The following is a 72,089-nucleotide window of genomic DNA, read 5'->3' on the forward strand; positions in this document are numbered from 1 at the left end:
AATCAAGAGGGTACCGACAGCTATGTTCTCTTTGGTTCGAATACGACCCATGTTTGAACAGGAAGCCCCCAAGTGATTCTTAAAATTGTTTAACGACGCTGATTCGAATACGATCCACGTCAGTTCTCAGAGGGGTTAAACTGTGATTCAAATATGATCAAAGTTAACTTCCCAACGAGCTCGGCACTTTGCCAATCAAATGGGTATCGACAGCTATGTTCTCTTTGGTTCGAATATGACCCATGTTTGAACAGGAAGCCCCCAAGTGACCTTACTGCTTACGGCTAGACTCAAATACGATCATAAGCCGGATCCTCCTTTAAATCAGCATGTAAAAATAACACACGCATAATTGGGGGAGAAAAAAGGACAGAGGCCCTGCTTTATTGCTTATCATAATATATACATGTCTGAGATAAATATGTACACCACGAGAGCCGGCAGCTCAGGTGTAGTAAGGCCGAAGCTGAGCTATATTCCACGGCCGACGGGTCTCCTCCTCAGATTTACGCGAATCTTTATGTTCCCGAATATCAATGAGGTAATATGACCCGTTGTGCAAGTTCTTACTGACCACAAAGGGCCCTTCCCAAGGTGGGGATAACTTGTGTGCATCTGTTTGATCCTGGATGAGCCGGAGCACAAGGTCGCCTTCCTGGAAGACCCGGGATTTGACCCGGCGGCTATGATAACGGCGCAGGTCTTGTTGGTAAATCGCTGAACGGGCTGCTGCCACTTCACGCTGTTCGTCCAACAAGTCCAGAGCATCTTGGCGTGCCTGTTCATTATCCGTCTCAACATAAGCCGCCACACGAGGTGAATCATGACGGATGTCGCTGGGGAGGACTGCTTCTGCTCCATAAACCATGAAGAAAGGCGTGAAACCTGTAGACCTGTTAGGAGTAGTGTTGATGCTCCATAAGACGGAGGGCAACTCCTCCACCCAACAACCCGGCGTCCGTTGCAAAGGGACCAAAAGTCGGGGCTTGATGCCCTTCAGAATCTCCTGGTTAGCTCTCTCAGCTTGACCATTGGATTGGGGATGAGCCACTGAGGAAACATCAAGTCGGATATGTTCTCGTTGACAAAATTCTTCCATAGCGCCCTTGGATAAATTGGTGCCATTGTCAGTTATGATGCTGTGCGGAAAGCCAAAGCGGAAAATCACCTTTTTCATAAATTGAACCGCCGTGGCTGCATCGCACTTGCTAACTGGCTCAGCCTCCACCCACTTCGTGAATTTGTCAACAGCCACCAAGAGGTGGGTCTTCTTATCCTTGGATCGTTTAAAAGACCCCACCATATCAAGCCCCCAGACCGCAAAGGGCCAAGTGATTGGGATCATCCTCAACTCTTGAGCCGGCACATGAGCCCGTCGTGAGAACCTTTGGCAACCATCACATTTACTGACCAAGTCCTCTGCATCAGCGTGAGCCGTCAGCCAATAAAAACCATGACGGAAAGCCTTGGCCACAAGAGATTTTGAACCGGCATGATGGCCACAATCCCCTTCATGGATCTCGCGCAAGATCTCTTGACCTTCCTCAGGGGAGATACAACGCTGAAATGTCCCTGAAACACTGCGATGATGCAACTCGCCATCGATGACGATCATTGACTTAGCCCGCCGGGTGATTTGTCTGGCCAAAGTTTCATCCTCAGGCAACTCTCCCCGGGTTATATAAGTCAGATATGGCATTGTCCAGTCTGGTATGACATGAAGAGCCGCCACCAGTCCTCCGGGTCAGGGATAGCCAAGTCCTCTTCTGTAGGCAACTTAACCGAGGGGTTGTACAGGACATCCAGAAAAGTGTTAGGCGGCACCGGCTTTCGCTGAGAGCCTAGCCGGCTTAAAGCATCAGCCGCCTCGTTCTTCCTGCGATCAATGTGCTCCACTTGGTATCCCTGAAAGTGCCCAGCAATGGCATCAACCTCGCGGCGATAAGCCGCCATGAGAGGATCCTTAGAGTCCCAGGTGCCTGATACTTGCTGAGCCACCAAGTCTGAGTCACCAAAGCACCTTACCCGGCTTAAGCTCATCTCCTTAGCCACCCGAAGACCGTGGAGCAAAGCCTCGTATTCAGCCGCATTATTAGTGCAAGGAAACATCAACCGTAGCACGTAATGGAATTTGTCACCTTTAGGGGAAGCCAATACAACACCAGCCCCCGAGCCCTCCAACTGTCTGGACCCATCAAAGTGGACAGTCCAATAAGTGTTATCCGGCTTTTGCTCAGGCACTTGTGACTCTGTCCAATCGTTGATGAAATCCACCAAAGCCTGAGATTTAACAGCAGTGCGTGGCACATATTTGAGACCATGAGGTCCAAGTTCTATAGCCCACTTAGCAATTCTCCCTGTGGCCTCTCTGTTCTGGATAATATCACCAAGAGGGGCAGAACTGACCACAGTGATAGGATGACCCTGAAAATAATGCTTAAGCTTCCGGCTCGCCATGAACACACCATACACAAGCTTCTGCCAATGCGGGTACCGCTGCTTGGACTCAATGAGCACTTCACTGACATAATAAACCGGCCGCTGAACCGGATGCTCCTTACCCGCCTCCTTGCTCTCCGCCACAATAGCCACGCTGACGGCCCGTGCGTTTGCCGCCACATACAGTAGCAAGGGCTCCTTATCAACCGGAGCAGCAAGAACGGGGGGTTCTGCCAGCTGCTTTTTCAAATCCTCAAAAGCGGTATTAGCTGCATCATTCCATACAAAGGTATCAGTTTTCTTCATCAACTGATATAAAGGCATAGCCTTCTCACCCAAACGGCTTATAAACCGGCTTAAAGCAGCGATGCGACCCGCCAAACGCTGAACGTCATTTATACACGCCGGCTTAGCCAGGGAAGTGATGGCTTTGATCTTCTCCGGGTTAGCCTCAATGCCTCTGTCAGAAACCAAGAAGCCCAATAGTTTGCCTGCAGGAACACCAAAAACACACTTGGCCGGGTTAAGCATCATCTTGTAGACCCGGAGATTATCGAAGGTTTCCCTTAAGTCATCTATTAGGGTTTCCTCCTTGATGGATTTAACCACAATATCGTCCACGTAAGCGTGAACATTGCGCCTGATCTGTTTATGAAGACAATTCTGTACACAACGCTGGTAAGTCGCCTGTGCACACTTGAGTCCAAAGGGCATAGACACATAGCAGAAGGCTCCAAAGGGAGTGATGAACGCCGTCTTCTCCTGGTCCTTAATTGCCATCTTAATCTGATGATACCCAGAGTAAGCATCCAAGAAACTTAAGCGCGCGCAACCTGCCGTAGCATCAATGATTTGATCAATACGGGGGAGAGCAAAAGGATCAGTCGGACACGCCTTGTTCAAATCCGTGTAGTCCACACACATCCGCCAAGTGCCGTTCTTCTTAAGTACGAGCACCGGGTTAGCCAACCACTCTGGGTGAAAGACTTCAACGATAAACACGGCCGCCAAGAGCCGGGCTACTTCTTCCCCAATAGCTTTTCGCCTCTCTTCATTAAACCGCTGAAGGAACTGTCTGACCGGCTTAAATTTCGGATCAACATTGAGAGTGTGCTCAGCGAGTTCTCTAGGTACACCTGGCATGTCAGAAGGTTTCCATGCGAAGATGTCCCTATTCTCACGGATGAACTCGATGAGCGCGCTTTCCTATTTCGGGTCCAGATTTGCACTGATGCTAAACTGCTGAGACGAGTCACCTGGAACAAATTCAACAAGTTTAGTCTCGTCAGCTGACTTAAATTTCATTGCTGGTTCATTCTCCGTGGTTGGCTTTTTCAGAGAGGTCATATCTGTTGGGTCAACATTGTGTTTATAAAACTTCAACTCCTCTGTGGCGCAAACAGACTCTGCATAAGCTGCATCACCTTCCTCACACTCCAGAGCCACTTTCCGGCTGCCGTGAACCGTAATGGTCCCATTATGACCCGGCATCTTGAGCTGTAAGTACACATAACACGGCCGTGCCATGAACTTGGCGTAAGCCGGCCGTCCAAATATAGCATGGTACGGACTTCTTATCTTGACCACCTCAAAGGTCAACTTCTCCACCCTGTAGTTGTTCTCATCACCAAAAGCCACTTCCAGTTCGATCTTGCCGACTGGATAAGCCGACTTACCGGGTACCACACCATGGAAGATAGTGTTTGACTGGCTGAGGTTCTTATCGACTAGCCCCATATGACGAAAAGTCTCATAATAGAGGATATTGATGCTGCTGCCTCCATCCATGAGTACCTTTGTGAACTTATAGCCTCCCACCTGAGGAGCCACCACTTAGGCCAAGTGGCCCGGGTTATCCACCCGGGGAGGGTGATCCTCCCTACTCCACACTATAGGCTGCTCAGACCACCGCAAGTAGCGTGGAACCGCCGGCTCAACAGCATTAACAGCCCTCTTGTGAAGCTTCTGATCCCGTTTGCACAAACTGGTGGTGAACACATGATACTGTCCACCGCTAAGATGCTTTGGGTTGGTCTGATAACCCCCCTGCTGCTGTTGATGACCCTGGCCAGACTGTTGATTAAAGCCCCCTTGACCGTTCTGAGGACCGGAATTTGATCCGCCGCCCGGGCCATGAAAGCCGCCGGCGCCTGAGCCGCCGCCCGGGCCATTGTAGCTCTTAAAGGCCTTCATGATCGCGCAATCCTTCCACAGGTGAGTTGCTGGCTTCTCTCTAGAGCCGTGCCTTGGACACGGTTCATTCAACAGCTGCTCCAGCGTTGGACTTGACCCGCCGCCTCGGGGAGGGGGCCTCCCCTTGCGTCGCTGGTTATTACCTTGGGAGTTGGCGTTGGCTACAAACTCTAGGCTGCCCTCGGCCTTACGCTTGCCTCCTCCTTGGTTCCCCGGGTTAAACTGAGGACCCTTGCCGTTGCCATTCTTCTTTCCCTTCCCTGCCCTTTCATCGTCTGAAGGGGGATCCTTGGTACCATCGGAATCGGCGTACTTGACAAGAGCCGCCATTAGGGTACCCATATCAGTGCAGTCACGCTTGAGCCGCCCGAGCTTCATCTTAAGGGGCACAAAGCGACAGTTCTGTTCCAACATTAAGACTGCAGAGCCGGCATCCATCTTATCTGATGAATGTATGATCTCCTTGACCCGGCGAACCCAACGGGTCGTGGACTCACCCTCCTGCTGCTTACAGTTAGTCAAGTCCACAATTGACATAGATTGCCTGCAGGTATCTTTGAAGTTTTGAATGAACCGGGCTTTCAGCTCAGCCCAAGACCCAATGGAGTTCGGCGGTAATCCTTTCAACCACGTGCGGGCAGTTCCATCTAACATCATGGTGAAATACTTGGCCATGGCCGCCTCACTGACCTCCAGCAATTCCATAGCCATCTCATAACTCTCAATCCAGGGTGCAGGCTGTAAGTCCGCTGTGTAGTTAGGCACCTTCCTAGGGCCCTTGAAGTCCTTAGGTAGACGTTCATTACGGATGGCTGGTACCAAACAAGGGACACCCCCGGTCCTGGTAGAAATTCCCACATCAACGGACGTCGTCGGATAAGCCGGGGGGGTCTGATAAGCCGTCAATTGAGGCGCCTGCTCCGCCTCTTGCCGCGCTTGGCCTGTTGCGTAGAAGGCTCCATTAAGAGCCGGTCCATGGCCAGGGGGCGGGTCATGGCGTCGTACATTACTTGAACCGGTTACTGAGACCATGTGCCGGCTGTAGCTCGGGCTCTGGCCTGGACGAGGGGTCGAGTGGATCCTGTCGCGGCTATAGGAGTACGCCTCTTGCTGCGCTAGTGCCGTCTGCAGGAGTTCCCTGACCCGGCGGGTTTCGATGGCCGCCGGAGAATTGCCATCAACGGGGAGAGCCGCCAGCCGTGCTGCCGCAGCTACCATGTTCTCTAGCGGGTTATCATAATGACCCGGGGGTATTGGCACATACTGAGGCGGGGCAGGGGGCACTTGGGGAGGCCCCATCACTCGTGGCTGAATAAGGGGTCCAGACCCGGGCGCAATGACCCCTGGCGGGTTACTAGACCCTGCACCCGGCGTGTTGAAGAGATTGCGTGGATCGTAAACCGGCGGGAGTCGAGACTGGGCCTTCTGATGCCTCCTTCTCATGACCTCGTTGGCCGCGTTCTGGTCCATCGTGAGTTGGAAGGACTGCGCTTGAATCAGCTGAGTCCGGGCGTCGAGAGCCGCCCGCTCCGCAGCCAGCCTGATCCCCTCCGCTGCGAGATCCTCTTTAGCTTTTATCAGATCTAATTTTAGCTGTGCCACCTCCGCATCATGCTGAACTTGATCTGCCGGATCAACCGTGGCGGTTAACAGGGCCGTCATCTTGTCCGTGAGATCCATCAGCACCTGAGCCGGAGAAGGCACCGGGTTTCCCGATCCAGCAGCGGGGTTCTGGACAGGCTGCGCACCAGCCATAAAAACTCCAACCTGACTTGGTGGCTCAAGAAGTTCCGGAATACTGTCACCGTCGGAACAACCCATGAGCCTGCCATCTTGAAGTTGGTACAATGAGTTTGACTCATCAGTGGCCGACTCGCCGTCAGAGCCGGCGGCCACCTCATCACCGGACCCGGATGGATCAGAGGGCCCTCCATGGATGCATCCCACAAAAGCGCGCCTTAAGGCAGGCCGGGCCCGGGCGGGTTGTGCGCGCTGAGCCGTTTCAATGAGGTCGGCGCAAAGATCCGGCTCGGGGCCCGGCTCACCAATCTTGCCAATGAAGACATGAATTGCGCCAAAGGGGACCCGGTACCCGTACTCAATTGAGCCGGTGTCGGGGCCCCAGTCCGCATCGTCGATGTAGAGCTTGCCGCGACGACTCTTGGTCATCCGGCCCACAGCATATTCCTTGAGCCCTTCGAAGCTGCCCTTCAAGAACTCAAATCCACCGTGCGCTGGCCCCACGGTGGGCGCCAACTGTCGTGGAATTATCACGGCAGATGTCCTCGAGCTAGGAATTAGTCGTGGAGCCATCATCACTAGGAAGCTTGAAGGGGTTATGCGGGACAAGGAACACGAGGATTTATACTGGTTCGGCCCCTTACGGTGAAGGTAAAGCCTACGTCCAGTTTGAGGTGTTATTGATTAGGGTTACGATCGCCTGGGAGCTAAACAGCTATGCCCGGCCTTCGATGAGATTGTTGTCCCCCTTAAACCGCTGCCGGGTCCTCCCTTTATCTAGGGAGGCTGACGCCCAGCAGCCCTTAGAGACCCGGCCGGCTCATAAGAGCGTCCGGCTCGGACTCTAAACAATACTTGCCTTACACTACAAGTTTACTATAACAATGATAGTAACTACGGGCTTTAAGCCATATCCGGGTCTCAGCCCATCTCTGGCCCATCATCTTAGAACTTAACTCCGGGCTTCTGGCAATGACCCTTAGAGTAACCCGGCCCTCCTGGCGGGTGACTCCAGGGTCTATATCCTCAACAATATGTTTTATTTGGTGGAAGATTATATGTTCAGATCCAATATGCTATTTAATACCCCTCTGATCTTGAGCATGATTATTATTTGTGAGTAGTTACTTTTGTTCTTGAGGTCATGGGAGAAATCATGTTGCAAGTAATCATGTGAACTTGATATGTGTTCGATATTTTGATAGTATGTATGTTGTGATTCCCTTAGTAGTGTCATGTGAACGTCGACTACATGACACTTCATCATATTTGGGCCTAAGGGAATGCATTATGGAGTAGTAAGTAGATGATGGGTTGCGAGAGTGATAGAAGCTTAAACCCCAGTTTATGCGCTCTTCCGTAAGGGACCGATTAGATCCAAAAGTTTAATGCTATGGTTAGAATTTATTCTTAATACTTTTCTCGTAGTTGCGGATGCTTGCGAGAGGGTTAATCATAAGTAGGAGGCTTGTTCAAGTAAGAACAACACCTAAGCACCGGTCCACCCACATATCAAATTATCAAAGTAGCGAACACAAATAGAATCAACACGGTGAAAGTGACTAGATGAAATTTCCGTGTACCCTCAAGAACGATTTGCTTATTATAAGAGAACATTTTGGTCTGTCCTTTGCCTCAAAAGGATTGGGCTACCTTGCTGCACTTTTGTTACTATTGTTGTTACTTGCTCGTTACAAATTATCTTGCTATCAAACCACTCTGTTACTTACAATTTCAGCACTTGCAGACATTACCTTGCTGAAAACCACTTGTCATTTCCATCTGCTCCTCATTGGGTTCGACACTCTTACTTATCGAAAAGAGCTACAATTGGTCCCATATAATTGTGGGTCATCAAGGCTATTTTCTGGCGCTGTTGCCAGGGAGTGAAGCGACTTTGGTAAGTGGAATTTGGTAAGGAAACATTTATATAGTGTGCTGCAATTTATTGTCACTTGTTACTATGGAAAACAATCCTTTGAGGGTTTGTTCGGGGTATCTTCACCTCGACCGGAACCACAATTAGCTACCCCTCAACCTAGTGCACCTACTGAAAATATTGAATATGAAATTCCTTCGGGTGTGATAGAACAACTGCTAGCTAATTCTTATGAAGGAGACAGAACCGAACATCCTGACATGCACTTGATATATCACTACAAAAAAAAGACACATCCATGACATTTTGGGCCGAACGATTTTTTTCTGTCATGCTTATGACACTTCTATGACGATAATTGTGACAAAAACTGGTATCATCATAGATGTGGTGGGCTCCTACTTCTATGACAAAAAATCATGACAGAAAATAGGCTTTTCGTCTTGGGCGGGACAGAGACGCAGCTGCATGAAATTGTTTGGGCCGTCCATGACGGAAAAAACCGTGGTAGAAGCGAGGGCAAGGAAAATATCGGGGAGTTCCCGGTTACGGTGGGTGGTCGGGGGCCGAGCGATGCAAGTTTCTCTCGTACGTACGCGCGTGTGTGCGAGGCGTTGGGCTCTAACTGAACCTGAGCGAGGCGTTGGGCTCTAACTGAACCCGAGCGATTGCACTGCAGGCTACGCGTTACTGAACCCGAGCGTTCGATCGATCCCTTGTTGTTAACTAAACCCGAGTGATTCCTTCGCTACTGCTGCTAACTGAAGCCGATCAAACAGTGCTGCCTCCTTCCCTTGATGAACAGTGAGCGTTGTTGGGGGGGGGGGGTTGGATGAACAGTTCCTGATGGGGGGTTGGATGAACAGGACCCCGTGGTAGTAGAGGTCGTTGCCGCTGGATGAACAGGACCCCGATCGATCGAGTCGGTGAATGAACAGGACCCCGTGGAGGGCTGGATGAATAGGACGACCCCGTGGAGGGCTGGTTAAACAGTAGCCGGTGGAGGGCTGGATGAACAGTAGCCCGTGGAGGGGTGGTTGAACAGGACCCCGTGGAGAGGGCTGGTTGAACAGTAGCCGGTGGAGGAGCGCGCGGTGGAGGCTGGATGAACAGGAGCCCGTGGATGAATAGTCGCAGGTGGAGGCCGGAGGAGGTCGACGGTGGATGAACAGTAGCCCGTGGAGGCAGTCGGCGGTGGAGATGAACAATATCCCGTGGAGTCCCGTTTTGCGGTACGCCACACCCCTCCCGATGAACAGGGCCCCCGTTTCGACTGTAGCGCTCCAACACAAGTTTGTTCCCTTCGTTTTGCGGTACGCCACACCCCTCCCGATCAATAGGACCTCGTTTTGACCGTTTTACGGTACGCCAGACCCCTCCCGATGAACAAGATCCTGTTTCGACCGTGGTCGGTCGAACACAAGGCCGTTTCCTCCATTCTGCGGTACGTCAGGCCTCGTTTCCATCGGTTGTTCTGTCCAAGCCGATTGGCTCCCGATGAACAACACGCGTTCTGTTGCCTCCCGATGAACACGACGCATTCCGTTGACTCCCCATGAACACGACGATGACGCAGTTTCTCCGTTCTGACCTAGCCATGTACACGAGCCCTGGCCGTACGTATGCGTGAGTAGGCGTTCAAGACCCCGCCCGTATGTACGTACGTGGCCGTATTTACTTTCTTGCACCCTGGCCGTTGTACGTACGTGTACATGCTACGTGCGCGCCTCTACATCGACCAGTATCTACGTACACGTTCGCGACCAGAATGACAACGCTACGCACGCTTCGACCAGGTGGGTCCTAACTGTCAGGCACTTCCTTCTGTGCGAAGATGTAGATGGTGGGTCCCAGCAGTCAGGGGGAAACGTTTTTTCGTGAAATATGGTGGCCCGTCCGGTGGGTCCCTGCTGTCAGGTGGAGGAATAATTATTTTGCGCGTAATAAGGAGGCACTTCCTTACTGCTGCCGTGGACCCAGCTGTCAGCCTCTCCACGTACAGTACTCTTCCGATGGAAGTCGTTCCTTGACCACGTTGACCATGCCGCGCCGAGAGCACCAGGGCGGTGGACGACGGCGAGGCCTATGAGGGGGACGACGCGGAGCCGGGATGACGCGGCAGTGGATGCCCACGTGGAGGGGAGTACGTGGGTTGACTGCTTCTGCTGCGGTGTGAGGCTGCTGTCGCTAGAGAATAACAGGAGGTGTGGGTGAGTATAGAGGGATGGCATGGCCAGCGGTGCAGCACAGCCGGACACGGGAGGCAGTAGCAAGCGGCACGGCCGACGCTTGTTTGGGCGGCTGGAGCAAGAAGACCAGAGGTTGAAGAAGCACTACGGCCGTTAGATGGACATCGTATGGTCACTGGAGCTAGAATCGTTCATATTGACTAAGTTGACAAAGCCCTCCGTCCACGTCAACTTAGTAGGCCCACAAGTCAGCCTCCCACTATGGTGGGTCCCAGCTAGCAGGGGGAGTATTCATTTTTGTGCGTAATAAGGAGGCACTTTCTTGCGTGCGAAGATATAGCTGGTGGGTCCGAGCTGTCAGTGGTAGTATTCATTCTTTTTGGCGTAATAAGGACGCACTTCCTTGCGTGCGAAGATGTAGCTGGTGGGTCCCAGCAGTCAGGGGGAGAAAACATTATTTTCAGGGTAAAAAGGATGCAGTTGCATGCATGCGTCCATGGGCGTGGTGCGTCCCCACTGTTAGCCTCTCACGTACAGTCATCTTTCGATGACTCTCATTTGTTGACCACGTTGACCACACCATGCCGAGTGCACCAAGGTCGATGGACGACGGCGAGGCCCCAGACTGGAAAGACTCAGAGATGGGGAAGACGCGGCAGTGGAGTCGCAGATGGAGAGGAGTGGGAAACTTGACTGGTTCGGGTGCGCGGCAGCACTGCCGCCCACGGGAGACAGGAGCAAGAACAGAGGTTGAAGAAGGAGCACGGCTGTTGGATTAACATCCAACGGTCCAGCTGCTAGAATCATTTGTTGATTAAGTTGACAAAGCCCTGCGTACACATCCGCTTAGTAGGCCCACAAGTCAGCCACCAAATCTGACGGGTCCCGGCTGTCAACGGGAGGAATAGTTTTTTCGCATAACAAGGAGGCACTTCCTTCCGTGCGAAGATACAACCGGTGGATCCCAGCTGTCAAGGGGAGGAAACATTTTTTTCCAGCTTAAGAAGGAGGAACTTTCCTTGCAGGCGACCATATGGACCTCGTGGGTCCCAGCCGTCAGGCTCTCCACGTACATTCCTCTTATGATGACTCTCGTTTGTTGATGACGCCGCGCCGAGTGCAGCGAGGCGGTGGACGATGGCGAGGCCCCGGACGGGAACGACCCGGAGATGGGAAGACGCGGCAGTGGAGTCGCAGATTGAGAGGAGTACAAGGGTTATAACTGGTTCTGGTGCGGCATGGGGCTGTAGTCGGTGGAGAATAACGGGAGGTGTGGAGGGGTGGAGGGATAGCCTGGCCCGCGGTGGGGTAGCGCTTCACAGTGATGCTTGCTAAGCAGAGCCGCTAGCCGCCGGAGGCCGGACCAGGCGGTCCCGGCGACGCTGGAGGAAGAAGACGAGAGACTGAAGGTGCATGCCGGCGGTTGGATATAAATCCAATGGCTGTGGATGTCATAATCATTTGTTGACCAAGTTGACAACGCACTGCGTAGGATTCGACCTATTGTCTCACATGTCAGCCTGCAAAAATGTGGCATATATTTAACCCATGTTTTCTAGAATGTACAGTCCATTTACTGGGCTGGGTGAACAAATAATTTCGCGTCAATGCGGCCCATTTAGTATTTTCTAAGAAATCCCATCCCATTTGCACTTTCTTGAAATACACGAATTAGCTGGGCTTGTTCTATATATAATGTTAGGTTAGAAGGAGCAATTAATATCAAAAAATAAACCGTTGCAACACATATATATATATAATTAACGAATTAGCGAGTTATTGCTCAAAATAAAATGAGCGCGTTATTATTACATTGGTCCTTAGAATCTTCGCAAGCTTTTGTACGCAATCACTAGGATTTTCCTACCTGTGAGTCAAAAACAACCAGGATTTTCCTTGCCAACTTCTATTAAAAATTTACTTTTATAAGTTAATAACACGTGGGATGTTTTTATAATGTATATATAAGTCTCTATAAAATATACAATAATAGTAATAATATAAATATATATAATGTGGTTAGAAGGGAAAACATAAATTGGACACAGCATTGTTATTCTTATATATAGATAAATAGAAGAGAGATATGCGTTTTATTAAGAAAATACATTGGGCTGCCAATCTTTAAGAAAAAGTAAAACCTACGCTGGGAGGCCCATAGGCCGGTATGGACCTCAAAAATAAAGTTGAAACCACTATCTCCATATGTCGTGGGCAACGCATACCTAGGCCTAGCTGATACTTGTTCGCCCTCTGGAAAAAATGATAGTAACAGCTAGATCCTCGAGTGAACTGGATTAAAGAGGGGGCCGGCGGCCCGACTGAAGAAGCACATCAGACACAAATTTTTTTCCTTCAGTGGATGGCTCTCGATGGCACTTTTTTACTTGCCTCTGCACCATACAACTTGTATTTTTAGCCTCCCAGTCCGTGGTGGACCAGCAGCCCATTTGCTGGGCGGGCCAACCTACAGAAACCAGCACTCAATTTTTCATCAAGCCCCAAAAACAACGCAGTACTATGCTTGTTTTTTAGGCCGAAAACATTATGCCAGGGGTTGAGCGGGGGAGGGGGAAGACAGAGCAAAAATATTAAAAAGAGCTGATGCGCCATTGCTACCCTAACAAAGCAGGTGCAATTCTTCTCAGGAAGAAGGTGTGCCGTTGACACCCACACGTCACAAATCCCACAGTAGACATACAAAAAAGTTCACACACAAGTACAACAGAACAGGTAAAAATTCGTATCAAACCCCAGTTCACAGGACACGTTCATATTCATAGCCAACATTCACAATCAACAACTTAAAAGATTCATATATACATAAGTTCAGCATGTCTATGCATCCAAATGATTGATAGATCACACGGCAATATTCATAGATAATTCACAAAAAGATTCAGATATACACATGTTCAGTATGTTTATGCAACCAAATGATTGAGATCACAGCCAGTATCATCCATGGACGAACTTTAATTACCTAGGGTACTGACTGGTAAATGGCGTTTAGTCGGAGGTACTTCTTGCTAAAATTAATGCTTGTACGAGTAAACTTTCGAGTACATAAGAGGCAGCACAGACAATCTGAACTTTGCTTGTAGGTTTATCCTCAAATAGTGGCCTCATGCGGAGCGAGGTTTGAGCAACTTGGCCACTACTTTCATCCAACTAGTTTACTGGCTCATCTTGGTCCTGTAGCTCGCCAAAATTCTACATTGCAGACAAGAAAGGAGGCGGTTGAGAAAATGAACCACCCAAATTTTTGTGCAGTTCAACTGAAATGGAGCATCCCTGGCATGCAGACTGATTAAGTGCCAGATGAATATACGCGTCAACCAACTTGTCTGGAATCTTTAGACTCCATGCCATACAGTTCGCTACCATATGTGCCGATAACCAAAAGGCACAAGTTGGGACCAAAGATTGGACTGCGTTTTTCTGGCTATGCGCCAAGTAATATTTTTGGCGTTCACTCTCCTAATACTTGGAGTTTGACAACTGGTTGATGCCGGTTGATACTCGAATGAATATAGGCACTTCTTCTTGTCAACATCGATGCTTGTCTGAGTGAACTTTGGAGTACATAGCAGCAGCATAAGTACCTGTCCATCTGATCTTTTTGTGCAGTTCTACTGAAATCACCCATGTAATGATTTGCCTATGAGTTCAGGCTCCAAGTTACTCCTTTATGAAATCGGCAAACAGTACCACAATACCAAATTACCAATACATATGACAAGCACAATAATCAGGATAAAGACCAGTACCAACCTGTGTGAGGTAGCATATCAATTACTATTTCCTTTGACTGGAAGCCGAGATAAGCCAAGCGACTGACAGCAAAGGAAGGAAGCAAGCCCAGATTAGCGACTGACAGGAAAGGAAGGAAGCTGTCGAGGCAATGAAGCACCCAAAGTTTTTGGGCAGGTCCACCAAAATCGAGCATCCCTGTTGGCACATATATTGAGAGAGTGAGATTACTGTAATAGTGGGACTAGTTGATGAAACATATACGAACAAAATAGAAGCACCCTCATTATCTTAATGGGTAAAGTTAGCAACATAATACCCCGCAAAAAAAAGTTAGCAACATACACTACTGCAGGATGCTGCTAACGTGACACTACGATCAGAGACCCTTCGAGAAACTGTGTGTGATGCCATAATCGCAAACGGCGTTGTATGAAAACCGCCAGAAATGTGTAAAATGTTTGCGATGACGGATGCATCAAACACGGTTCAGGTTTTAGTTGCGTGTGTGATGAAGGGCATACGGTTCAGTTCAATGAACTGTTTGCAATGAGGAGGAACAAAAGAAACAGGCAGCCAGATGGAGGCGTGTGCGATACACAGCATACGGTTCACTCGGATGAACTGTTTGTGATTAGGCAACGCAAAAGAAACGGTCAGCCAGATCAAAGGTGTGTGCGATGTACAGCATACGGTTCACTCGGATGAACTGTTTGTGATTAGGCAAAAGAACAGAAATGGTTCAATATATGTGTGTGATACGCGGCAAACAGGTCTGTAATCAGAAATGTGTGCGAAGACCGATAATAACGCAGATGATTGCTTCTAATAAGACGTATGTGATATGCTCTGTCTACACAACATCTATTGGCCATTGTGGGAGGGGCGGTCATCCGGATACGCCATAAGGATGCGAAGAGGCATTCCTATCAGCAAGGACTAGCTGTTCCACCAGTAGCTTATGTAAGAAAACTATCAAGTTAAGTGTGCTCAGGCTGGAGCAGCCATCGGATGGGTGACTAGATGGGAAGTTGTGTCAATGTTAAATTAGGTGATGGGATGGGTCATTTCGGTCAAATGATCGAAATGCCCCATTCCCTCAGCTAATTTAACCTCGAGGTCCTTGTTTTTTTAATTTTTTTAATTTTTTAACACATGTTAAAGAAGGTCTACCGCATTACTTTTTGACAATGTGCGGTACATGGCATACTATTGATCCATCCGACCTATTTGTGATGGAATAGGCCATGTGTGTTGTGGGCAAACGCTTGCTAGTATTCAACCGTTTGATGAATTCACCACCGACGGGATCCCTAGTGTGGTCTGTGTTCATCTGATCATCATCTACTTCTTGTGCTAGCTCGATGCTAAGTTTCCATTAATTGATGGCATTTTATGAACACGCCACCGTTTCCCGCCATTTCCTCACCTGTTTCCCGCCACCCTGCTATATTGCGCATAGGGGGCGCGCGACGCACGGAGGCGACAAGCGTAGCCTGTAGCACATCCACCTTTTCCAAGCATGCCAACCCACAAAAGCGCCGCCTCTGCCATCAACCTCGTCGACGAGGAAAACGAGCAGGCGCCACGGCCCGTCGAGGCCGAGGCGCTCCCCGGCAACGCGATGGACGACGCTGTGATGCACGTCATCGCCAGGGTTGAGCAGACCTTTGGCGCATGGCGCTTGAGTGCCGCGGATCAAGATAGGCATGACAACACCGATAGGCTGCAGCTCGCCGCACAACATGATCGATGGCGCACCGCAGAGCAAGCTAGGCGCGTCCGCGCCGATAGGCTGCAGCTCGCCGCACGGCGAGACCGTTGGAGCGCCGCAGAGTGAGAGGCGCGGCGTGGCGCACAGCAAGAGCGGATCCATCGGCGCTTGCCTGCTGTCGACACGGCATCACAGCTGGGTACATGTCCCGTCAGTAGCCCCATTCCTCGCCAGGAGTGGGCAGAGGCCCTCAGCGCCGTACTTGCACCAGATGCCGGCCATGCTGTACTTGCACCGGACGCCCGCCGCGCCCTTCGCATGGGTGCCGCCGTTCGCCTTGTCCGCGGCCCGCTGGATGCCAACAAACTGGTCCGTAGGCTGGACCGCCTACTTGGCCCAGGTGTCCACCTGGGCGCAGTAGAGGAACATGGCCGTCGCATCCTCGAGCTGGTGATCTCCGATGAAATAGCCAACTTGGAGCTCGAGATCGCGCTCCAGATGTACCGCGAGCGTGTCGACCGCTTGGACGAACGCCTGCACGAGTTCAGGCACAGCCAAGAGCTACCCTCGGCAAGGGCTGCTGGTCATGGTCTCATGGATGCGTTTTATTTTGAAAAGTCGTTTCGATGTGGATAGCTTTGTATTCACAACAATCATAGTATTGCTCTGTTTATTGCTCTGTTTCAATGTGTGTACTCTGTTTTCCATTCTTATATGTTCTGTTTCAATGTGTGTATATACGCTTTCCATTCTGTATATGTGGATGATAACAGCTAGATTCAAATTAGTATACAAAAACAGATAGAAAATGGAATTCATAATATATATATATATTAATTGTTCATTAGATCATCACGGAATATATATATATATATATATATATATATATATATATATATATAATATCATCACATATACGTGATGATACTTCACTACTAGGTACAATGCATAAAATTGAAAACGAACAATACTAAAACTAATAATCCCTCCTGGGGCCAGTATTCCAGCAGCCCCTCGACAGCAGCTCCCTGGAGCGCGGCGTCTTCCCAGTGTGGAGACAGTACTCCGACTCCTCCGCCTCGCAGCGCTTGACGTACCGATCTGCCTCTTGCTGGCGGACGCGCGCGACCGATCTTGCCATTTCGTTGGGCGCCCACCGGAGCTCATCTTCGGTGGCACGCTGGAGCTTATCGGCCAACCTCCACGCAGCGACGAGGTGCCCAGCGCCTATGACCTTCCTCGTGAAGTACCCGTCTTCATACACATCCTCGCCACGACGACGCGCCCGCCCCCAGAGCTCCGCCGCCTCCTTTTTCCAGGCGGCATCACGGGCTTTACAGGCCGCCTGGTACCTGGGTTCCTCCTCCGCCATCTCCTTCTTGAACGCCACTTGCCTGGCTTTCTCAGCCGGTGGCAGCGACTTCCACAGACAAAGATTGTACTGGCCGCAAAAGCAATCAAAAGTTGGGGGGGTCCGGCGCAACCTCTTCAGGCGGCGCGTAGGGGTCCTCGTCGCTGCTAATTGAGTGAGCGTCCTCAGGGGGCGGTGACTCCTCATCGGCGTGTGGGTAGATCGGCGGCGCCATGGCAGAGATTTGAGAGAGAGAGAGGGCGAGCGAGGGGGGATGTAGATGAGAATGCAGGCGGGACGACATGAGCAAGGTAGTATTTATTGGCGGCCGGAATCTAGATCGACGGGGACAGTACACACGCCGGTCGCTGGAATTTACGAGTACTGTAGTTTGAATTACACACGATTCCCGCAGCAAATCCGTGTGTGAACATAATAGCTGACGGTTTCCAATACAGAACCGTGTCTGATTAATGACCCCCGCCAATCACCTACCAAACATCGAGCCGCGAGATAGAGTGCCAATCGTGTGGGGGCCGGTTGTCTTGCCAGATCTTTACATTTTCTTTTTTGAACACCAGATATTTACATCGTCTAATGATTTTTTAACTCGCACACAAGTACACAAAAATATGATTTTTCAAACTGTTTTGGTTAGGCGTTGCATGTAGATGTAGTTCAAATTTGAATAACGGTCATTAAATGGTTAGAAAATCACTTAAATGTCTTTTCAAATGACCCCTGAAAATTCCAAAATTTCACATGACAGTTGTATTAGTGCACGTTAAACGTAGGAAAAAATTTGAAGGCCGTAAGAGGAAGCTATCTCCCGTCCGTCAGCAAACATGCATTGTTCCCTCTCGGAACCACGAACCTTTTAGTGAGTTGCTCCGGTTTGTGAGGGGTGTGTGTCCAAACTTTCGTCAAATAGGCCAATTTTTTTACCACATCATCTTGGTGGCATGACATTAAATCAAGCAAGGTTTCATGTTTTTCTGATCATTTTTTAATTTTTTGGAATTAAAATTCCATGGCATGCACTCCATGCATGTGCCCATGCCTTGACACCAATATGTTTGAAAATTCATTCGATTTACTGCACATGGAATTAACTAGCACACAAGTACACAAAAAATATGTTTTTTCAAACCGTTTTGGTTAGGCGTTGCATGTAGATGTAGTTCAAATTTGAATTACGGTCATTAAATGGTTAGAAAATCACTTAAATGTCTTTAGAAGGTCAAAATGACCCCTGAAATTTACCAAATTTTCACATGACAGTTGTATTAGTGCATGTTAAACGTAGGAAAAAAATTTGAAGGCCGTAAGAGGAAGCTATCTCCAAACATGCATTGTTCCCTCTCGGAACCACGAACCTTCTAGCGAGTTGCTCCGGTTTGTGAGGGGCGTGTGTCCAAACGTTCATCAAACATGCCAATTTCTATACCACATCATCTTGGTGGCATGACATTACATCAACCAAGGTTTCATGTGTTTCTGATAATTTTTCTATTTTTTTTGAATTAAAATGCCATGTCACTCCATGCATATGTATGCATGTGTCCATGTCGTGAGACCAATATGTTTGAAAATTCCTTCTAATTTATTGCACATGGAATTAACTCACACACAAGTACACAGATATGATTTTTCAAACCGTTTTGGTTAGGCGTTGCATGTAGATGTAGTTCAAATTTGAATTATGGTCATTAAATGGTTAGAAAATCACTTAAATGTCTTTAAAAGGTCAAATGACCCCTAGAATTTTCCAAAATTTCACATTACAGTTGTAGTAGTGCACGTTAGACGTTGAAATTTTTTGAAGGCCGTAAGAGGAAGCTATCTCCCGTTCGTCATCAAACATGCATTGTTCCCTCTCAGAACCATGAACCTTCTAGCGAGTTGCTCCGGTTTGTCAGGGGTGTGTGTCCAAACTTACGTCAAACATGCCAATTTCTTTACCACATCATCTTGGTGGCATGGCATTAAATCAAGCAAGGTTTCATGTTTTTCTGATCATTTTTTAATTTTTTGGAATTAAAATGCCATGGCATGCACTCCATGCATGTGCCCATGCCTTGACACCAACATGTTTGAAAATTCCTTCGAATTTAATGCACATGGAATTAACCCGCACTCAAGTACACAAAAAATTGATTTTTCAAACCGTTATGGTTAGGCGTTGCATGTAGATGTAGTTCAAATTTGAATTACGGTCATTAAATGGTTAGAAAATCACTTAAATGTCTTTAAAAGGTCAAATGACCCATGAAATTTACCAAATTTTCACATGACAGTTGTATTAGTGCTCGTTAAACGTATAGAAAAAAATTGAAGGCCGTAAGAGGAAGCTATCTCCCGTTCGTCATCAAACATGCATTGTTCCCTCTCGGAACCACGAACCTTCTAGCGAGTTGCTCCGGTTTGTGAGGGGTGCGTGTCCAAACGTTCATCAAACATGCCAATTTCTTTACCACATCATCTTGGTGGCATGAAATTACATCAACCAAGGTTTCATGTGTTTCTCATCATTTTTCTCTTTTTTGAATTAAAATGCCATGTCACTCCATGCATACGTATGCATGTGTCCATGTCGTGAGACCAATATGTTTGAAAATTCCTTCTAATTTACTGCACATGGAATTAACTCACACACAAGTACACATAAATGATTTTTCAAAACGTTTTGGTTAGGCGTTGCATGTAGATGTAGTTCAAATTTGAATTACGGTCATTAGATGGTTAGAAAATCACTTAAATGTCTTTAAAAGGTCAAATGACCCCTAGAATTTTCCAAAATTTCACATTACAGTTGTAGTAGTGCATGTTAGACGTAGAAAAAATTTGAAGGCCGTAAGAGAAAGCTATCTCCCGTTCGTCATCAAACATGCATTGTTCCCTCTCGGAACCTCGAACCTTCTAGCGAGTTGCTCCGGTTTGTGAGGAGTGTGTGTCCAAACTTTCGTGAAACATGCCAATTTCTTTACCACATCATCTTGGTGGCATGACATTACATCAACCAAGGTTTCATGTGTTTCTGAATTTTTTTTGGAATTAAAATGCCATGCCACTCCATTCATACGTATTCATGCATATGTGTCCACGTCGTGATACAAATATGTTTGAAAATTCCTTCTAGTTTACTGCACATGGAATTAACTCGCACACAAGTACATAAATATGATTTTTCAAACCGTTTCGGTTACGCCTTGTATGTAGATGTAGTTCAAATTTGAATTACGGTCATTAAATGGCTAGAAAATCACTTAAATGTCTTTAAAAGGTCAAATGACCCCTAAAATTTTCAAAAATTCCACATTACAGTTGTAGTAGTGCACGTTAGACGTAGAAAAAAAATTAAAGGCCGTAAGAGGAAGCTATCGCCCGTTCGTCATCAAACATGCATTGTTCCCACTCGGAACCACGAGCCTTCTAGTGAGTTGCTCCGGTTTGTGAGGGGTGTGTGTCCAAACTTTGGTCAAACATGCCAATTTTTTTTACCATATCATCTTGGTGGCATGACATTACATCAACCAAGGTTTCATGTGTTTCTGATTTTTTTTAATTTTTTGGAATTAAAATGCCATGTCACTCCATGCTTAATTGTGTCATAGCCGTTAGACCAATATGTTTGAAAATTCCTTCCAATTTACTGCACATGGAATTAAATCGCACACAAATACACGAAATATGAGTTTTCAAACCGTTATGGTTAGCTATTGCATGTACATGTAGTTCAAATTTCAATTACGGTCATTAAATGGCTAGAAAATCACTTAAATTTTTTAGAAGGTCAAATGACCCCTGAAATTTTCCAAAATTTGACATGACAGTTGTATTAGTACTACAAAATTTCTTGTTCATTTAAAACACCATCCGTTGACACTTTATTCCAAATTCGTCTTTCACAGCTAATAAAAAATATCTACAACATCACACACAGTTGTTTTCTAGGAACCGTTTGCGGTGAAAATATCTGGGTCTATTTAAGTCTCCCTCCTTAAGCTTCGCCGGCTCGTCTGCTCCGGTGCCGGCAACCTCCGAATCCACGAATCCCGATCCCCATTCCCGCACCCCTTCTTGCAAGGATGAGGCCGTGGAAACGCTTCGTGAAGGCCCGTACGATGGCCGCGTCCCCCCCGAGCGCCACTGCCTACGCCAAGAGCGCGGCCGCCTACGCCGAGAGTGCCGCCGCATCCGCATTGAGTGCGGCCGCTTCCGCCGAGAGGGTGTCTGCGATAGCCGACAGAGCAGCTGTAGCTACTGCGGCGACGGCGGCTGCAAACGCCGAGAGCGCTCGAGCTGCCGTCCGTGCCGCTGATGTCGCCCTGGCCCGGGTCGAGGCCATCCACGCAAAGATCAAGGATGCACACGCCAAGATATTCCAGACCACCTCGGACTCCAGCATGCAACCCATGTGTGAAAAGGCGGCGGTGGCCATGGAGCGCCTGCTTCCTCATGAGGTCGCCGAGCGGGAGCTGGAGATGCAGGAGGTGGCGGAGATCGAGGAGCGCCGGGAGGAGGAGTTGCGCGTGGCCGAGGTCGAGGTAGAGAAGAGTCTGTCCGTCGAGGAATCGGCGGTGGAGTACCAGCGCGAGCTGTGGCGCAGCCACTACTACGAGTACTACAACCTTGAGGGCGGTACCGAGGACGAGGACGAGGACGAGGACGCGGTCGACTTCAGCAGGGGGGACGCGGAGTCCACCAACAGCGGCATGTCGCCAGGACAAGTCATCGTCGTCTCATCTCACACCAGCGATGCATAGGCCGGCGCGGCGGCGGATTTTTAATTATGCGTACTTAGGCTTTGTTTTTAATGCTGGTCTTTTGTTAGAGCAATGCTTAGGTTAACTGGCTCTGTGTAATTACTAAAATTGCTCGATTCAGCAAGTGTGGTCTGTCTGCTGTACGCTCTTTTGTGTGCCCAAATTAGCAAGCGATGTTAAATTATGCAATGACGTACCCGTGGAAATTTCCACCAAAATTTGAATTATCAAACTCATCCCATGCGCGTAAAGCAGAAGAATCGTTTGCGATGCACACAATCGTTCAAAGTGAATGGTCCGGCGGCAACGTGCACGTTCAAAGTGAATGTGCCCATGCCTTGAGACCAAAATTTGAATTATCAAACTCATCCCATGCGCGTAAAGCAGAAGAATCATTTGCGATGCACACAATCGTTCAAAGTGAATGGTCCGGCGACACCGCGCGCAAAGTTTCCCTCCACATTTCCAAAATTTTGGCCTACCACCAAAATATCTACCCCCGCCCCCTTCCCCCTTTCCCCACCCCCTTTTCTCCCCGACCACAAGTGACATTTCCTATGTTTCCTCCTTCCTTCCTTCCTTGCTAAGCTATAGTCGCTTCCTCGCTCTCGCCGTCTCGCATCCTACCGCCGGGGTCGCCAGGGTCTTCTTCAAAGACATCTCTAGCGGTTCCTCCTCCGGCGACTACTACTTCACCACCCGGGTATGCCTCTCTTCTCTCTCTCGGGCTATGACTTGGAATGAAGGATTTTTACCCGGAGGTCGATTTGAGTCGTTTCTTCCTCTTGTAGCTCCCTAAGACCATCAGTGGCAACGAATGGAGCAGGGTGGCTGAAGATCTATCTGCTCATTATCACCATCAATCTCCATGCATGAAGCTACTTGTGTTTGATTCTGTGGACACTGGGAGGAAGTTTCTGGCATGTGCAGAGAAGGTTAGACCCTCTTCCGTTGTTACAAATCATTTGTTAGATGTGATTCACACACTGTCATGGTCCTAACCCATTCATACCACACCTTCAACCAAACGCATCCTAAGACAGTGTCACAGTTTGTACCTAGTATCTTAAATTGTTGCCATCTCATCAGCGGTGCCATTAGAAAATTATTTGGCACCTCTTAAGCAGTTCGTGCAGCCAACTTTTCCACACATCCGAGCAGACAAGCAGTAAAATACTAAATCTTTATGGCACGAAGGAACTGGGCATCGGAGCAACTACGTGCTCCGGAGTCCGGGTCCGTGATTTTTTTCCTGCTGCATCGGCTCGCCAGTTCAGGGCACCGGTGCGAGATGTAGCAACAGTTGTCTTTACACCAGTTTTGGCATACATAGTGGACGGCCTTAGTGCTATTATTTCTATGTTACTAAATTTGTGCATGTACACACCTGTTAGTATCAATTTGCTGTCATCCAAACACTGTCGCTATGCTGTTGCAGTTATATTTACCTTCCTCATAAAATGTTCAATTTGTTATTTATTGTACATGAGTAAGAACTTGTAGCGTCGTTGTAGTTAATTATAGCTTCTGATGTTCCAGAATTTGGTTTTTGTCTCAGTACCAATTATTTCATTTACACATTGATCTTTTTGAGAAGATACGTCATAATTAACATGTTTCTTTAGTTTTCAAAATAAGCATTGGTGATTTTCTATGTTGCTATAAACCCATTTCCGCTACAATTGTTACTGATCTAGTTTTAAATATTATAGGATGAACGGAAGTGTTCTTACTTGGAGTGGGTTGATCAAGAGTGGCCACACTCTTTGAAGATGTGCCTAACGAAGCTCTAGAGCATGTATGAGGAAGTGAACACAGCTAGGCTTAGAGAAAGTCTTGTCAACGCTGAAGCATATTTCAAGATGCGGGATAAAAAGTTGAAGGTGGAGAATGAGCTCAGATAAAAAAAGACTTTGCTAAGATGGTGTTGGCGAAGGAGGAGGCACTTTCCCAATTGGCCCGTGCAAAACGGGTTCTTACTGAACTGAAAGCAGAGGTGGATAAGACGAGCCTGGATGATCTCGGTTAGGGAAATGAATATATTTTTCTTATGAAGTTGAACTAGCTATGTGTTCTACTATGTTGTTTTCATGTAGCTACCGTACTGTGATGTTATAATATATTTATGTGCCTGATATGAAATTGGCAAATAGCTGTTCAATATGAAATGTGAATTTGCGTAATACTGGAATTATTAATCGTAAACTAATAAACCTGCTAAATGTGTCATGGACCTTTGCAAACGGTTCTAGTAGTAAAAGCTGTTCCGATGGATAGCCCAATGCCACACAGTTTTTTTCATCAAATCGTGTGTGATATAGTTGATAAAAGAAAACAGTTAACCAAGGAAGACCGTGTGTGATAGTTACACCTTTCACACACAAGCCTACACATAAAACTGTGTGGGATGTACGTTCGAACGGAAATGTTTTCCCTGGATTGACTGTGTGGGATGTACATAAGAACGGAAACGTATTCCTTGGATTGACTGTGTGTGATATACATACGAACGGAAATGTTTTTCTGGGATTCACGGTGTGGGATGTACATACCTACGGAAATGATTTTCTCGGATTACCGTGTGGGATGTACATACCTACGGAGATGATTTCTGGGATTCACCGTGTGGGATGTACATACCTACGGAAATGATTTCTGCGATTCACCGTGTGGGATGTACATACCTACGGAAATGATTGGGTTTCGATGCCTCGCCCGATCGCACACGGCCCCAGCCTGGGTCCCAGGAGGGCCTATCCCCGACGATTTCTGGGTCGTGTGGGAAGGACACCCTATCACACACACTCACTTGGCGACGGTTCCAAATGCCGTCGCGGAAAGGGGTAAAAAACCATTTGCTTAGGACCGACGTGCAGCAGTGATAATAGTCTTGCTTAAAGAGAGGTATTAGTTTATTTAATCAATGCCAATTAGTTCAACACTCAAAGCATTGCCATGTATCATAGGTTGCAAAACTTTAACGTGCAAAGATAAAGGAGTTTTTCATGACAGTAGCACGATACAAATAGAGATGACAACAAATTAGTATGGATGAAGGCCTTAGGCCGGTACCAACCTGAGCAAAAGAAGCTTATTCATGTAGTCCCAGAAGAGATGATAAAGCACTCACTAGAATCACTCAATAGTATATATTTTTGTGCACTTCAAATGTATGCTTGAAATCACTCTTGTTTACCAGTGCTGAGATAATATCGAAAGATTATCAAGAACTTGCAGCAGAGTTAAAGCACTGGCTGGGATGCAGTTCATTGTATTGTCTTGTTTAGTTCCACTAAAATGTATGATTGGCACAACATGATCCCTGTTTGCACAAGTAGGAACAAGGTCAAACCTTCATTAGCTTAGTGAGAAAGGATAGAAAGACATTAGCATATTACTTTAACAGTAGCATCAAATTCATCATGGACAATACGCAGAAGTGGAAGGGTTCCCTGGAGGATCGTCTCACATGTAAGGTAGACGTTGCCGGAGCCCTTGAATGGCCTCGATTGAGGCCTCAGCTTCAGCAATATCACCTTGGCACTGTTTATTCTTCTTCTTCCTCTTCATGCTCTGTTTCTCTTTGTCCTCACCAGTTGGTGAAACCAAGTACATGATTGGCCTTCTATTTCAGAATTGGTTTTGTCAGTGAGGGAGTACAAGTGTACTAGTAAACAATAGCATTATTTTCTCATGGCAGTTGCAAAATAGAGATGAACACATGCATTAAATATCATTCTTACCTAAAGGAAGGTTATGGTGCCAATATGGATGATGAGGATTGGAACACAGATCTCCCTTTGTGCAGTTCCACCGAAATGAACCAACTGTTCCATTCTGACATTCCAGTTAAACAGCACAAAAGTCACTTCTTTTAAGAAGTGTTTTGTGCAATGCACCAAAAGGTCACAACAGCAACCAGGTGAAATGGATATCCCTATTTGCACAAATAGCTATAGAGGAAACAGTCAGAGTCTCAAACAATTACAGGCAAAAACATTTGGCTAAACTTGTCATGGCTTATAACAGTGGCATGGCTTCATTTTACCAGTGCATTAGACTAAGAACAACTAAATATTTGGTATAAGGGCATGGGACAGTGGGTGCACCAGCAGTCCAGCACCATGTACCTAAACCGGGGCATAAAGTGGTGATTCAGAGTTTGTTGGCCTGAGAAACAAACATCCAAGAAACATATCTGGGTTGGTCCCATTTTTGTTCACTCTAGCCACCTACTCCTATGTGTTTTTTTGGAAATGGAGGCGTGCCCCCGGCCTCTGCATCATAATGATGCATGCAACCATCTTATGTGTGGATAGAAATCTAGTCCTGGTCATACCACTGTGTACAGCGTTTCCCCTATTTCCCTTTTTAACCAAGAGACCGGTTGGATGACCAGTCTGTACTACTTTCACCCCCTATCCTTCCTGTTTGTACCAAGTCCGATGTACATACTAAATTCCCCCACCCCCACTTTATTTCTTGTTTGAACCAAGTACAAGATTCGACTCCATGAAGTAGCTTTACCTCTAACAATAGAAGAAGAAAAAATGTGTCGTTTGACCATCCGATCGAGAGGGGCTGAGAGGTAGAAAATGATGCACATGCAGCAACGTAGCGAGCTGGGGAAGTAGAGCTAGGGCGGTTTCGAAGGAAATATACCTAAAGGTCGTCGGGATGTGGATAGGTGGGCGGCGGGAGGCCAGATTCGCCCACACTAGGGCAACGACGAATGGTTCGGAGGACCTCCCGCGTCGGCGCTCAGCCAGAGATAACGGTGCGGCCGGCAGTGGGTGTCCTCCCTCGCTGTCGACGACGGCCTAAACGCTGCCCCTCCTCCCCTTCACCGGCGGAGGGGGATACGTCCGGATCTGTAACCAGCGGTGAGGATAGAAAGACAGTGTTTTTTGAAGGGAGAAAGACAGTGTTACCACCGCTATCTTGTTTAGATCTGGAGAGGATGAGAGTGTGTGAATAGAGCAACCCTAGCAAGAAAGCGCGGAGGCTCCAGCCTATATATACGTAGTGGGGTAGTTTTCCTTTTTCACTCCATCAAAACAATCGTTTAAAATTGTGTACGTGACAGGTCGCTGTTTTTTGAGTTGTTGATTGTTTTTCGAGATAGCTACCCGCTTATTCCAAGTGGTGTTACGGTGTGCCAGGTCGCACTTTGTATCGTTCAAGTCTGGTACAAGACCCTCCATTAAATGAACAACCACCCCCTCGTAAAATTTGTGAACAAGCCCACGGCTAAAATTATCGAAAACGTGGGCTGCCCCAACATGCATTATTATTTATATTTTCTATGTGGGAGTATCGTCAAAACAAAATGTGAGAGTACAATATTTATTGGGCCCCTTTGTAATTGGTGCTAAATTTTGACCAAAGATTTAACTGACAAAATGTTAGTGCATGTTAACAAAAATTATATCGTTTGATTCGTATTTGAACATAGTTTTCAATTATGTAATTTTTTGTGACATGCATGAACATTTGGTTAGTTAAATTTATAGGCAAAATTTGGCAAGGTGCATTAAATCAACACATGCAAGTATCAAAAGGAGAGTCACGGCATGCATGCATGCGTTGTAATTAATGCATCGATAAACGCAAATTATTGAAATATATCGAGTGCAGTGCTTTGATGTGTCACGTCAACTCGTACAAGACCGAGAAGTTTGATTACTACAACGCCTCTCCCTCGCGCACCTGCCTTTGGCTGCATGATAGGTGGGCCACCCACCTGTTGGGCCTACCTGTCATACACGCAAAGGCAGGAGCAGTAAGTCAATGAAGCCGCGTCCCTCCCTCTCCCATGAGCGTGGTGGCTGGCAGGACTAGGAGAAGATTTCGTTCGCTACACGCTCTCCCTCCCACACACGGTGGACATGCAGCAGTTCAATCGGTGTCAGATGGCCAGAAGCATACTGTAGTACTCCTCCACTGCAGTAGTACTCCATAATTGTTCAATTTCCAGAAGAGGCGAAGAGCCAAGCGCAGCCCGGACGCTCGTGTGGCAGTTTCATGTGTAGAGTAGTCTAGGATAGCATGTACCGTGCCTGTAAGCTTAAAATCGTTGGGGTCGGCTCCATGTTTTTTTATTAAAATAATCTTGTGGTCCTACCTGTCATCCTAGTGATTGTAGTTTGTACGCTCATCTGGTCAAGACAGGAATATATATTTTAATTTGTGGTGGGGTAAATGTTAGAGGTTGCAGCAAATATAGAGTATACAACAAGCTATCCCTCCCGCACGCGGTGGACGGACATGCAGCAGTGGATTCGATACTGTAGAAGTAGTAGTAACATCATTGTTCGTCTTCTCAAAGAGGTGAAGAGCCAAGCGCAACCCGAACGTGGCAGTTGCGAACGCTCGCCACAGTGTGTTTGGTTGCATTCTCATCTCAGCATAGTTGTTCCCTCTTCGTGCACTACAAAAAAATACACTTCCGTGATGATACGTGTTTGTCACAGTAGGTTACGTTTTCTGTCATGCATGTACATCCATGACAATTTTATGACAGAATCAAGATAGTCATACCTGTGCTGTCGTAGAAGTGTTCCATGACATTACCAAAATTATCATCACGGAAGTGTCCACTTCCATGACGATAAATCGCGCGTCACAGAAGTGCTTTCATCAAGGGTGACCGACACGTGGCATCCACCGTAACGGAACGCCGTTAAGCTATCGGTTCCGGTTTTGGATCCGATAACCCGTTAACAGCCCAGACCAATGGGGATTTTCCACATGTAAAATTCTAATTGGCTGACGGAAACACGTGTCAGCTCCGCGTTGGCACATGTGTCACTCATCCAATGGGCGAGATGCGCCTATGATATGTTGACACGTGGACCGGCCCAAAAGTGGCCCATAAAGTTTAAATGGGCCGGCCCAACTAAAGGCCCGCAAGATTTTGCGGACCATAATGGGCCGGCCTAACTAAAGGCGCACGAGATTTTGCGGACCATAATGGGCTGGCCCAGCTAAAGGCCCACAAGATTTTGCGGGCCATAATGGGCCGGCCCAGGTAAAGGCCCACAAGATTTTTGCGGGCCATAATGGGCCGGCCCAGGTGAAGGCCCACAAGATTTTTGTGGACCATAATGGGCCAGCCCAGCTAAAGGCCCACGAGATTTCGCCGACATTAATGGGCTGGCCCAGCTGTAGGCCCACAAGATTTTGAGGACCCTAGTAGGCCGGCCCATTAACTGGCTACCATGTTTTGGGCCAAATGCCGGCCATATTTGATCCGGTCCATTAATGGCGTGCCACGTTCCAGGCCTAACAATGGCCCATATGAGATCCGGCCCGTTAAAAGCCTACCACGTTCTGGGCCAAATTACGGCCCATATCAGGTCCGGCCCTTTAAGAGGCTTTGGGCTAAATTATGGCCCATATCAGATTCGGCCCGTCAACTGGACGCTATGCTTTTGGGCCCACTTGCTAAAGGACCATTTAGTAGTTCGACCTGATATTAGTTTCGGCCTGTTACGGGCCCGTTTAACATTTCGGCCCTATACTAATTTCAGCCTGTTAAAAGCCCTTCATATAGTTGGGCCTAACTACGGCCCGGTTTGCATTCGGCCTGCTCGCAGCCGATAATCTGATTGCGCCAAACAAGGACCGAGACAATTTTGGCCTGTTAAAAGCCCGTGATTTGATTGGCACAATCATGGGCCGGGGTCCATTTCGGGCTTCTGCCGGCCCGTGAGCTGTTCGTCATGTTTCAGGCCCAACCTACTTCTCAACCTCCTAAAAGCCCATTGAGTTTTCTTGCGAAAAGAGGGCCGACGGTTTACTCGGCCTATTAAAGGCCCGACTCTACTAGTGGGCCAGTTTACATTTAGGCCTTCTAACAGACCAAGATGACGGGGCCCATGATGCGGATCATACATCGTGATTGCATGACAGCCCGATTATGTACCGTAATTTTACGGTTTGGCCGGTTTACTGCGAAGACAGGATATATATACAGTAAAATAACTGCGGCATCGTGAATAAGAAAAAACCTAGACTATACAATAAAGAAATTACGGCATATTACGTCCACTGGGCATCAAAGTTCGCCACTATGATAATAAAGCACAAGCAGTTAGCAGATTACATACACGGGGCATCAAAGATCGCCACCGGTGCAACTAAACACGCCGACAAAATAATATACAAAACCAACAGCACTTCAATAGAGTTCAAGAAAGGTTAGCCCTGCTGGGGAGCTCCAGCGCAAGCAGCTGAGCAAGATGATGAGACTGCGCTTGTTTAACACTTATATCCTCCTCACTCTGAAAGATAAACAAGCAGACAGAGGACAGGTTTTGCACATAAAAGTATCAGTGCTGACAATTCATCACATTTCTTATTGACGAATAAAGTGACACAGTTTAAAATTAGATTAACACAATATGGTATTGTTCAGGTCAAGACATGGCAGGAAATGACATTGTGAAGGAGTTGGCAGCTTCAAGACACCACTCGATTACAGATCAAGAACTCATAAGTATCAATGGTTAGTGTGCTGTCAATTTATCCCATTTCAGATTGGCAAATAAAGAGACGGTTTAAATAATAGTAGAATGATATGACATTGTTCATAGTTAAGACATTGCAGAATATGACATTATGCTGTAGTGGGTAGGTTCACCACACCACTGGATTACGGATCAAGAACAGAAGCATACATGCAGTGCAAAAGAAGATCACTTGCTCTGTATAGTTTAATTTACATGGTATGAAGAAGGAACTTGGTTGTACAACTGAAAACTTAAATTGAGAAGGACAAACTTTTGTTTATGAACTACATAATAAACTTTAAACATGCAATTTAATGCAAACACCAAAATTAAACAGCTGTTGCAGTCATGCCTAACCAAATATACACAACAAAGTTTGAAGGCTTGAGAAGGACAAACTTACATTATTGGTGAAGGCAGGCTCTATAAAGCCCTCGTCCATGCTGATGGGGGGGGGGGGCAATTCAAGAAGTTTACCACAGAATCTTCTTCATAAGCATTGCCTTTATTCTACATTTTGGTAAGAGTAAATATATATGTGACAATATAAGAAAAATGGAGAATCTTTAAGATAAGATGAAGAGTGATGCTACATAACCTAGTAGCTATAAATGTAAGTACAGCGATACAGGCAAAAGGTACAGCCAAGAGCAATGCAGAGCTAAACTTCTTCAGTACCATCGGTGTTATCCAACCTTATGGTAAGAGTAAATATAGATCTTATGTGTAGAAAATGGAGGGCAAAGGAAACTAAGCTGCAGAGTGATGGTAGATGAACAACTACCTGTCAATATAAGTACACTGATAAAGGACAGCAGGTACTCACAAGAACAATGCAGAGCTAAAAAAATTCATTGGCATTGGATATATTCTACACTAATGTAACCATTCATACAAATCAGATAATTTGGAGCGAACAATTGATAAGCAAGCTATCATGCATAATGCTGTCACATAATGAACCTGGTATGTATGCAAGTACAGTGATACAGGACAACGGGTACTAACAAGAGCAAAGCAGCGGGCAGCATATTTGCGATATCCTGTCGCTCTTTTCAAACCGGAATTATTTTTCGAGCAGATTTCCTACAATAAAGATCCGTAAGGCACATGCGGAAAAGTAGAAGTTCAAATTGTCATGCGATATCATAGACAGTACCTCATCCTCGGAACGAGACCAGTGCATAACAAGGTTTTTCCATTCAATGTCTTCTAAATTTAGCACAGGAGACTTCACCAGAAATTCGTTTATAGACTTGCCATCAAAGTGTGATTTCCTCAGGTAACACCAATACTGCTGCAATGCTTCCTTGAAAAGCGCAAGCAAGCTTTGCTCGTCATGACTATCCAAATTGACCCTCGCCTACTTACAACAATGTAATGTAAATCATTGATGTGTTCAATCAGCAGAAAACAGGAAAATAATCACCATGAATAATAGCACTTACACGTAAGTGGGACAGGAAGATGTGAAAATGGTGTTTGTCTTCACTATAATCTTCCCATGATGGGAATATATGCACGTAGTCCCTAACAACATTGAAAGCATTGTCTTTTAAACTGGGAATAACTAGAATGGGGTTCCAATCTGCAGGAATTGGTCGTCTCTGCAGTTGGGATAGGTCTTCGGCCGGTGGACTTGCTGTACTTTTTGCTGGAGTGGGATTTTTCTATGGTACGGCTGGTGCTATGGCAACTGAAATCGGCATACCTTTTGCTGGAGTGCAGGTCCTGTGTGGTGCGGCTAGTGGTGTGGCCAGTGAAGTATGGGTACAGTCTGCTGGAGTCGGTCCTATGTTTTGTGTGACTGGTTGTACAACCAATATAAGTGGGGTGCTGTCTGATTTCTCCGTCACAACCACGTTTTTCAAGGACTTTGCTGGTGCTCCTTCAGGTTCAGCAATCACCCTCTTCCTTTTTGATGTCTGATGCACAAGAACAACATTTGAATGGAAAAACATGGTATGATGACAGATGGAATATGTATTGATAATGGATGGGCATGGCATCTCGACATATATGATGAGTAAACTAAACAGATGGCGGTGCAACAAAGTAGAAGAAATGCAAGACAACATATGCAAGATACGCGCAATCAATAAAACCTTGCCAAATTAGAACAGGCACCTTGATGGGTGAACAGCACAGGCCATCTGCTTTTGACTCCTCGAGGTTAGAATAGTCATTAGGATCATATTCTGAACAAGAATCAACAGGTGGTGAGCGTATGAGTTTCATTGCATCCAGAATGGCACTCAATGCCTTGATGCCAATTTTGTAAGTCATTGCGGTGTTTAGCTTCAAGAGTGGACTGCTGCTAGTGCGACACAAAGCAGCTACACAGATCATAGTGTAGATATAACGGGAAAACCGTAAGCATCAAAGTAAAATCAGCAAAGTGGAACTTGCTGGAATATATGTGCTAGTATTGCCGGTACGGCTAGAAAGGCTTCAGATACCAGCTCTCTTCAACTGAAGGTGCGGTACTGTTAATATCAGTGTAACTCTCAAAGGCGACACAGCTCCCCGCATTTCCTTGCTATTCTTATAGGATTCAAGTGGGCAGGCCACTACAAATCCTATTCCCATGTTTACAAAATCCTACGAATCAAAGAGGCCCGACGAGTTCAAAGTGTCCATACCAACCGACCGTATAGACCTCTGTCGGTGTCAAAACCGGCGGATCTCGGGTAGGGGGTCCCGAACTGTGCGTCTAGGATCGATGGTAACAGGAGACGAGGGACACGATGTTTACCCAGGTTCGGGCCCTCTCTATGGAGGTAATACCCTACTTCCTGCTTGATTGATCTTGATGAATATGAGTGTTACAAGAGTTGATCTACCACGAGATCGTAATGGCTAAACCCTAGAAGTCTAGCCTATCTGTATATGGTAATGAATGTGTCCTATCCGGACTATGCTCTCTGGTTTATATAGACACCGGAGAGATCTAGGGTTACATGGAGTCGGTTACATAAGAAGGAATCTTCACAGCTGGTCGCCTAGCTTGCCTTCCACGCCAAGGAGAGTCCAATCCGGACACGAGTATGGTCTTCGGTCTTCATGTCTTCACAGCCCATCAGTCCGGCCCATGGATAACAGGCCGGACGCCCGAGGACCCCTTAGGCCAGGACTCCCTCAGTAGCCCCTGAACCTGGCTTCAATGACGAGGAGTCCGGCGCGCAGATTGTCTCCAGCATTGCAAGGCAGGTTCCCTCCTTCTGAACTCCGGAATAGTCTTTGGATGTAGTAGATATATCCGTACCTGTGTATATAATTGCAGAAAATACAATATTCCACGAGTTTAATTTGTTGGTAACTGTTTATGACATCGCATCACGCCTGCCCGGTTACTATTTCCAACCGTTGGCTGGCACGTCGCCCCACGTCTCGGGACACGGTTTTACTGGCACGTCTTGCCAAGGCAGAGATCGTGTTCCCTTATTTACGAGATTTTCATTAATGTAGGCATGGGTAACCCAACCGTCCCCTGGGTACAACTCTCTGGAGATCGGTAAGTTTCGAGACCCAGGTGGATACACCTAGTATTTGGGGTCTTTATATAGGGTCCCAGACTCGTCTTCTTCCTTTGCGCTTGCTTCTTCCTCAACCCTCGCCACCCCAAGTCCCAACCTTCGGGTTCCTATCGCCACCAGCCTTAATCATGTCTGGATCCAGCCGTCAAGGCCGGTGGGTGGCTTCTTCTGTCATAGAGGAGGATATTGCGAAGCTCCGCGCGGCGAGGTATCTGACCCCGAAAATCCTTCATCGGCTTCCTGCACAGGGGCAGGTCGTTCCCCAAATCCGGCAAGAGGGTAGTGTTTGTGTCCCACTTCCTCCATGGGTTAGGGTTCGCGCTCAACCCCTTCGTCCGGGGGCTCATGTTCTACTATGGGCTGGACTTTCACGATCTGGCCCCGGACTCTATTCTCCTCATCTCGACATTTATCGTCACGTGTGAGGCCTTCCTCCGGACTCCTCCGCACTTTGGTTTATGGCTCAAGACCTTTGATGTGAGGCCGCAGGTGGCAGAGGAGGAGCAGGCAGAGTGCGGCAGCGTCACAATAGGCAAGCTTGCCAGCGCGTTTTGGTTTGAAGGATCTTTCGCCAAGTCTTCCGACTTATGGCAGCAGGGGTGGTTTTATATCAACGAGCCGCGGGGCTCCAAGTGGGCGGCCACGCCTGCGTTCCGACCCGGCCCTCCAATTCAACTTGCTTCATGGATCAATAAGGGACTGGACGGGGGATCCGACAATGAAGTGCAGACTCTGCAAGGTCGCATCCGAAGCCTTACCGAGAAGGGCATCGGTCTTGTGAACGTCGTTCAAGTAATGCTAGTCCGCCGAACCCTGCCATGTCAGCGGCAGCCTCTCCGTATGTGCGAGTTTAATCTAGAAAGGCGGCGGCCTCTTCGGCACTTCTTCGGCACCACGCACGAAGGAATGTGGAAATTATATTTCGGGGAACGAGAGCAATGGCCTGACACCACCGAAGATGTTGGCCTTGACTGCAATCATCCGGACACCGCGGTAAGTACTCAAACTTCGAACACCTTCTATTCAAGCATCTCTTGACAAGATACTGAACACCCCATCCTATACAGGACTGGATAAAGACAGCGGTGTTAATCTGGTGTCCGGCTCCCCTTCCCGAAGACTCTATGACCGCCCTGCTGACAAGAATGTTGATTCCCACACCGTACCAGGTGTCTGCAGAGGGGGGCGAGAGCGGGGAGCCCGAAGGTGATACCCGCCCTGGGGGCGAATTAGACGCTGTGTTCGAGGAAACCGCAACTCTTTTGCCCAAGGGCAAAGGTGCGAAGGAAGCTCTTCAGGGCAAAAGAGGGCTGCTTCCGAAGATCAGGAGGGGAAGCCTCCCAAGAGAGGAAAAACGCCATCATCGGGCGGCTTGGGCCAGGCAAGCGATGTTGCCTCAGAGCGTCATGATGAGGATAAACCTCTGGCCAAACCGTAAGTGCAGCAGGGTACTTTAATCATACCTTGTTCCTTTCGTATTACTGAAGTAATCTTCCGACGTACGTACGTCTTCGCAAGTTAACGCCTGGTGTTTCTCAATCGTTCTCCTCCTCGGGAGACCTTCTTCCAGAAATGATGGAGAGTGACACGCCTTCCCCGGCCTCCTCGCCCAACAGGGCGGATGATTCTGAGGTATCGTCCTGGGGGGCTCCTCTCAGTCAACGAGTAGTGCGGGAAACGGGGAAGGCATTCCCGAAGGTGGTGCCTCTGTCACTCAAGGTTCGGGAATCAAGCATGATGGCCCCGCCCTATCCGATTTACAGCCGGAGACGGTTCTGGAGGCGAGTTAGCGGATTTCTTCAAAGGAATGCCGTACTTCGGCGGCGGTCTCCGGAGACCCAGAAGCGCCGGCAATGCTGACGGACATGCTACGACAAGCGTCCGTTTCGGAGGAACACCGTGCCTTGATGGTTACGGTGGTCGAAAAGGTTCTATCCGCGAAGAGCGGGTTGAACGAGGCCTTCACGAGCCTCCTAAAGGGTTTTGAGGTTTGTGATGTAATTTTGCCAATGGAGTTTTATTAATAGAATGCACCTGTTGTATGTGCAGTAGCCCCTGAGACTCGGATTGCCTTCCAAAGGAAGCGATAAGAGGATCGAAAAGATATGCTCAGGTACTAACCTTGATTTTACTTGGAATACAGGCTGCCTCCCCTCCTGTGGCTACCCGAAATATGGAAGTGGCCGAACTGCAGCGGAAGCTGGATATTGCGGAGGATGACATTGCATTGATCAACAGGCGTCTTGATGACTCGCAAGGTATATATTTCGAGCATTCCTTACACCAATGTGCTTGTAATTTAAGCCTGACTCTAAAGAGTTTTATATGAAATGTGCATGAATGCAGATGGTGCTGCCGCCATGCAGGCCCGGCTTAGTAATGCGGCTGCCGAAAAGGCATCGGCTGAGTTGAAAGCCGAACAAGCTGCACGGCGCCAAGACAAAGAAAAGATGTCCACCATGGCGCACGAGTTAGAGAATGCGGCTGGCCGCTGTAAACTTCTTGAGAAGCAAAATGAAGCCAAAACGGCTGAACCTGACAAGGCCTTACGAGAGGCGAGAGAAGTACGGTCTGAATCCAGAGCGGCCCGAGAGGAAATCCGGCAAGCTGGGGAGATTGCGGCTGGTAAGCCCTTTTGCTGCAGACTAAGTTCGGCGATCCGAACTATGTTCAGCTTAACCAAGTATGGAGTTCTCCGGACAAATTTTTGGACTTACCGAAGAGTTCTTCCGATGCGGCGCAGTTTTACGACGCACAAGAGGGATATGCAACGGAGAAGCTTTTCTGGTCACAATTCGGCGCGTCGAAGCGCCCTCTGTTGCTCAATGAATATATGTCCCAGTGGGCCGAGCTTCATAGGATATCTGGCGACGCCATGAAGAACGTCATAATCCAGTTGTGGCCAAGTGAGCCTATTCCGAGTAGTTATTTTGGCCTGGTGTGGCGTCTTGTTGACGCGGTGCCACATATCAACGCTGTGAAGCGGTCGGCGTGCATTGAGGGTGCACGGATGGCCTTTGCCCGAGTCAAAACATTTTGGGGAAAGATGAAGGCCATTGATGTTGCGGCGAGGAGTCCACCCAAGGGCCAGGACCGTAATGAGCCGGAGCACTATTTTGAAGACGTCTTAGATGCCGCCCGCTTGATAGAGGGTCAATGCTCGAAAGATATAATGTTCAAGTGATTTATATAATGGTGTAACAGACAACTTTATAGTTAATCTATTTATATTTTGCTCAAAAGCTTGAATTCCTCCTCTATGGCCGTTTTAGTATAATCTGAAAGTTTTCCAGTCGTCGGCTTCAGCCCCCTCGTAGGAAGTACGGGGGTGTTCGAAAAAGCATTTAATCACTCTTTATCCAACGTCTTGGTCCATAAAGGAGGTGATAATGCGGCGAACCAGGCAATCGGACTATAGGGCGTTAACACTTTCACTTAGCCGTAGGAGTTTTATGGTGGGGCTACGACATAGCCCCTGGTATGTATACGGCGCAGAGTGCCTTACATATGTTTATCTAAAAAAGATCCCTCGTGTGACACGGAGAAGCACTAAAGTGACAGTCAGTTTTCGGCTTTCTCTACTGAGGTGCTCATCTGGTCTAGGCCAGGGCACAATCGCAGTAGTTCTCCCTTTACTACCCTAGCCGATAGAGCGGAACGTAGGGTAGCAAGCACAGGAGCCGGGCAACCCAACTATTGACCAAAGACAATGATTCGGAGCTGATGCATATAAGGCCAAACTTACGACGCCGAAGTACGGTATAGAGCTGTTCGGACTTTTACTGGCGACTCGTTTCTTCCCATACCGGGCCCCTGGCAAGTTATGCCGAGGCGCGTCTTGTAAGGCAGCCGTTACGGCCGGACTCATTGTAGAAAGAGCATGAAATATTGGTTCGGATAAAGTTTACTGGGAGCAGAGCAATATGCCAATGATAAATATATATAAAGAGTAAAAACCACAACCCAGCTATTTGACATGCTCGGGGTTGGGAACAGAGGAAAAGGGCATGGTACAGGCTCAAAAGAAAGAGTGCGGTCTACAAAAGCTTATTTTGGACCTCCTGTCGCACGTCTGCGCCGCCCGTCCTCGGGGAGGGGAATCCTTAACGGGAGTGTCCCGTTAGGTGAGTGTGCGGATCCGAACTTCAATAGAGTCCGATGTAGATGATGTCCTGATGGTCACCTGTTTTTAAGAAATGATACAGAAAAAATAAGAAAAACGGATGAAAATGTTGCGGGATTCTTGCAGGGTTGTCCATATTGTGCTTCCGCCGATGCCCATGGTATCTTGAGTGCGTAGTGATGTACGCGTGGTGTAAACTTTGCCAGTACAGTAAGTGGGTGGCGGAAGCCGAACTGCTATTTCCGTTCTGGGAGTGGTCGAACTTCAGAGGGAAAGTGTTTCTGGCCCCTGGTGTTCGGCTGGCGAGCCGATCCGTCGTCTCTATCGCCTGGTGGCCTCCTCCCCTTGTGATCGGCGTTGAGCTTGCCTGCCTGATTGAGGACCCAACAGTTTCTGATGGTATGATTAGCTGGCCTATCAGGGTGACCGTGAATCTGACAAGGTCGGTCCAATATCCTGTCAAGGGTGGATGGTCCATCCTGGTTTGCCTTTAGTGGCTTCTTCCGGACCGGGCTTCGGATTGTGAAATCTGGCGTTCACCACTGTGTCGCATGTATTACTACGACTGTTGTGTTCGGTTCGTCGTGGCTTACCGTTGCCGTCTTGAATTTCGGAAGTGCCCGGGTCGCTGGCGTTGTTGCTTTTACGAGCGAGCCAGTTGTCTTCTCCCGCACAAAAGCGAGTCATTAGAGCGGTAAGGGCTGTCATGGACTTGGGTCCTTCCTGGCCGAGGTGACGCGCTAGCCATTCATCCCGGACGCCATGTTTGAAGGCTGCGAGGGCTTCTGCGTCCGGACAGTCGACAATTTGGTTCTTTTTGACTAAGAACCAAGTCCAGAGCTCCCTAGCTGACTCGCCGGGCTTCTGGACAATATGACTTAAGTCCTCGGCATCTAGTGGCCAGACATATGTTCCTTGGAAGTTGTCTCGAAAGGCGTCTTCCAAGTGTTCCCAGCTACCAAAGAATTTTCTGGTAAATTGTTTAGCCAGTAGCGAGCTGGCCCTTTAAGCTTGAGAGGCATGTATTTAATGGCATGAAGGTCGTCTCCGCGAGCCATGTGAATATGGAGGAGGTAATCCTCAATCCATACCGCGGGATCTGTTGTTCCATCATATGATTCGATGTTAATGGGTTTGAACCCGTCTGGGAATTTGTGCTCCATTACCTCGTCGGTGATGCAGAGAAGGTGTGCGGCTCCTCTATGTTGGGCAACACTATGAAGCAGCTCTGGCGGACTCCGCTTACGGTTTTTGGACCGAGCGTGGTCGGGTCTGTTGTGTCCGAATATATAACCATCGTTACTGGTCGGGGCATGTCCCCGCGATCTGGGTGTCGGTTTTGTGTGTCCTGTTCTACCCTCCAGGTCTTGTCGGATGTCGCGAGTGTTCCCCCGAGCCGCTTTATTCTTGCTTGGGTGGCCGGATGGGTTGGTATGGTGCTCTGCTTGGGCTGCTGCTTTGTCCGGACCGAATTGTGGTCGGCCCACCGCGTTGTTTGATGGTGATGTGGGCTCCAACGCCCTGCCATCGTATCGAGGGGGCCACCTACTCTTGGGGTGGCTTTCGTCTGGGCCGCTAAGGCCGTATTATTCGGCGGCCAGGACCTCGGTCCATCTATCATTGAGCAAATCCTGGCTTGCTTGAAGCTGCAGCTGCTTCTTCCTTAGGCTCCTTGCAGTGGCTATAAGCCGACGTTTAAAGCGTTCCTGCTCGAGAGGTTCCTTAGGCACGATAAAATTCTCGCTACTGAGGATCTCCTCTTCCTCGAAGAGTGGGAGATAATTGCCGTCCTCCGAGTCTCCATATGTGGCCTGTTCTACCCTCCAGGTCTGTCTTGCCCGCTTTCATGTTCCTCCTGTTCGGATTCTACCTCAACAGGGTCTTCATTGTCCGGAGTGTTGTCTTTTCTGGTGCTAGCAGTGTTTTCTCTTGGGCAATGTGGCTTGGAGCGGCGCCGTGGGTGCCGGTGTTCGGACTGTGTACCAGGAGGTTTATTCTTAACTGGATCCTCCTTGTCATCGTCGAGAGCGTCGTCGGGTGTGTCTATCATACACACATCATACCAGGAAGTGGCCATCCCGTGTCTAGCGGGTAGAAAGCTCTGGCCCTGCCCCTCATCGTCGTCCATACCGGCGATGTCTTCGGAGCGGGGGTCAGGCGTGTTGGTTGGGTCTTCGACGGTGGCTATAAAGTGGGTGGCGGGTGGCAAGTAAAATTCTCCATCATCCACCGTAAGTTCGAACTGAACATGGTTTGGCGACGAGCCATCCGCAAGGGATAGGTTTTTTAATGAGTTTAGTAGGTCACCCATGGGCGAGTGTTGGAAGACATCTGCGGCTGAACTTGAAGATCGATAACCGATCGAGTTCGGTATCCGCGGGCTCGCAGGGTTTGGAACTCGACACCGAGGAAGAGTCCGGAGTTCCGTTGATGCAGATGCCGTACGCAGTGGAAACTGTGAGCGGCTCCAACGCCGCAGAATCTGTAGCCCCCACGATGGGGTTGAGCATCCCATCTTCGGGGGACTTGATCTGTTCCGGATCTAAGGCCAGATTTGCTGCAGGAGCTCTCTCCTGGATGCGGCCCGATGGCAGGTTTAAGCCATGTCCATCGGGGCGGCGGGGGGCGATTGCCGCGGTCTCGAATCCGTCGAAGATCAAGTCTCCACGGATGTCCGCGATGTAGTCCAAGCCTCCGAATCTGACCTGATGGCCAGGGGTGTAGCTGTCGATCTGCTCCAGACGGCCAAGCGAGTTGGCCCGCAGTACGAAGCCGCCGAACACGAAGATCTGTCTGGGAAGAAAGGTTTCTCCCTGGACAGCGTCATCATCAACGATTGAAGGGGCCATCAAACCTTTTGTCGACGGCATAGTGGAACACTCAATGAAAGCACCAATGTCGGTGTCAAAACTGGCGGATCTCGAGTAGGGGATCCCGAACTGTACGTCTAGGATCGATGGTAACAGGAGAGGAGGGACACGATGTTTACCCAGGTTCGGGCCCTCTCTATGGAGGTAATACCCTACTTCCTGCTTGATTGATCTTGATGAATATGAGTGTCACAAGAGTTGATCTACCACGAGATCGTAATGGCTAAACCCTAGAAGTCTAGCCTATGTGTATATGGTAATGAATGTGTCCTATCCGGACTATGCTCTCCGGTTTATATAGACACCAGAGAGATCTAGGGTTACATGGAGTCGGTTACATAAGAAGGAATCTTCACAGCTGGTCGCCTAGCTTGCCTTCCACGCCAAGGAGAGTCCAATCCGGACACGAGTATGGTCTTCGGTCTTCATGTCTTCACAGCCCATCAGTCTAGCCCATGGATAACAGGCCGGACGCCCGAGGACCCCTTAGTGCAGGACTCCCTCAACCTCTACACTGCAAATGTCCCTGCTCATATTCACTACAAGGAACACACTATACTACTATCATACTCCCTCCGTTCCAAAATATAAGTCTTGGTAGAGATTTCCACTATGGATCACATACAGATGTATCCAAATACATTTTAGAGTGTAGATTCACTCATTTTGCTCCATATGTAGTCCATGGTGGAATATATACAAAGACTTGTATTTAGGAATGGAGAGAGTACTTATTAAAGAAGAACGGAAGAGGAACATGTTAAAGAAGAGCAAGCAGATTTTGGATAATAAAATGTTCGTTGCGCAGTGCCCAGACATGATGAACCAGAGCGCATTAAGAAAGCAACTCCCTGCTGTCTCTCTATATGTGGTGCACGTGCTTTTTCGAAAGTAAAGTAGGAACATTAGCTGACCAATTAAATGTTATCTGTTTTAGTAATATCAGCATCATATCAGATTCGTACTTGAGCAACAAGTTTGGAATTATGAGTGGCACGTTGTTTAGCTTGATGGATTCAGGAGCAGTGCTAAGCAGGTACGATGATGGTACTGAATATAAAGGCATGTCTGCATGCAAGTCGCGTGACTTTTCTCATTTGGGTCAGTCGACCATTTCAGGCGGTTGGATGAAGATCCTACGTCTCCAAACCCTTCTTCTTCCTCGTCTCTGATTCTTCCCATATAGAACACCGCACGGGCCGCCGGCCGGACCACCGGCCCCCACCGCCCGTGTTCCTCCGCCACCCCCACCCCCGCCCCCGCCCCCACCCGCGTCGAGTTTTCTTCGTTCGGCGAGGCCCCACCACCGCCCCCACAACCAAAGTCCCCACCAAGCCCCTTCGTTCGCACCAGCGAACTCCGGCGAGCTCTGAAAAATTGACTGACCCAATTTTGAAATTTAGTCTACTGTGATTTAATTAGTGTGGAATATAAAAGGGGAAAACCATAAGCATTGGGAGTATAGTGTTGAGCGTGCCATGGCGGATCTGAAGGTGCAAACCAGACAAAGGCAACTTCGCAACCAATGTTTGCTCTCAACTAGCAAGTAAGTGATGGACAAGAAATCAGAGTAAAGCAGTGGCGATCTATTTTCTTGCCGCGATAAATAAGTTGAGCAGGTACGAAAGAGTATCGCCTCTGGTGCGGCGCCGTGTATGCATCTGCTGAGAATTTGACGGTGCTGCGGTAGCGATGGCTGTCGGCGGCATGGAAGCAGATCTAGGAGGGTAGACGGTGGCGGCGGGGCGCGGTGGACGAGACGGTCATAGGAGCGGCGCCGGCAAGGTGGACGATGGCGGGGATGAAGCGAGAGGACGGGATGCAAGGATCCCGGTCCGAAGCCGTGGATGAGAGAGGTCGATCTCTTGTAATGGACGACGGCATCGGGGTATCAGCTCCGGCATGGTGGAGGAGGACGGCGATGGATGGGGTGGCGGACGGAGGAGGCTGGGGTGGAGAGGGTGTTTTGGCACCCACAGAGTACAAATGGGGAAATGGAGGTGGAGAGGAAGGGGGGAACCATGTCTTCAGGACGCCCTTGTCTCAAATGCGAGGAAATTTACAAACTTGGCCCCCGTTTGAAATTTCCTACATCACAGCAATATTAGTCGGTTGGGGATAGGACGGTAATCTCGCATACACCGAATATTTGCCGGCGGGAGTTTGTTTTTGGCGCCCACCGTGTATGAATCGGGGAGGGAGTCAATTTCGGCCGAGGACACATTGTGTTTTGGCGCCCACCGTGTATGAATCCGGCTGAGAGGCGGTTATGTCACGTTTTAGTCAAATTACAAACCTACCCCTATCGAAACCTATAGAAATCGAGCAGATAGACTTTGCGTGGCAAGGATAGGCAGTAGTAATTTCCATCTCGCAAATTTTGGTTTCGGGCGGTTACTGCGACTTTCCCCGCTTCGTTCAAATTTTGCAGAGTGCACGTTTACCGTGCCAACTCAATTCGAATCCCGTTTGTATTCTATTTTTTTCGGGCGGGATCCATTTTCGATTGGAATAAAATTCTATATACATCATTTTTTTATATACTTTCAAAAGCACAACGAAGAATTCTGCTCCTTTATATGTATAATATGATTTACAAATACAATGATCTCAAAATCATAAGGTTTAATTCAAAAAATTAAACCAAATTATGTTCTACTAAAATGTATGGATCAGTAATATCTACATATTAAATAACATAGATACGCGTGAATTCATATGAGTATGCATGTTTGATAGATCAATTTTGGTTCGAGTATGGATTACATGTATCATCATCTCGAATTCAAATATTTGAATCCCTTTTATTATCACTCCTTTCATGCCCATCTCTCTCGCATGCATGCTCCTTCATGTAGCTATCACTCTCTTTTCTCCAGCTCACCCGCACGCTCACTTCATGTTTCTCCTATCCTCGCAAACATGGTCTCTCGACGTCTCCCTTGAGAAGTGTCACACTCTCCCTATCATTATACATTACACGGTTTTCATTATCTCTCACGTCTCTACCGTTCTCTCGTATCACTAGGTACCTAAGCATTCTTTTTCACCGCCACACACACAGTCTCCACTCGTCTTTCACTTTGTCTTTCTCTCTATGGGATTCTCTCACACACCCTATATGTCTCTAGATATGAATCATACCGCTAAAATTACGCTCTCTCTCTCTCTCCTGTAGACACAACATTTGTTGCGATCTCCTTTTCGTCTCCATCCCAGACTGACATTATTCATTTGTTTACCGATCAGACAAACTCCCCCCCCTCTCTCTCACATACACACACACAACTCCTGCTTCCACTCCCCTTCCCGACTACCGTCTCTCTCTCACATACACAAAATTCTCGCTTTCGCACCCCGACTCGTATTTCTCTCACAAACATTTATCGACTAGCCTCTAGATAGGTTTATACACCCGCTCACTCGTGCTTCCACTATCGCATACATGTCTCTTTCCCCCTCCTTGTATCTATGTAGATTTTTCTTCCCTTCTTGATACACGCCCTCTCGATCGTGCACACACACACTATCGCCTCATTTTAAGCTGATACCTCTCGCACACACACTCGTTGTGTCTTTGACACACATGCACTCCGTCCTCCTCCTCTCTCCCTCTCTCTCTCACACATGGGCTTTTTGCAACAACTAGCAAGATGCCCATGCGTTGCACAGAACATCAAGATACATTTGTATGAGTAGTTTATCTTGTGGGAGAAAAGGATGAACACGGGAAGGCCTTATTTGCAAGTGTGGAGAGGGGTGTGGGTATCTTTTTGCAAAATTGCCATAGTTTCCTTCCTATCCATCAGATATAGATCGGACGGCCTATATTGCAGGATGGCAGGCACACGATCATCACCGACTATGCTTTTTATAAGAGTATGGATAAAAAACAGAGTTGGTGATGATGGTGGGCCTGCCATCCTGCAATATAGGCCGTCTGGTTTATATCTGACGGATAGGAATGAAACTATGGCAATTTACCCGCACTCCTCTCCACATTTGCAGATAAGGCCTTCCCTCGTTCATCCTTTTCTCCCACAAGATCTTGATGTTCCGTGCAATGCACGGGCATCTTGCTAGTAAGAGTAGAAATTAGACATATACCACTTCTCGAATCTTGAAACCAACAACATTCCTCCCTTACCTCATCAAAACCGCCAAAGGCATATATTTTGAGTGAAACATAACATTTTTTAGTGATATACGTATTTCAAAACTAGACTTTTTTTCTATCAAATTGGTGAATATGTATTAATCTACTCTGATCGTGTGGCAACGCATTGGCACATTGCTAGTAGTTATTATAATTTTTTGGACACTAGACAAACTATGGAGTACATATACTAAGAGAAGAGGCGCACGCACGCAGTCGGTCTCTCGCTGTCTCGCACACATGAGTGTTACGTAAAGGCAACGTTAACAAATAAACCCTAAAACCCTAGGTGCACGATTGCTGCATTCGCGGGTACCGGGTACGTGGTGGAGCGCACCTTTGTAGGAATAGTCAGCTCGCGTGATAATTTGATCCGTAGGAGTTGATGGTCGGGACCACAGGTGAACGACTTGGAGACGGTGGCTCGCCAGTTGCCACAGATCGAGTAGCCACGTTTAAAATATCATTTTTTTTAGCGGGGTTAAGAGTTCCGATTTTCAATGGCGCGTTATAAGTACTAAGTAGTTTTTAGAACGATTGGTATGGAGCGAAAATGGAATTCATAGTACTATGTACCTCCTTGGCGTATGGTTGTATGGGTTTATGTTGCGAGATGTTGAACCTGGTAGTTCTAGTGCAAATACTATGTTTAGATTTAGATGTTGGTTTTCAGTAATGAAAATCGGAAGGGGGAAACCCTTCTTTGATTAAAAAAACTACTACCTCCGTTCTGGGTTACTAGTCCCCATCGTTTTTTGGGTCAAAATTTGTCCACGAATTTTACTTGTAAAATGTGAATGGAAAACGAGATTTTGTTATACGCAAACAAAAAAGGACTGGAGGGAGTGATTGCTCTGACACGGACGCGACCTCTCATAGCGCAGGCATTGAACCGGCGCGCCGGCCAAGAGGGCCCCACTCATTGCAGGCCCGGCTGAACACGCCTCCTCGCCGCATGCAACCGGCTTCAGACTGCCCCGCCTGCCTTCATTGAATCCGCGCGTGTATCGGCAACACGTCCTTCCGCGAGCCGGCCGACATTTTAGAACACAAAAAGTGACCAAAATATAATTAATTATGCATGGTCTTGACTTGTTGTGCTCGCACTGGTAGCAGGAACTAGAGGTTTTTCTTTATTCATAACTCTCCTCAAATTTTTTTTGGCTTTGAAGTGAATCATGGTTGTGGACATTATGTATGAATGTGGAGATATCTGTGAACATGAGTTTGATGTGGAAGTTGAACTTGGAATGTCGGGCTTGCGCGTGAACTATACCATGTCCAATGCTTCGTCTGTTATTGTTTGGAAAGTAATTGCTGTTATTACATGACCCGAAAAAATATATTTTGTGCCACATCAGTAGATGCACGGACATCACAACATGCATGCTGACTAGATAAACATTTGAACCTAGCTACTATGAAGGAAATTTTATATTGACAACAGTTTTAGATAGCAGGAGACGCCTAGCCTGCTCTGCCTCTGCTAGCTTATTTCTGGCTTCTTCCATCTCTTCTTTGGCATGGGTGAAGAGAGCATCTGATTGCTCTTTTCGCTTCTTCAGGAACTCAGCTACATTCTCAAGGGCTGCTGCACGCTTTCTTTCAACCTTTACTAGAGCCACGAGGACACGAACAGCTGATGACTCCACCTGGCTTGTGTGTAATCCAGCATCATCTGGGAATTTGCACCTTGTGTCTAATCCAACATCATTAGGGAACTGGCACCTTGTGTGTAATCCAGCCTCATTCTGGAAACATGATCTCGAGGTTGACCATACTCCTCTCCTCGCAGGAACTGCATCCTGACATGAATTTACTTCTTTTTTAGATAATAACTCAGAGCAACCCAGATCCATTTCGTAGAAGCGAGATAAACAGAACTGGGAGAAGTGAATTCAAAAGGAAAAAAAATATAAAAACAGACTACAAGGTGAGAACACCCACTTCCTACATCAAGTTAAAAACTAAAGCATTAGGACGATTAAGACTCTTCTTATGACACATCGAAGAACACGAGGCTTAAGAGAAACAGAAACTACAACATATACACATCGAAGAACACGAGGCTAAACGAAAGTAATTGAAAGGGTGTTACTTACCAAAGCTCATTTTATAGGTTCGGTGCAGCTCCTCTTTAACTTGCCACGCTCCTTGAAGATGTCCCCAATATCCCGTGTTTTGTCTTCATTGCTCCTCTGCATGTTCGCACTCGTGGTTTTAAAATCTCAACATGGCAAGAAAAATATTATACTAGTAATACTCGCGCATCTTGTAGGCAACATTAAAGCACTTGTCTGCCATGTTAGAGCATCTCCAACAGAATCACAACGAGTGGCGCTTTAAAAAAGCGTTTACAGTGCTGAGATCGAGAAGTAGAGATAGAGAGTAGAGGATAGTTCTCAGCATAAATAGATAAAAAATAGATTATTCAACTACTCCTCGTCGTCCGACTCCTCCTCGGTGATTTCCTCCTCCGACGTCTAACTGCAGGCGTGAAGATACCGATCGTTGTTGGATTCCCAGGGCGACGCTGCTCCTAGCCTCATGTTGAATTGAGCGTCCGCTTTTCGCCTACGCTTGTCCTCGCGATAGGCGGCTCGCTCCGCCCTCCTCTTATCCCTCTCCGCCCTCCTTTGGTCGTAGAACTCGCGCTCGTTGATGATGTCCTGCAGGAAGCATTGGCGCCACAGCGCCATGGCTTCCTCATCCATCTCGGCGATGCCGAGACGGTGCTCCCGCCTCCGGTTGTCGCGACGATGAGAGAGCTGGAAAAACATGGACGAGAGGGGAAGGATCTCGTGGGTTGAGGGATTGATACATTTGTGCGGGGGAGAGAGGGATTGGTAATTTTGTGCGAGAGAGAGAGAGGGTGGGGGGAGGAGTCAGTCAGCCGTCGTCACATCATCCTGCTTCCAAATGGCCCCGCATTCTCTAGCGCAGTGTGGTCACCGTCTTCGATCTCCTCGATGCCCTCTTTGAAGATTGAGGTGTTGTGCATGCTGGGGTGCAGAGAAGCACAAGCGAGAGTGGTCGCCATATAACCTTGGATGGGGATGAATTGTGTGCTCGAGCAGCGGGTGTGTGTGTGTGTGTTGTGTGCTGTCTATGTGTGTATGTGTGTGTGTCAGATATTGAGAGAAAACAAACCTAAGGAGAGAAATGTGTGTGCATGTGATGAAAAGCTACTTGCTAAACAGGGTATTCATGAAGAGATTGTGCGTGCGAGATAGAGAGCGATGTGCGGGCCTTGAGGTGGGCAGGGGCCGGGTGAGGGTGTCAAAATGTGCGCGTTGATGCATGTCTTACATGCGATCGTGCGAGGGACGGACGAATCAAGAGAGATGGTTGTTGTGTTACGGATGCTCCTCTCTCTCTCTCACACACACATACACACACACACAAGTAAAATAGAAGACCGTTCTCTCATGTATACACAACGTATAGACATCTTTCTATGTCTCACTCATGCATGATCATTGATACGTCTCCATCGTATCTATAATTATTGATTGTTCCATGCCAATATTATACAACTTTCATATACTTTTGGCAACTTTTTGTACTATTTTTGGGACTAACATATTGATCCAGTGCCAGTTCCTATTTGTTACATGTTTTTGGTTTCACAGAATATCCATATCAAATGGAATCCAAATGGGATAAAAACGGACGGAGCTTATTTTTGGAATATTTGGAAAATTCCAGAAGAAGAATCAACGCGAGACGGTGCCCGAGGTGGCCACGAGGCAGGGGGCGCGCCTGCCCCCCTGGGCGCGCCCCTGACCCTCGTGGGCCACCCGTAAGGCGGTTGATGCCCTTCTTCGGCCGCAAGAAAGCTAATTTTTGGTAAAAAAATCACGGAGAAGGTTTCAGCCCAATCGGAGTTACGAATCTCCATATATATACGAAACGGTGAAAGGGCAGCAGAGAGAACGCAGAAACAGAGAGAGACAGAGAGACAGATCCAATCTCATAGGGGCTCTCGCCCCTCCCACGCCATGGAGGCCAAGGACCAGAGGGGAAACCATTCTCCCATCTAGGGAGGAGGTCAAGGAAGAAGAAGAAGGAGGGGGGCTCTCTCCCCTTCGCTTCCGGTGGCACCGGAGTGCCACCGGGGGCCATCATCATCACCGCAATCTTCACCAACAACTTCAGCGCCATCATCACCAACTCTCTCCCCTCTATGCAGCGGTGTAACCTCTCTCTTACCCGCTGTAATCTCTACTTAAACATGGTGCTCAACGCTATATATTATTTCCCAATGATGTATGGCTATCCTATGATGTTTGAGTAGATCTGTTTTGTCCTATGGGTTATTTGATGATCAAGATTGATTTGAGTTGCATGTTTTATTATTGGTGCTGTCCTATGGTGCTCTCCGTGTCGCGCAAGCGTGAGGGATTCCTGCTGTAGGGTTTGCAATATGTTCATGATTTGCTTATGGTGGGTGGCGTGAGTGACAGAAGCACAGACCCGAGTAAGTAGGTTGTTTGCGTATGGGATAAAGAGGACTTGATGCTTTAATGCTATGGTTGGGTTTTACCTTAATGATCTTTAGTAGTTGCGGATGCTTGCTAGAGTTCTAATCATAAGTGCATATGATCCAAGTAAAGAAAGTATTTTAGCTTATGCCTCTCCCTCAAATAAAATTGCAATAATGATTACCGGTCTAGTTATCGATTGCCTAGGGACAAATAACTTTCTTGTAACAAAAAGCTCTCTACTAAAACTAACTTAGTTGTGTCTTCATCTAAACAGCCCCTACTTTTTATTTACTCTCTCTTTATATTCTTGCAAACCTATCCAAAAACACCTACAAAGTACTTCTAGTTTCATACTTGTTCTAGGTAAAGCGAACGTCAAGTGTGCGTAGAGTTGTATCGGTGGTCGATAGAACTTGAGGGAATATTTGTTCTACCTTTAGCTCCTCATTGGGTTCGACACTCTTACTTATCGAAAGAGGCTGCAATTGATCCCCTATACTTGTGGGTTATCAAGACCTTTTTTTCTGGCGCCGTTGCCGGGGAGCAATAGCATGGGGTGAATACTCTCGTGTGTGCTTGTTTGCTTTATCACTAAGTAATTTTTATTTGCTATTCTTAGTTGTTCTCTATCTTTAGTTATGGATATGGAACACGAAATACCAAAAAAATTAGGTGTACTTTCTGCTCATGGAGATGGGGAACCTCCTAAAACCCTCGATGCTGGTTATGTGAAAGATATTATGTACTACTTTGGTAATCCTGAGAAAACCCCATTCAACTATGTAATGGGAGTAACGTTGGATCAATGTGAATACTTTAGCGATTATCGCTTGACTCAAAAAGGGAAACTATTATGGGATCAAATTCATATATTGAAGTGGTATGCTCGGCAAGTATGCTTGAGTTATGATTATACTTGTTGCTCTAGGATGAAGGCTCCACACCTTCCCTTTTCATGCAAATTTAATGATAATAAAACCTTAGCTTCTTATGCTAATGGTATATATGATTACTATGATGTGGAACAAATAGAAGAATTTGTTGCTTTTATGGGTGCTTATGAAATTGAATCTATGTTTAAAGAGTTTGAGGATTTTGATGCTGCTGCTTATAGACCTGAAAATTTAGCTATCCTCAAATATTTCTATGAGAATTATGAATACAATTCCGATATTAATGCACTTATTGAGAAAGTCTCCGCTGTCCAAGAAGAGACTAATATTTTGCAGGAATCTATGGAAGAAGAAGTTGATGAAACTGTGAGCTCATTGGATGAAAAAGATGAGGAGGAGAGCGAAGAACAAAAGGAGGAAGAGAGGATTGATCACCCGTGCCCACCTTCTAATGAGAGTAACTCTTCAACTCATACATTGTTTAATTCCCCTTCGTGCTTACCGAAGGATGATTGCTATGATTACTGTTATGATCCCTTGAATTCCTTTGAAATATCCCTTTTTGATGATGCCTGCTATGCTTGTGGCCAAGATGCCAATATGAATTATGCTTATGGAGATGAACTTGCTATAGTTCCTTATGTTAAACATGAAATTGTTGCTATTGCACCCACACATGATAGTCCTATTATCTTTTTGAATTCTCCTGAATATACTATATCGGAGAAGTTTGCCCTTATTAAGGATTATATTGATGGGTTGTCTTTTACCGTTGCACATGATGATTTTGATAGATATAATATGCATGTGCTTGCTGCTCCTACTTGCAATTTGTAGCGACCAGACCTCAAACAGTCTGATCTACCGTGCACCAGTGTCATCCCTGGATCAGTAATGCTGACACGCACAGTACAAATGGAGGATTTATAACAGAGTAGCAATCACACACTTATTACAACGAGTATCTCAAGAGAGAAATAAGTATGACAAATATGGCTTAAGGCCATCTATTACGATAACAACGGCAGACTTGGAAGATAAGTGAGTCCATCAACTCCAACGGCATCACTGAGTATAAGACCACGACCTAAGGCACCTTACTGGTCATCTGAAAAGTCTGCAACATGAAACGTTGCAGCCCGAAAATGGGTCAGCACATGGAATATGCTGGCAATGTAACACATAGAGAGTAATGAACATAATAATGCTATACTACATGCATATATGGCTGGTAGAAGGCTCTATGGTTACAGTTTTGCGAAAGCCAATTTTTCCCTACTGCAAAGGAATAAATTTTATTTAACTATCATGGTGGTTGTTAAACATTAAGATGGTTGACAGCATCTCAATCCCAATTAAGTATCATCATTAACCCAACAAGATTAATTAAAGTACCATGATGAGATTCACATGATAATCCAAGTACTAGATACTCAAGATGTCCATAACTGGGGACACGGCTAACCATGATTAGTTTATACACTCTGCAGAGGTTTGTGCACTTTTCCCCACAAGACTCGATCTCCTCCGTTGGGATTCTCGCACTTCATGGTGTTTGAGAAACGGATGACCGAGACACAGTCTTTCAGAAGCGTTAACTCTCTACTCCGGGTAGACAGTACCACCTACATCCCCTACATCTGCTAGTCTACCTCTTCAAGAGCTCACACAACCTACTCAACTATGCTAGAGCCCATAATAGCTTGCGGCTGCACACGGAAGTTTCTAGCATGAATAATCTCATGATCCCCTTGAACCTGGGTGGCGGTCCAAAAGAAAATAGGCAATCCTGGAATACCCAGGTACCTCAATCCACCCAGATGTGAGTTTTAGTTGCCACCTTAAGGTTAACCATTAATTAACAATCTCACATCTGTCATGGTAACACTCAAACCCAATCCACGTCTACTAGCATAGCATAGCAATATAAGCAAATGTAGAAGTAACTCCCAAAGGTTTGATAATAAACAGGTAATAGGTACTACCTCAACTACTTCCCAATACCCACAATTTAATTAGATCATAATCATGCAATGTTTGAGGATTGGTCTAATGCAATAAAACTGGGTAGTAAAAGAGGTATGATCAAAGTGTTACTTGCCTTGCTGATGATCCGTGAAACTTAGAGATTCGAAGCAGCAAGCGGCGCACTCCGGGTACTCTATCGCAAACAAACAAGCAAACAATAAGCACTCATCTAATGCACAGGTAAAACTCAAATAAAGATCTAACCAGAAATTTCAACTTAAGAACTCCGGTTTGCAAAAAGAATCGAATCAAACGAAGCAACGAAAGTCAAACGGTGAAAGAAACAAGCTTCGTTTACTAATCTGGATCTAAGTCAAATTTTACAGTAGCAAAAACTTGTTTGAATAGGTTAAATGGAAAGAGAATTTCGAGACGAAACTCTAGGCGCTTGAATCGCCTGATTCCGGTAAACGAGCTAAAAGATAAACCAGAACGAAAATCTGATCAGAAATCGCGATCTGGAATAATCGCGGAAAATCCGACGAAAAAGGAAACTGACGAACGGTTAAACGAACGGACGTTCATTAGCTGCGACAAACTGACGAACACGTTCGTTAAAACGAACGGATCGGTGAACATTCACTAACTAACTAAACCAAAGAAAGAAAAAGAAATAAACCGATCTAAAAAAAATCTAGGGTTTCGAAAAAAATAAACCGAACGGTTTTTAAAAAAAACCGGCACAGCGGCGGCTGCGGTTATACCTCCGGCGAGGTATTCCGGCGGGCTCCGGTGGGTTCGGGAGAGGGCGGCGAGGGCGGCGGGCTCGGGCGTCGTCGGGGGCGGCGAGGGGCGACGAGGGCGGGGGCGTACGGGGCTTCCCGAGGCGGCGGCGTCTGTCTCCTGCTCCGGCGGGTCCTCTCGGCGGCGGGGCGGCTTCGGGTCGGGGCGGGGTGAGGAGAGGGGCGGCGGGGGGGGAGTATTTAAGGAGGGGGGTGCTGCCTTGGGGAAGGGGCAAGGGGCGGCGGCGACAAGCGGGACTCGGGGCGGCGGCGGTCTCCGTCTCGGTCTCCAGGAGGGAGACGAGGCGCGGGGCTGGGCTGGGCCGTCGGCTGGGTTTCGGCCCAGTCAGCGCGCTTCGCGAGTTTTTTTTAAATAATTTCGCCGAACCTAAAAAAATTTGTAGAAAAATAAAAAAAATCCAAAAATGCCAAAACAAATTTTCACCGTCTAATTAAAATAATTAGAACGAGATGAACATTTTCTTGGCCCAAAAATACAAATTTTAAAAACGTGCAATTTTTCTAATGCAATTAAAATTGCAAATAAAATCTGAATAAAATCAAATATTTGATTTTAATATTTTTCCTCCAATATTTCAATTATTTTGGAGAAGTCATATTTTCTCCTCTCATTTATTTTAATACGAAATATTTTTCGGAGAGAAAAATTATTAAAACCAAAAATCCTCGTTTCATTATTTGATAAAAATCAAATATGAAAACCGCGAAAAATCCCCAACTCTCTCCAAGGGTCCTTGAGTTGCCTAGGATTTTCGAGGATTTGCCAAAATGCAATAAAATATGCTATGCAATGATGATCTAATGTATAACATTCCAAATTGAAAATTTGGGATGTTACACAATTATTATGAGAGAGGAACTATATCTCCACCTCTCTATGTTTCCAACACAATAAAATTGCAAGAAACTGTTTATACTATGCATTGGCCTTTACTTTATGTGCATGAATTGTTCTTTTATGACATGTCAATGCATAGGAAGAGAGTTAGACTTCATCATTACATGATATATGTTGCTTTGTGCTCACTACTAAATTACAAATCATTGTTGATTCAAATTGGCTTTGATAGACCTTCGGATCCGGGTGGATTCGCTACTTGAGCACTATATGCCTAGCTTAATGGCTTTAAAGAAAGCGCTGCCAGGGAAACAACCCGGAAGTTTTAGAGAGTCATTTATTTCTGTTTAGTGCTTTTATATAGTTTAAAAACAACAAAAATAAAGAGGGGAACCCAAAACTTTTTCAAAAAGAAAAGCGAAAGTGAGAAAGACGAGCATTGTGAAAGAGGGGGACGTCCTTGAACTTTGTTCATGCTCACGGAAACTTTGTGAATCTTAATTACAGAAAATTTTCAACAAAAATAATTATCCCCTTGTACAATTCCATTGTATTATAAAAATAATGTGCCAAGGTTTGCCTTTAGGATGTTTACAATGCTTGTTGGTTTGTACGGTGCAGGACAGAAACTTTGGCTGTAGTGCGCGCTTTTTAGTTTTTTACTGGAACGTCAAACGGTTCTGATTCTTTTTGCACTGTCTTTATATACAAATTTTTTATTTTTCCTAATTTTGTCAGAATTTTTCAAGTACCAGAAGTATGGTGAATGTTCAGATTATTACAGACTGTTCTGTTTTAGACAGATTCTGTTTTTGATTCATAGTTTGCTTGTTTTGATGAAACTATCAATTTATATCAGTGGATTAAGCCATGAAAAAGCTATATTACAGTAGAAACAATGCAAATACAAAATATGAATTGGTTTTCAACAGTACTTAGAGTATTGATTTGCTTTATTATACTAACGGATCTTACCGAGTTTTCTGTTGAAGTTTTGTGTGGGTGAAGTGTTCGATGATCGAGGAGGTCTCGATGTGAGAAGAAGGAAGAGAGGCAAGAGCTCAAGCTTGGGGATTCCCAAGGCACCCCAAGTAAATATTCAAGGAGACTCAAGCGTCTAAGCTTGGGGATGCCCCGGAAGGCATCCCCTCTTTCTTCAACAAGTATCTGTATGTTTTCGGATTTGTTTCGTTCATGCGATATGTGAAAATCTTGGAGCGTCTTTTGCTTTTAGTTTTCAATTTTATTTTATGCACCATGCTGGTATGAGATAGTCCTTGGTTGATTTATAGAATGCTCTTTGCACTTCACTTATATCTTTTGAGTATGGCTTTATAGAATGCTTCATGTGCTTCACTTATATCATTTGAAGTTTGGATTGCCTGTTTCTCTTTACATATACAACTACCATTTGTAGAATGCTCTTTTGATTCACTTATATTTTTTATAGCATGGACATATTTTTTGTAGAAAGAATTAAACTCTCTCGCTTCACTTATATCTATTTAGAGAGATGACAGGAACTGGTCATTCACATGGTTAGTCATAAAATCCTACATAAAACTTGTAGATCACTGAATATGATATGTTTGATTCCTTGCAATAGTTTTGCGATATAAAGATGGTGATATTAGAGTCATGCTAGTGGGTAGTTGTGGATTGTAGAAATACTTGTGTTGAGGTTTGTGATTCCCGTAGCATGCACATATGGTGAACCGTTATGTAACGAAGTTGGAGCATGAGGTATTTATTGATTGTCTTCCTTATGAGTGGCGGTCGGGGACAAGCGATGGTCCTTTCCTACCAATCTATCCCCTAGGAGCATGCGCGTAGTACTTTGTTTCGATGACTAATAGATTTTTGCAATAAGTATGTGAGTTCTTTATGACTAATGTTGAGTCCATGGATTATACGCACTCTCACCCTTCCATCATTGCTAGCCTCTTTGGTACCGTGCGTTGCCCATTCTCACCTTGAGAGTTCGTGCAAACTTTGCCGGTGTATCCAAACCCCGTGATACGATATGCTCTATCACACATAAGCCTCATTATATCTTCCTCAAAACAGCCACCATACCTACCTATTATGGCATTTCCATAGCCATTCCAAGATATATTGCCATGCAACTTCCATCATCATCATATACATGACTTGAGCATTTATTGTCATATTGCTTTGCATGATCGTAAGATAGCTAGCATGATGTTTCCATGGCTTGTCCGTTTTTTGATGTCATTACTACGCTAGATCGTTGCACATCCCGGTACACTGCCGGAGGCATTCATATAGAGTCATATCTTTGTTCTAGATATCGAGTTGTAAGTAAATAAAAGTGTGATGATCATCATTATTAGAGCATTGCCCCAGTGAGGAAAGGATGATGGAGACTATGATTCCCCCACAAGTCGGGATGAGACTCCGGACGAAAAAAAGAGAAAGGCCAGAAAAAGAGAAGGCCCAAAAAAAGAGAAAAAAAGAGAGAGAAAAGAGAGAAGGGGCAATGTTACTATCCTTTTACCACACTTGTGCTTCAAAGTAGCACCATGTTCTTCATATAGAGAGTCTCTTGAGTTATCACTTTCATATACTAGTGGGAATTTTCATTATAGAACTTGGCTTGTATATTCCAACGATGGGCTTCCTCAAATGCCCTAGGTCTTCATGAGCAAGCAAGTTGGATGCACACCCACTTAGTTTCAGTTTGAGACTTCATATACTTATAGCTCTAGTGCATCCGTTGCATGGCAATCCCTACTCCTCACATTGATATCTATTAATGGGCATCTCCATAGCCCGTTGATATGCCTAGTTGATGTGAGACTTTCTCATTTTTGTCTTCTCCACATAACCCCCACCATCATATTCTATTCCACCTATAGTGCTATATCCATGGCTCACGCTCATGTATTGCGTGAAAGTTGAAAAGGTTTGATAACATCAAAAGTATGAAACAACTACTTGGCTTGTCATCGGGGTTGTGCATGATGTGAGTATTTTGTGTGGTGAAGATGGAGCATAGCCAGACTATGTGATTTTGTAGGGATAACTTTCTTTGGCCTTGTTATTTTGAAGAGACATGATTGCTTTATTAGTAGGCTTGAAGTATCATTGTTTTTTATGTCAAATGATAGACTATTGCTTTGAATCACTCGTGTCTTAATATTCATGCCATGATTAGATACATGATCAACATTATGCTAGGGAGCATTCCACATCAAAAATTATCTTTTTTATCATTTACCTACTCGAGGACGAGCAGGAATTAAGCTTGGGGATGCTGATACGTCTCCGTCGTATCTATAATTTTTGATTGTTCCATGCCAATATTATACAACTTTCATATACTTTTGGCAACTTTTTGTACTATTTTTGGGACTAACATATTGATCTAGTGCCCAGTGCCAGTTCCTGTTTGTTGCATGTTTTTGGTTTCGCAGAATATCCATATAAAACGGAATCCAAACGGGATAAAAACAGACGGAGCTTATTTTTGGAATATTTGGCAAATTCCGGAAGAAGAATCAACTCGAGACGGTGCCCAAGGTGGCCACGAGGCAGGGGGCGCGCCCCTGACCCTCATGGGGCACCCGTAAGGCGGTTGATGCCCTTCTTCGGCCGCAAGAAAGCTAATCTTTGGTAAAAAAATCACGGCGAAGGTTTCAGCCCAATCGGAGTTACGGATCTCCATATATATACGAAATGGTGAAAGGGCAGCAGAGAGAACGCAGAAACAGAGAGAGACAGAGAGACAGATCCAATCTCGGAGGGGCTCTCGCCCCTCCCACGCCATGGAGGCCAAGGACCAGAGGGGAAACCCTTCTCCCATCTAGGGAGGAGGTCAAGGAAGAAGAAGAAGAAGGAGGGGAGCTCTCTCCCCTTCGCTTCCGGTGGCACCGGAGTGCCACCGGGGGCCACCATCATCACCGCAATCTTCACCAACAACTTCAGCGCCATCATACAACCTCTTCCCCCCTCTATGCAGCGGTGTAACCTCTCTCTTACCCGCTGTAATCTCTACTTAAACATGGTGCTCAACGCTATATATTATTTCCCAATGATGTATGGCTATCCTATGATGTTTGAGTAGATCTGTTTTGTCATATGGGTTATTTGATGATCAAGATTGGTTTGAGTTGCATGTTTTATTATTGGTGCTGTCCTATGGTGCTCTCTGTGTCGCGCAAGCGTGAGGGATTCCCGTTGTAGGGTTTGCAATATGTTCATGATTTGCTTATGGTGGGTGGCGTGAGTGACAGAAGCACATACCGAGTAAGTAGGTTGCTTGCGTATGGGATAAAGAGGACTTGATGCTTTAATGCTATGGTTGGGTTTTACCTTAATGATCTTTAGTAGTTGCGGATGCTTGCTAGAGTTCCAATCATAAGTGCATATGATCCAAGTAGAGAAAGTATGTTAGCTTATGCCTCTCCCTCAAATAAAATTGCAATAATGATTACCGGTCTAGTTATCGATTGCCTAGGGACAAATAACTTTCTTGTAACAAAAAGCTCTCTACTAAAACTAACTTAGTTGTGTCTTCATCTAAACAGCCCCTACTTTTTATTTACTCTCTCTTTATATTCTTGCAAACCTATCCAAAAACACATACAAAGTACTTCTAGTTTCATACTTGTTCTAGGTAAAGCGAACGTCAAGTGTGCGTAGAGTTTTATCGGTGGTCGATAGAACTTGAGGGAATATTTGTTCTACCTTTAGCTCCTCATTGGGTTCGACACTCTTACTTATCGAAAGAGGCTACAATTGATCCCCTATACTTGTGTGTTATCAATCATTTGCACATTCACACCTCTCTATGTCTCTATCACACGCACACCATCTCCACATTGCCCTTCTGCCACAACACACATATGGACACATACACACGTTCTCTCTCAGTCACACACACTTTGGACGCCAAACTTTGGCAAAAGTTGGCAAAAAATTGTCTCTATGACAAGTGGGCCATAGGGGCAATAAAGTGTGGTAAGCCAAAGTGTGGCAAAAACCAAACACATGCCAACTAAACTGTGGCTGCCAAATTTTGGCTTGGGAAACGGTGGCTAGGAACCAAACAACCCCAAAATCAGTATTAAAAAAAACTAGGTCGCACCTAAAACGTCCAAATCCAAATAAACACGAACTGGAGCTAAATTCAAATATATGGAAATATTGTAGCGTCAAGAACTTTTCCCGGAAAAAAAGTTGAGTAATATTCGGGGATTGTTTTCACACACACAAAAAGGTTCGGTGGATGTCCTTCGAGCGCGACACGGTGACGCACCGTTCGATCGATCGCCCGGCCGTGGTTCACGCGCTTGCACAGGATTCCGTATCATGGCTGTGGTAACTAATAAAAGCGCTACCTAAGTGTAATGTCTACGTGTACTAGTACGGTTTTCTTTTAAGTTTGACCACCCCTATATAAAACTAAACTAAGCTCCCATACGCGCACTCATCAATATGCCGCCGCCGCCGTTGCGCATGCCGACGCCCGCCTGCTCCGGCCAACAATTTCTCGCCCATCACTGCCGTGTCGCCGCCAAGCCGAAGGCTCGCCCGCTCACGTCGTCTGCAGTCCCTCCTCGCGATGCCGCCGCGCTGCCAAGTACGCGAGCAGCTGCTGGAGCCGCGTCTATGCACGCAGCGTATGAAGAGGATGACGAGCGCGTGCTCCAGCACGCCGGCGAGGAGGAACTAGCGTGTCATTGTCGTCTCCGCCCGCGCGGAGGAGGCGCGCATGGTGGCTGTCGCGACGGAAGCCGGTCGCGCGCGCGTTGAGCCCGCAACCCAGGTGCGGACGCGGAATCTACCTTCGAGACCTTGAATGCCACGTGGATCCTGCAATCTGAAGGAGCAATTTGGGTCAGTCGACTCTTGTGAGCCATTTGATGCAACATGGATGGCTAGAAGGGCTTCTGCAACCTCCGAAATAGATGCACGGTTCATCTTCTCAGCCTGCCACATGCCTAACCGCATGCCGCCGCCGCCGCGCCCTCCCCTGAACACCTACCACCGCCATGCTGCCCCCACCCCCGCCATCCGTTTAACCCCGGGCACGATCCATTTTTTCCGGCGAACTGCATTCCACACCCAACACTCATAAGATAGATCATGGGCACCCTGTCGTCTTCTTCCTTCTGTCCGTCGAACTTCTTTCACAAATCGACTGACCCAAATTATACTACTAGTACGAACGTATTAACTACAGTAGGAACATGAAGATACGAGCAGTAGTACCAACTGGAAGAAGAACAGTAGTAAGACATAGTACTAGTACTACTGTACGTACTAAAGAGTTCAAATAACGAGAAAGAACATAAACATAGTTCTGCTGGGGCCTCAGCACAACACACCCTTGAAAATAAACTAAGCAACTAGCCCGCTTGACACTGCAGTAGAACCAGCATGAGCGACGGCACTGCCACCTACTCGGAGTCCGAGTCCATGTCCTCGACTTCGTCCTCGTCCCTCTTCCTCTTCCTCTTCGCCGACGCTTCTTTGCTTGAACCGGACACTGGGCTCTGCTTCTTCATCCAACCCTTGTAGATATTTAAACAAAGGTAGGCATCCATTGTTGCGTACAGGATGTGATCTTCATCTAATGTCTTCGACTCCCATGCATGATGAAACTCGTGGTGAGGTTTCTTCAGTTTAGCGTACGAACGATCAATCATGGCTGCTGCCAGGGTCAGCATTGAAGGCTGAGAGGACGACACCAGTCTTGCCTTCTGGAGATCGAAGGGCTGGCCTACAGCGAGGCCTATCCGACCCAGGATTTCCTTGTCGTTCCTAAAGTCTACAGTAACGAATTTGACTCGGCCACCCTTGAGGAACTTCTTAATTTCCTTGCACTCAACGTCGGCATGGCATATGTGGTAGACCAAGCATAAGTCATGCACACAAACCTGGATCACGGCGGGCTTCTTCTTCTCTGCCTCCTTTAGTTTCTTCTCTCTTCCCAGGACTGTGGTGTACTCAACACCTAGCCCAGCGACCCACTCATCATTTGAGTTTTCAAACATGCATCTGAAGCGAGCAAGGCATTCTTTCACCGTTGCGGAAGAACAGGTGTAGATGATGTCGAACTCATCGCCGGTGATGGTTCTAACATTGTACTCACCGCCGATCATGGAGATTTGGGACGCCATGGATTTGGGAGGAGGATTAGGATTAGTGGAACTACCGTAATGTGAAAGGACAGGACGACTGGGAGCGAACTGTTGTAAGGTACCGTACTAGTAGAAGACGGGGACAAGTAGGGCGTGTGAACGGCATGGGGTTGCTGGCTTGCCCGGTGGATAAACGGCTGCAAGCCCCTAAAGAGTTCTTGAGAACTATGCGGGACCCACTAGATGTCATGTCTACTAGACCCATATCGTAGGCCTGCCGGTATAGCTTCTGCCTGTTCGCACGCCATGCCGGCGCGTGGGTAACTTCACTTAACTCCGTCAACCGTCGCGCCTCCCACGACCTTCGCCTCCGTCGCGCGGTCGCGCCCTTTGAGACTTCGACCGGCTATAATTGAGAATTTTTTTCCTACCCCGCATGCATGATACTCCCTCTGGTCCTTTTTACTTCCGTGAACCGTTTGCAAAGTATTTGACCAAATTTATACTAAAAATATCAATATCTACAATACTGATTATAATGAGTATAAGAACTACTATTAGATGAGTTAAAGATTCTAATCCTGAACTAACCCTGAAGTAACTCTAGAGAAAGGGGTGTTTGGATGAGAGGGTTAGATGGAACGCGGATATGGCGAGGTGCCTTCATGGGCGGTGCGAGAGGGAGGGAGGGAGGGAGAGGACGAGAAGCTTCGAGGAAGTGGGGAGGGATCTGCTGCGGGGAGAGCAAGAGAAAAATGTGTTTTTAGTGTCCCGAGAAGAACTACTCCCTCCGTCTAGGTGTGTAAGTCACCTTACGAAAACCAAATAATCTCAAAACACTTAGGCACCGTACATTAACTCCCTCCTCGTTTCTTGTTTTGTGACATATCAACCAATAAGAGATGTGGGCCGTGCATGCTTTCAATGACTTGAGACTGCCAAACATGACATGCAGTGGTTAGTTCATTGCATGCAATGCTATTAATTAGAAAAAAAGACATTAAGGTTTCTCGTTTTCCTCTCTGCCTTGGTCGTGGTGCACAACGTAAGATGACTTACACACCTAGACGGAGGGAGTAACCCAAATAAGCACCTCTTGGGTGGGTTAGATTTTTTTGGGTTAGTTGAGTTCAAACTAACCCAAACTAACTCTAACACATGGATCCAAACAGGGCCAAGGTTAGCTATTAGAGTACTACTACCTCCCTTCTAGTTTAAAGGGCTCGATTCAAAAATTTCACCTACTCTTAGCAAGATAGAGGCGGTGGAATAGTTTTTGTAGTTCTTCACAAAAAAATGTGTTTACTAATGCATGCATGAGCACTAGTTACTCTAACCCCCCTCTCTTCTTTAATTCTTTGCCACATTAGCATGTTTGCTATTCCCGTGTGCATGATACCAGCTAAGATGCCACCATTATGGCCAGCCTTAATCATCGCATGCAATAATTTAGTGCACCTTGAAATATGAACATGTGTGGGGCGTGTATGTTTTTAATGACTTGAGACTATACCTAGCCCGGCATGCAAGATGAGACTTATTATGCACCGTTCCCCATACCTGCAGGAAGCCTGTTCGTCTCCAAATCTTTTCCTCTCCATGTGTGGAAACAATATGCCTGCCAGACTCTCCTTCTCCCTCCGGCGGTCCCACCACTCCACCCCGTGTGGAAAAAATCTGCATGCCTGACTCTCCCCCCCCCCCCCGCGATCGTCCAATCCGTTGTGACCAACAATATTTCCACCCCTTCCCTCCCCCGCAATTTACACCAACAAATATGCCCACGTAGCTGTTACTTAACTGTAGGTGCATTGGGTCACTGACATATGGGCCCAACAGGGGTCTGGCCCACATGTCAGTGACGCAACTGGACCTACAGTTAAGTCAGTGCAGCTCGGTCCATATCTTACGTAGGTGTGCCATTGCTCGCTATAAATACTGCGCCTCCCACGACATCGCTATCTCCTCCCTCTCATGTTCACATTCATCGCTATCTCCTCCCCCTTCCTCTCACGTCGACCACCATGGCATCGCCCCTCCCAAGCCCTAGGCGCCCCTCGCTGCACCGTGCGGACGGTCATGCGTCGCCGTTCCATTCCTCGCCACCACTAGTCGAGGAGGACGCGTCGGCGTTCCGCTCCTTGCTGCGACGCGACGCGTCGCCGTTCCGTTCCTCGCCGCCACTAGTCGAGGAGGACGCGCCGGCGTTCTGCTCCTCACCGCGACGCGTCGAGGTGGACACGTCGGCGTTCCCAATCTCGCCAGCACGCGCGTCGGAGGACACGCCGGCTCCCCGCTACGAGGAGAACGCCGCGCCGCCCGCCGAGCCCCCCAGCCTTGAGGAGCTTTGGAAAGAAATGGATGTCGCCTTGTGAGAGGCTTTGCCTCCAGCAGAGCGCGCCAAAATAGAGGCGGAGAAGAAGGCCGAGGAAGAGAAGCGCACCGCGGAACAAGCTGTCTGGGAGGCCTATATCGCGTCCGAGAGAGTCAGGCAATTGGCTCTTTGGCAGAAGGCTCGTGCGAGGGCTGTTAGGGTGGCGGAGGACGCCCGTGCCAAAGCCCTGAGTGCAGTCGGGCCCAAGCGCCTCATCGACGCTTGGCGGTACGTGGACCGGGTGCACGCTTCCAGCGAGGAGGAGTACCTGTTGGCGCCGGATCACCACACCGGTCAGATCGCGCTCTCCCGCCGGCAAGCTGCCAATCAGCACCTCGCGAGTTGCGAGGCTGAGGAAGAGGCGTTGTGTCAGCGCGCTGGGAAACGGCCGCGCACCAGGGCTCTCGTGGCGCGCCGCAAGCGCTCCTGCGAGCGTCGTGGCTTTTAGTAGGAGTATAATTTTTGTTTCGTAAGGCGATCTCATTAGTTTTGGGACGCAATTGATAAATCCCGAACGTTCAGGAGTTATTAGCGTCCTTAATTAAGTATGTAAAAGGGAAAGTTTAGAAACCTTGTGTATTCGTACGCATTTTGCAAGTACGTGCATATAGCAGAAACTTTACTATATACTATCGCACTACACGCCTGTCTCTATATATGCTTTCAGACTGTGCTACTCCCTCCGTCCAGGTCAATAAGTCATCTTTGATTGTGCACCGTGACCAAGAAGGAGGGAAGACTTATACACCTAGACGGAGGGAGTACTACTATTACTTATGTACGTGCAAATGCACGTTTTAACATTACGATGCGGTTTTTGTAAAAGTAGAAAAACAACACTAGTCAAGCTTGTGAAACGATTCAATGCAAAACAAATGCAAAAATGCTCATTTGATTGTTTACTTTTAGCTTCCTTCTCTGTGGTTATTTCTCTGTCGTACTTTGTACGGAGTATCTCACTGGTCGGAAAGGCATGCAAATTCCCAAACCGCTTCCTACACCCTGTATCGAATTTTTTGCCTAACAAGTTGTGTCGTGCAATTGGACTTCCAACTTGATTACTACTACTACTAGTAGTAGGAGTACCAAGGGCCAGTTCTTTTAGGCTTCTAGATTAGTAATCCCATAACTACTACCTCCGTCCTGGTTTATTGGTCCCCATTATAATCTGTGTCAAATTTTGATCATAAATTTAACTAATGAAATGTTAGTGCATGTCACATGCACTAACATTTTATCAGTTAAATCTTTGGTCAAAATTTAGCACAAATTACAATGGTGAGGAATAAACCAGGATGGAGGTACTACTAGTAGTAGTTTAGAAGCCCAAATAAATGAGTGAGGCGCCTTAATGTTACTCTCCACTGTGACTAGTCTGATGGGAAAAGCTGGGGAAGCCGCCAAAAGAACTGGCCCTAGGAGTAGTAGCTAGGGATACAAGGAGTAGTAGCTAGGGATCAAGTGTGCGAGATGAACCGGAGAAAGTAAATGCAGAGAGATGAAATGCAAAAAGACGGAGGGATGTGATGGTTGCTTGTCCGTTTATTTTACCAGGCCACTTATTACTGGGAGTGGTTGGGTTTTGTGATATGACGGATTTACTGCCGCGCCACGAGCAGGGTGAGACTCCCGTGCAGCGCCGCCCTCTACACTAGTACTACTACATCGGTCGTGGTTTATCCCCCATTGAATTTGACTGAAGATTTAAGTGACAAAATGTTAGTGCATGTCAACAAAAACAATATCGTTGGATTCGTATTTGAACATAGTTTTCAATGATATAATTTTAGGTGACATGCATCATCATTTATCGTACTATATATAATGTTAGTTCAATTTTTGGTCGTACTAATCTATAGTAAGGTGCCCGTGCGTTGCACGGAAGAGTGAAATGCATTGATCGGGGAGTTGTTTATTTTGACAAAGGATGTGGGGGTCATCTCATGTGTAAAAGGTATCGATAGGTTTGTTCGGATATTATTTCATCTCTAGAGCTCACAAACATCTGGGTGAAATAGATTAAAAAGTATCTTGTGCAAACAAAAGCGTTCAACTGTTCAACTGCACCCAAAACTTGTGAAGAAATAACTCTTATTGTGCTTTGCAGGAAATGATCTTCAAGAATTAGTTTTTGAGTATCCATTGTTATACATGTTGGCTAAAGATGACATGGCACTTTCTTATAGTCAACAGTTGGCTATACTATTTAAGTATTAACCATGCCCTTATAAACCTAGACGGAGGAATTAAATCAGGATGACTTGGAAGGGGGCAGAGGATATGTAAGAAATGGTTCATCATAAGTCCTTCACTAGTACTGTAGTAAAAATTCATACATGGAAGATTCTAGACTAAACCATAAATGGATACACTTTTATTCATGCGCGATACTCCAATAGAGCAAGATCATGCATGGAAGTCTCCACATGCTTAGACAACGGATTACATTGAGCGAAGACTAATGATCAACATTTAACTTAGTAATGCAGATGTCCAGGTGAACCTCCTTGGAGTCCCCATGCACATTGTTGGGGGTCAAATAATACCATGCGTCTTCCATGTCCACATCGGCGGGAAGGTCCCAACTCGGCAGAGTCCAAGTCAGCTTGACGTAGCCAGTGTCGCCGCCCACGTACCTCCGAGGGGTAGTAATAGTGAGCACACACCTGTACATCGGCCTCGTGTCAGTGTCAGCGTCAGCGGCGTCGCCCCTGATGCACACTACAGAGATGTGGCGGCGGCCTGTGCGGGCCTCGCCGGTGGCCACGATCAAGAGGAAGACGCAGCCGTCCTCCTCCGAGACTAGCAGGCGGCGCTGATCCTCCAGCGACTCCGGCACGGTGAACGGGTAGCACGTCTCGTACTTGATGTTCTTCGCCAAGGGCCAGTAGTGATCGACGCACGCCTGCGTCAGGTGATGCACGATGTCCGCCGGCGAGCCCCAAAACGGCACCGGGCACTCATAGCAGTAGAGGAAGGGCTCCTTGGAGGCATCAACCAGGCCGTCCATGAAACGGGAGTGGCTGTAGGGGACGTTCCGCCAATTGAATATATGAGCAAGTTACTACGAGATTTACTACAAAATAAATCATGACGGCTATAACAGAGATTAAACTAATCATGCGGACTAGCATAGTAGATGAACACATCGAATCTAGGACACGGACTAGAAACATGAATTCTACCACGATTTCGAACAGGAAGGACAGAAACACATACGGTGCAACGGAAGCAGCACCATTGGCGTTGAGGTTGTCGCCCATGTCGTTGAGGAAGAGGTTGCCGAGGTCGGGGAAGAAGTCGTCGTCGGTGAAGTCGTCGCTGCTAGCAGTCGCGAGAGTGCGCTCCCCAAATTTCAACAGCACCCGCCGAATGGAGCGCAGGAGGGAGTGGCTGTAGGGGACGTTGCGGCCGCCGAATGGAGCGCAGAAGTAGCCCACGAATTAGTAGATGGTGCTCCTCCATACTTTTCTTTGTTTTTTATAATATACTAGTTGTAGTTGTCAAATCGAATAGTACGGCGCCGTCCACTGCATGCCCGGCTGAACACACCTCCTCGCCTCCATCAAACCCCTCCGTTAAACCCGCATGCAAACCGAGAATCCTACTCCGGCCCGCGGGAGGAAATTTGTCGGTTGCCGTTGGAGAATAATAGAGTCACGTCCAATCCATTTGAGTTAATCGCGTGTATGATTCTCCCTCTATAAAAAGTTAATTGCATCCTTAATCTTGTATTCTAAGTACTCTGTGGGTTCCACTGTCAGTACAGTGTACATGACCTGCAGGCTGGCTACAGATTTGTACAGAAAGTTAAAAAGAAACAAATCCATGACTTGCAGGATTGGAGTTAGCACCGATGGCGGTTCGTAGTCGTTCCATGCTCGGGCATTGAAGTTTGTAACTATTTTAGATTAGAACATACTACTCCTCTGGTGCTAGTAGTAGAGTAGAGTCCTACTCCACTACTACTCTACTCAAGCAAGTTAGGGCATAGTAGCAGGTACTGTAGGGAGTACCAGTACTGTGATCACTCAAGCAAGTCGTCTGACTTCGATATGACCCTACGCTGCTGGTATGTGTCTCGTAACTCAAGCGACGTGCTGTAGTCATCATCACCTGTCCACTTCCCGCAACACATATTCGTTTCTCCATCTTTGTCCGCTCTTCCATCCCCGCTAAGGCGCCTCCCCCCTCGTCCAATCTTCCATCCCCGCTAAGGCGCCTCCCCCCTCGTCCGAAACCCAAGCATTAACAATGGCAGAACCGAGCAATGTCCGCCGAAAGAGTGGCTGGAATTCGCTCCCCACAGAGGTAATCAAGCTCATTGTTTCACGGCCGGAGCTTTTTGAGCCAGCTCCTTGCTTGCTGATGCCGCCTGATCTTTAGAAATGGCGTGTCCCGCAGCATAACGATCGTAGGGTGGCGAGCATCAACCCCCTTGACTGCGATCCGATCCCCGTCACCCTCAACTACATTAACGGTATGTACTGGGTCGGCCTGAACATGTCTTGGATGGTGCTCGTCGACGGTCGCGGCAGTTGGATGCTCGTGGAGGTCTACACCCGGCGATTGATCCCCCTTCCTTCGATTAACACTGCACTGCTTTGGCACCGCGGCCCAGAATACTCGGAATCTTACAGTAGCCAACATGATACCAAGTTTGATTTGCTCAAGGTTGTAATCTGCCAAGTGCCCACAAGATCTGTGAATTATAAAGACTTCAGGCTAATTGCGTTCTTCAACCGCGGTCTCGCCTATCTGACAGGTCACTGCGGTAAGTGGATAAACCTGCACGTCCATCGCAGGATCATACATCCTCCATGGTTCTCTGATGCCATTGAACACAAGGGCTTCATTCACGCCGTCGACTCCTTCTATGGCTGGACGTATTGCTGGCCTACTCCAGTCATCGCTACAAATGGCTGTTACAGCAGTATGTTACTTTCCTATGATATCATGATGGCTTGCTTATATTACTGTCAACATTTACTGAAAAAATATTCATGCTCATAACATGTTGTTCTTAAGATTGACTACATCAAGAGCCCTTTTTTATTTGACTCCAACTTTTTTTTGAGGGTTATTTGACTCCAACTTGATATGATGTTGTAGGCCGCCTGGTGTCCCTACCCTTCCTAATCCCAGAACCTTTCAAAGAAAAGCGGCATGGCAGTTGCAGGTGGTTCCTGGCTCGATCAGATGACGGCGAACGATTGATGATCGTTCGCACGTACCGGACGTGTTGTTTCGTGGAATACAATCACAGTCACTGCAAGGTCTTTGAGCAGGATCCTAGCTTCTCTGGGCCGTCAGGAATTTTTGACTGGAGGTTGGTAAGTAGCCTTGGTACATGCTCTCTGTTTGTCAGACTGAATTATCCGATTAACCAGGAGATAACCGACGGCAAGGATCATGATGGTAGCGCGGTTTCGTTCATCAGGCAAAACTGTGTGTACACAACGTACCATGCGTCTCTGCATGCACCATACCCTGATATGTGCCGCCACGCTCTGCAGGCCAAAGTAGGAGAGAGGGTCGCAAGTATCACACTTTGACCTGCTGGCTGGAGTTTCCCCCGTCAGGCACCCATCTGGTTCAAGCCGTCAGATAATCTCCACAACTTAATAAATAGTAACGTCTAACTGAGCCAGTTAGTTAGATGCGTACACTTGGTGTAGTAGGATCTTTATTTAGTTTGATGCATACACTTGTTCTTTTTTGGTAGCCCTTTTGTAATGATGGCTGATGTTTGGTTTGGAAGAGAGACCTGCGTCTTCACTCTTCCGGCCTGGTTACTGCTTCTGTTGCACCCCCAGCCCTGGTTGCTGCTGCTGCTGTTTTCAATGTACAATCAGTAGTATATTTCGTCTGTTGGTTGAATAAATGTGTTGTTAGAACGACAAACACAATGTTCTGGAAGTCGTTGCACGGTTCGATCCTTTAGTGCCCCGTACTGTACGTAGCGCATACTATTTTTCGTACGGAACACATTTTCCACTTGTTGATAACATGCAGCCCACTGATGAAGGCCCAATAGAGAAGCCCATAATTAACTAGAAGGGAGGCTCTCACATGAATCCGGCCCAGGTACATGATCATGGTCCCCTAAACATAAATAAGTAAATAAATAAATAAAGCTAAATGCTCATGCACCAGTTCTTTAAATTCATGATTTAACAGGAGGATATTTTTTTCCTATGATAGTGTTGTTACATTCAGTCGATATTATTCTTCGGCAAAGATAGCGACCAGTCTTCTTTCTCCCAGCATTTTCTTCCTGGAACCAGCGGACCCATGCAAATCGTAGTCAACGTCATAAATAGATCCGGTCCATTTTTATTTTTCAATAAGAATGTCCAACCCAGCCCAACACATTGGCGAAATCACTTTATCCGCCGCCTTGGTGGGCTCGCCGCGGCGCTGCCGTCCGACCCTGTCAACATAGTTTTTTTTCGAAATGGTCCCTGTCAACATAGTGAATCGGGAGAGGACTGTAGTTGTGAGTATGACAGTACGGACCCACCAGGTCCACTCCCGAACACAAGCAAGTGCCTCTTTTACTACTCAGATGAACCCCTCATTTTTTACTCTAATCCACCCTGCTGATATCTGGGACCCACATCACTTTCAACGTATAGTCAATTAACGACAAAATTGCACAACTTTTTTTAGTAGTAATTCGGAGGAGCGGGCTATAAACTGGGTTGTGCGGTCTCTGTGGCCCGTCTAACAACATGACCAGCCCAGCAGTTTTTTCTTTGGGAAAATAGGTAGCCCAGTATTTCTTTTTGAAGAATACCCAAGCTAGGCCTATTTGTTTTCTTCGACTTACTGGGTTGCAGATCTTTCAAGACGAGGATGGATGCATTCCTGCCTGGCCAAAGAGTATGGTCAGTGTCTGTTAAAAGTAATATCAAAAGGGGTTGAAAATTCCAAAAAAAATATAGCAAATGGGATATTAGTTTCTTTTTTGTTTTTGTTCTTCACTGATATCTTATACGTATTTCATTGGATTTAACATGACATAGTACTAATTTATTTTTAAATTTGTTTTAGTATGGCTACTAATTTTTGGATTAAAAATATTTTGTTCCCTAGCAAAAATCTATGAATTTTCAAAATTTCCCACATATTTAGTTAATTTTTTAACCCTGGTACTGACCAGAAAGGGGGCAGCAATTCTAAAAATGGAAAACGGGCTGCAATAAATTCCATATGAATTAGAAAATGAGTAAAAATTATAAAAATAATAGCAAATGGGTTGTACACGCCATAGATTTCGAGGCTGACTTGTTTACGCAAGGCTTTGTCAGTCAACACACGATTCTAGCAGCAGTGACTGTTGGATGTCCATCCAATGGCCGACGTGCTTCTTCAATCTCTGATCTTCCTGCTCTAGCCGCCCAAACTAGCGCCGGCCGGCGGGACTGCCTGCTCCCTCCTCTTGTGGCCCGCTGTGATGTCGCGTAGGCTTCCCCGGCCCACCCTACTCCCTCCGCTGGCCTGGCCGCACGCAATCAACCGCCTCCTTATTACGCGAAAAAAATGATTCCTCCAACTGACATCTGGGGCGCACCGGTTGGGAGGCTGACCTGTGGGCCTACTAAGTTGACGCGTACACAGGGCTTGTCAACTTAGTCAACAAACGATTCTAGCAGCAGTAACCGTTGGATTTGAATCGAACGGTCCTGCTGCTTCTTCAATCGCTGCTCTTCTTGCACCAGCCGCCCAAACCAGCGCCGGCGAGACCGCCTGCTCCTGCCTCCAGTAGCCGGCTGTGCTGCCAAGCCCTGCGGCGACGGCAACCTCACACCGCAGCCGAACCAATGAACCCTCGTACTGCTCTTCGCGTGGGCATCCACTGCCGCGTCTTCCCCGGCTCCGCGTCGTCCCCTTCCTAGGCCTCGCCGTCGTCCACCGCCTTGGTGCTCTCGGCGTGGCGTTGTCAATGTGGTCAACGACCGACTTCCATCGGAAGAGTACTGTACGTGGAGAGGCTGACAGCTGGGTCCACGGCCACAGCCCAGTTTTTTTGTGATTTGCCAAGTAAGTCGCTTTGTCAGGCCTGTTGGGCTGCAAATCTTTCAAGACGAGGAGAGCTTTCATTCGGCTGGCCGAGAAAATGGCCTATCAATAATGAGAAATGGGCTGTACATTTTTAAAACACATCAAACCGGCAATTAGTTTCAAATATCTTTTTTTCATTTTGAGATTTTAAATTGCATTGATTTTTATGCGTGGACAATTTTTTGGATTTTATATATTTATTTTTAAAATCAGTTTGAATGTGAGTCGAAATTTCGGGATTAAAAACAGTTCGGACCGCACCAAAATATGCAAAATTTCGTATAATTTTTTAACCGTGGCCACAATATGGGCTGTAATGCTAACAAAA

This window comes from Aegilops tauschii, chromosome 3 (assembly GCF_002575655.3).
Source record: "Aegilops tauschii subsp. strangulata cultivar AL8/78 chromosome 3, Aet v6.0, whole genome shotgun sequence".
NCBI lineage: Eukaryota > Viridiplantae > Streptophyta > Magnoliopsida > Poales > Poaceae > Aegilops > Aegilops tauschii.